This window comes from Gorilla gorilla, chromosome 9 (assembly GCF_029281585.2).
Source record: "Gorilla gorilla gorilla isolate KB3781 chromosome 9, NHGRI_mGorGor1-v2.1_pri, whole genome shotgun sequence".
Lineage (NCBI taxonomy): Eukaryota > Metazoa > Chordata > Mammalia > Primates > Hominidae > Gorilla > Gorilla gorilla.
The window spans coordinates 45,127,436-45,199,524 of NC_073233.2; positions in this window are offsets into that span (position 1 = coordinate 45,127,436).

A 72,089-nucleotide genomic window follows, 5' to 3' on the forward strand; every position below is an offset into this window, starting at 1 on the left:
GGGTAGAAGGCTTTAATCAGGTTCTGCAGCCTGTAAGTAGGGAGAACAGTCTCAAATTCATCTCCTCAACTGGCTAAAATTAGGAGCTTATATAGCAGGGAAGAAACATAACTACATTAAAGAAAACAGCAATTAGGGAGGAATAAGTAAGAGGAGTTGGTCAACAGGAAGCAGGTGGTCAGCTAGGCAATCATGACTGGTGAGGGGTCTGACATCTCATTGTCCAAATGCACTGATATGATGAGTTTCAGTTCCTTGATATTATCTGGGAGTCCTGATGGTTGGTATCCTGAGAAAGAAACTCAGATCAGACAAATATAACCTTCTCAAGGTTCAAGGCTGGGAGGGTCAGTTTCTATGTTTATTCAAAAGAAACCATAAACATGAGTTCTAAGGGACAATTAGGCCAGTTTCAGTCCTCCTTTCTATTTATCAATTCTTCAATCATGGGGAATCTGGTAGTTGATCTTTCTGGCTGCTTCATGATGAGGAAGGGCATTGTGGCCACTCCATACCATGGGTGACCATATGGCCACCCAAGAATGAAAGGTTAATCTAATACTATTTTTTTTTTCTGAAATACAATCTTTCTCTCTCCAGTCCTCCACTTCCACCAAAGACAAATCACAGCAGGGCCAAACTACCTGAAAAATAAGCTTCAGACCCACCGTACTTGGCCTGATTATCCACGCAAAGTGCAGAATGAATCATTGTTCATATAGGCTCCTCTAAATTGGCTTTGCAGAAATCTCTCATGGTAATCCCATACTTGACCTCCAAAGGCCTCTCAAGCCCAGCCAAGGATCCATCTGCACCTGCAGTTACTTAACATGAATTGGGAGAACCTTTTGTTTCTTGAGGCCCCAAAACAAATTGAGGATCTTAGGCCTGTCAGAAAGTGACTCTCTCTATTTACCACAGGACAGGAACTCTCTAAAGGCACAGCATAGATAAGGTACAAAGCCAACGCTTCCAAAAGGCTCCCATTGGCTCTATAAAGTCAATTTCAATTTTTTAGAGCAATCTGCTTATATCCAAAAACATGCTATTCCAGTCAAATCCATGATAAAATAATCAGTACTTCCAATTGTATCCCATTATTAAAAGAAAGGACTCATCAAACTTATGCAAAAAACCACATTGTCATGAATTAAGAATATTCATAAATAGTTATGAATTCTGTAGAAATCAGGCAGAGATAGAGAAATATGCCTAAAATTCTGTTTATAAGGGTATACTTTACTCAATAGTTAAAGGCTATGAATAATTCAAAAGAAAATTGTTCTTCAGACCCTGAAAAATAAAGCAAAAAGAATCAGCGATATTTCAATCTATGCAATCAACTCTGGCTCTGCTTCGTATTGAGTTAGCTATCATTATGAACACATTAGCCTTTTAATTGTAGTCTTGGAAGTTTTCTCTCTAGTCCAATGGCACAATCTCCTAAGTTATCAGAAACTTGCATTCAAGAGTCCTTCAATGAACTCCCTCAAAGAAGCAAGCCCTTGATTATAGCTGATTATAAGCCATTTTTTGGGAAGAATTAAACAAATTTTTAAAAAGAGACTAATTGTGGATGACAAAAGTATTAGGACAGCCATAGTTAAAGACATAGTTGACAAGGAAATTTGGTTGTTTCTGTGGCATACCACAATTTAATAATAATCAATCATTACTGCCAAGATATATTAAGACATACAAGAATTTCAGGAATCTCCGACAATCTTGGAACACATATTAATAACACATCTATATAAATATAATTCAAAGAAAGTTAAAAAACACCTCATACGTAACAACGTTTCCTGTATAATTCTAATATGCAATATAATCGAAATGCATCTCTCTTGGACTCAGGGGCGCCAACATCCAAAACAAAGTTTGCAGTCAAAAATACTGAATTTAAAACTTGAAATTTTGCTTTCAGAAAGTTTGTCAAAAATCAGAGGTTTACAAACTCTATGTCACAAAATCAGATCACAGGTCACTATAAAATAGTCATTTATTGAGACAAAATGATAAAACGAAAGCATTTACACTTGGATAGAGAAGAGATTTAGTTTCCCAAACGTTAAAACCTAATAAAGACAGCATGAGGCCAACTAAATCTGTCACTCCCTTGTCCTTTTTTTCTGCAGTTTACTCAAAAGATAAAAATGTTTTATTATCTCCTTAATATTGCACAAAATGTTGTTCAAAACAGAAAAAACAAATTTTACTTTGTAAGGTATGTTATTAATGTTAAAGCTATTTTTAATAAATGTTATAAGTAAATCTATGTAATTTTAATCAGTTTTACCATAAGGTAAGATTTCTATAAATCTTTAATAATCTTTTACAATTTTCTATTAAAAAGAAGATCAGTGCTCCAAAAAACCTGGTTATTCTGACACAGGGCTCCACATAATGGCCTTGCATCTGTGTGTTTTTGATATTGTTTAATTTATAGAAAAATTCTGAACTAATTTTATTCCTCAGAATTAGCCCTTACAATCTCACATGTTCACCTCTTCTGTGATAGTCTCTGGGCCCAGAAGAATTAAATAGTTTTTATTTTTGGACCTGTGTCTCACAAAAGCAGTTGATTTTGATTGTCACCTTCTTCCACATCTGAAGTTGAGGCTTTGGTGTCAGTGTTTTAAGATATAGCAGAAGTTGGATCTTTTTTTGGATACAGAAGTCAAAGTGCTATAACTTAACAGCATTTCAGGTTCAGTTAATAAGATATTTACATTGCCGAAAGTCCTACCATTCTCTCTAACACATCATAAATTAAAACACTGTGATTTGGTGTCTAGTAGTTACTGACTGTAGCTCTTCAAACCATTTTATTACAGTGGTTAGGTTATGCTTTGTGTATGTCTAATTGCTAGAATTCCAGTAACAGAACTGTGACCAAAAGCATAAAAACTGTGATAGGTCATATGCCAAACTTATCAAAGTAAGGCAATGAACTTTTCTGTTTATCAAAAAAAAAAGGTAAATGCAAATATCAATTTTGGAAATTTAGTATAAGTATAAATAATCTCCTTACATTTAAATGCTATGCAACAAAACAAACACAACATAAGAACAACCACACAATAATTTCTTGCCAACTATTTTAAAAGACTATTAACACATATTTACGAGATTGGTTTCTAGATACAGTACTGATAACTGATTTGGTAACTTTCACCACTGCATTCTTCAAACCAGCGCAACAACTGTATATATTTTATTTTCAGTTGCACACATAAAGGCCCAACAGTGATTTTAAAATCACTAAAAAATTTAACTTTTTGTATTCGTATCCAAGTGAATGTCACTTAATTTTAATAATGGTAAACACAACTAAAATAATTTGAGAAAATCCCACTCAATATCATTTTTTTCTTTACTTTTCTTTTTTATTTCCTTTCCTTTTTTTTTTTTTTTTTTTTTTTTTTTGAGTCAGGATCTTGCTGTGTCACTCAGGCTGAAGGACAGTGGTGCCATCATAGCTCACTACAGACTCAAACTCCTAGACTCAAGGGATCCTCCTGCCTCAGCCTCCCAAGTAGCTGGGATTACAGGCATGCACCACATGTCTGGCGAATTTTGTTAATTTTTTATAGAGATAAGGTCTCACTATGTTGCCCAGGCTGATCTCAAACTCCTGGACTCAAGTTTCAAGTGTTTCTTCTATCTCAGCCTTCCAAGATGCTGGGATTACAAGAGTGAGCCACTGCACCCAGCCAATTTAATTTTCTTAAGGACAATTATAATATTTTCTGAATATTAAATGTATGCATATCAAGTATTTCCTAATTACCTAAAGGAAAAGATCTGAAACCAATTCAAATTATCGAATGTACTGAATTATCTTGGAAATAAAAGTTATTTTAACATTTCTTCTCCCCTCCACTTTTCCAAATAACAAAATAAATAATATATCATTTTTGTTTAGACTTTTAAAAATAAGTATTTTTACTTTTGGCCAGGAAACTGAAGCTCTTATATCTCTCTAAATCCTCAGAGGTAAACAAAACCATTCAATTTTATTTATTTTTTAAATTGCTAGTGTGCTCTTCATTTTGTGGAGGCTTGACAAAAATAGCTTAGGAATTTTAGGCAAATAGAGGAAATTATGAACTGTTGGAAATGCATAAGAAACAAAATGACTATTCATAGAAGCAAACATAAGCCTTCCATTAGAAACTAAAATACATCAATGATTTTATATATGTATATATAAATAAAACGCGAAGTAAACAACAAATAAATAAATAAATAATTCCTTGAGATGCCAGGAACCACAGAGCCCCAAAGAGGGTGTCACACCCCTGACTTGGGGAGCCCATAGGTCTGGGCTCCCTGAAGGGCCACAGCTCTTCTCTCCTCGTCACCTACAATATGGCAAGTGAGGGGCGTGTTTCAGCCCTGTTTGTGTCAAAGCTCTTTCAGTCCCGCCATTAGGTGGGTCCCGAGTTTTTGTCCTGTGTCCAGAAAGAATTAGATACATGGATAACTGGAGGGAGAGCGAGGCGGAGAGAAGCTTACATTGAGGGATAGAAGAGCTCTAAGGAGAACTGAAGTGGGTGGCTCCTTTCCACAGGCAGGTCATCCCTAGGTCTGTGTGAGTCTGACTGAGTCCAGGGTTTCTATGGGCTCAGAAGGAAGAGTAAGTACACACCAATTGGTCCATGGGTAGCCAAGGGTGGGCCTGGAAAAAGCACCATAAATTCTCACTCCAGGCCACGGACTCTACCCAGAACTGGCAGCCCAGCCACCCAAGCTTCAAGCTATCCCTGGCTTGAAGGTGGTGTTGCACCAGGGACCCACCCTTTTGCAACCAGGAACCTGTCTGCCTCCGGCTGCCATTAACATGTCATCCACAGCGCCCAGGTGCAACCCTGACCATGCCTCCCCTGCTGGAGCCAGTGTCTTTGTAACGGCCTCTCTAGACAGGCTTCCGCTGCCATCAGCAGGAAATCCTGAACTGTCTATCACATGTTAGCATTTTATAGATGAGAATATTCCACAATTTTTGAAAACACGATTACCCATATCACAATCCCTTGTTTATTGCAAATGACCCAGACATCCAAGAACCATCAAAAATCATTTCAAGATTTTAAATTTAAATGAAAATCTAAATTTAAACAGGAAGTTCACCCACAAGCATGTATTCCATTTGTACGTACTCAATTCTTTTTCGTTTACAGTTTATCTAGATTACTTCTGAAAAATTGAGATATTAGACAAAGTTAGCCATCATTTCAAGTAATTGCTTTGTTAACCATTTTTATTTATAGCTTGTAAACATCAGGTGTTCACCTAAGTAAGACACTGAAAGTTAAATGCATGGGTATTTTTGCCAATAACTCAGAAGATTTGGCTGTTTTTATTAAGCTAACAACATTAAATTAGTCTTATTTGTCACACAAACAAAGATAATTTTGTTTTGGCTGGGTTTATAGTTTACTAACCTTCTATGCCAAACCCTTACATCTCAAAATACCTATCAGAGATAAAAATAAAACCCAGACAAAAATGTATACTGACACTGCTGAAGATATTTCTATTTTTATCTTACCTATAATTTTAAAGCTAGCTTGTTTATTAAAGATGTACTTAAGTCACATGAAATTGAAAATTGCTTTAACTTATTTACTTAATTTACCAGTGCTCTTTTATTTATAAGCCAATTTGGTAGGCATAACATATAATAAATGTACCTGCATATAAACACATCTAAACATGTATATAAACTCATAAACAATAGCTTTTACCTTGGAACTCTAGCCACGTGACAGCAATACAAACTCCCCAGCCTATGAACATGTTCTCAAAGCTAAACTTCGTTTACCTCATTACCCCAGTGGATAATCCAATTGAGTCTATGAACCAAATTTTGGGTAAAGCAGTTTCCATGACAGTTTTATTTTTAAAAGCGAAACTTCTCCAAACTCCAAAGAACACTGGATCCAAACAGCACCACAGAACAGCCTGTACTAACCAGGCCAAACCCTGCTTAGAACATAGCATAAAAACCTGAATACACTGAACTCCATCACAGTATCTCTTTCAATAGCAAAATGAGGCCTATGGAGAGGCCAAACTTCTCTAGATTCCAAAGAACATTGATATCAAACAGTATTAGAAAAGAATATTCATTTATTGAATTGTAACCTATGACTGTATTGACACATACCCAATCCCCAAAGCACAATCCAACTGCTGTAGTAAATAGGCCCCAAGGATGTCCAAACTGAAACAGTCAGGGCACTTTCTTCTCTTGATCAACTGGGCTTATTCAATTTGCATATAAAAATTCCTTCAGAATTATTCAAATTGAGAGAAACAGAACCTGCTTTCTGGTACCCACAAATGATACTCACCGTTCTAGTCATGTACGTCAAATATAAAAGGCTGTTCTTCCTACCCAATCAGGAATATATTTGGTGGCTGCAGTGATGGAGCCAAAGAGAGAGAGAGGCTGAAACCCACATCTGGCCAAAAAAGGGTTAGGCAAACTGCTTAGGACGACTTTAGAAACTCTCCTGGCCCATAGCAGCTAAGCCCTGAGTAAGGTGCTCCCAATCAGGGAACTAAAATCTATTAACAAAATGCTAGGGTTAAGTCTAGGTGCCGTTGCTCACTGCACAGAAAGCCAGTCACTGAGAGAATGAGTATTCCTGGGCAAGAAGGCTTTCATCGGGTGCTGCAGCCAAGGAGACAGGAGATCGATGTCAAATCCATCCCTTCAACTGGCTAAAATTAGGGGTTTATATAGCAGAAAACAAATGTAACTACATGTGGGAAAGCAAAAATTAGGGAGAGTTAAAGAAGAGGAGTTGGTCAACAGGAAGCTGGTGGTCAGTTACACAATCACAAAGGGTGAGGGGTCTGGCATCTCATTGTCCAGATGCAATGATTTGGTAAATTTCAGTTCCTTTACATTATCTGGGAGGCCTGATCGTTACTTTTCTGAGAAAAAACTCAGATAAGAGAAATACGTCTTTCTCAAGTTTTAAGTCTGGGAAGGTCATTTCTCTGTTTATTTAAGAGAAGCCATAACATCAGTTTTATGAGACAATTGGGCTGGTTTCTATTTTAGTATTCACATCTGGCAGTTTTGTTTTGTTATTTTTTTAGTCTTACCATGTTAGTTGAATATTTCCATGTTTCTATCAGATTTGTTAAGGTTTATCCCTACTTTAAAGAGAAAAAACAGCACCAATTTGCCAAAAGACACAATGCTCTAAGGCTACGTGAGTCAAATTCTGTCTTCTTGTTATTGGTTCTAGCTCACATTTAAGTTGTTCTTTTCTGCTGTGCTTATTAGTATGCAGCTGCTTATTAGTCTTTACTTGAAAAAGTATATTTCATCAGTTGGAATAAGCTCAAATTAAATTCCAGGTTTGACAGTCATTGGCTTGCCTAATTCATGTGTAATTACGTAACCAATCCATGTGAAGGTTAAGAAGGGCTTTTTTCCCTCATTTTGCTTCTCTTTTCTATCTCCACTTGTATACAGTCACAGCAGCAGTTTCACATGGTTGGAGGTAGAATGTGGAAAAGAAGTTTAAAACTGGTTTATCATTATCTAAAAATGTGCAACATCTGAAAGTCAGAAAAAACTTCCAGAAAAGCACCTGCATTGGTTGGGCACTATGTTATCTTTGCTCTCTAGCCTTCAAGTGTTTGTTTATTGATAGAGATATTATGAATGAAAGTGGCTTTACTGTTTATTACTCCTCCTACCTCTCTGGTTAGACTCTGACCTGAAGCTTAGCCTGCAAGTTTCTTCTCTTTTTGGATCTTCAATATGTGTTTGTCAATCCAATATTTTTTTTTCCTTTTAGCAGAAAGTTTGGTTTACAAACTAGCTGTCCACTAAAGTGAACGAGAAATGTTTCAACCAAAACTCTTTAGAGACAAAGACAATTTGCTAGAAGACTCAATGCTCATCAATACCCATCAACTATATGAAGTATTCCTCCCTTAGGGGATGACAGACTCTTTTAAAAATGTATGTCTAAGAAAACATCTTTATTCATCATACAAGCTATTTTAACATAGAAAAATGTAATGCAAGAAACAGTTATGCCACTGGGTTTTCTATCTTCTAAACAATTCTAATTTTATAAAATCTGATGACTTTGAAAGCATGTGCCCCCAATCGTTTCTTTTCAGCTTTGAAATGCTCTCTTTTTATTCACATTCCTTGATGATAACTCAATATTCAGTTTAAAGTATAATTTGCTAATAAGCCCACAATTGTTAGTAAGCTTTATTACTGAGGATGTATTAAATGAAGTCAGAAGGGAAACAAATTAATGAATCTAATTGTTCTCCACTCCAGGCAGTAATGTTCAGAGGTTCACAAATCCAGCAAGATTTTCACAGATAGACTAAAAAAAAGAGACTTGTAAAACAGTCCCAAGTATGTTGCTTCTTGACATCTGAAGAACCCAGGGGACAATTTCAATTGCTAGAAGACCCTCTCATAATTCATTATCTAATAGAGTCTTAGTTTTCTTTTCTGTCAAGAGACTGATTCCATGCTTACAGTTTTACAGCTTAAAATCTTTGCTAATGCCCATACTCATTTATTATAAAGTTTATTAAGATTAAGACACACATCCTCAAATCTTCTCTGATTTAGTTTTTATTAATTAACAACAAGATTAACCACAGGGCATATGAGAAGATGAATAGTATGCTACATTGCAGTATGTTCATTGCATAACCAAAAAGACCAGTTGAATTTGCTGATTTCAAAATGACCATGAGTTGAGTAGTGCCACTCCATAATACATTAGATAATAAATGTAAAACAAAAATTGTAAACCTTCATTTTAGAATAAAGAAAATACTAATGCACTTCCTGCAATTTCTTTAAATGCCTGTTTGGCTACATCTAACATATATTAATTATGTAACATATAATTTATGAATGGTAAAATATTCTAATATTCTTAAAAGGAGAATCCAATACCGTATTGATTATAATATTATATGTGTAATAAAGTACACAAGGGAAATGTAAAGTACATGATAAAAAGAAAAGCATATAGATATAGAAATAGAGTTATGGGTACTATGCATAAATATTACAAAAGTTACACATTAAATTTATTATAGGTCACAGAGATTTTAGTATGCAACAGATAATTTCATTTTTAAATGAATATTTTCTATATTTTTCAATTATTTTAGTATTTTTTATTTTTCAAATAAATTTTATAATTATTAAATATGTTATTATTAAACTAACCAACTAATTTTAAAAGCTTGTCTTGAAGCATGAATAGAGTTATTTTTTCTTAAACCATGGTCATTGAAGTTTTGAATTACCTATTTTATTCATGGTAATTACTTGTAATTTCTTAACACTTATTAAAATCTGCATTATTTTATGCACAACTGTAGATTTAGAATGAAAAAAGGAAGGAAAAGTATAGATTCTTATGTCAACCTAATAACAGCTCTAAATTTCTATATGCATTTAAAGTTGTATAGTAAACCTAGACTATTCACTGATTTATTTATTATTTTATTCATTTAACAACGATTATTGAGATTCTTAATGTGGGAACAACTAAATAAGGAGTGGGGACAAAATGTGAATAAGACACAATCCTAGCCTCCAATTCAGAAGTAGAAGTAATATAACAAGGGTAATTTGAAGTAAAAAGTTGGAGAGATTGGAATAGGGTATCATGAGAATTCTTAAGTTAGAGGACAGAAAATTAGGATCTTAAAATGAAAAGGAAAAAATAAACTCTTCGTTTACTGGAATAAAAGTGGGAGTATTTTCTGCTTTTTTTGTTTTTGTTTTTTTTACTTTTTTTATTATACTTTAAGTTCTGGGGTACGTGTGCCAAATGTGGAGGTTTGTTACATAGGTATACATGTGCCATGGTAGTTTGCTGCACTGATCAAACTGTCATCTACATTATGTATTTCTCCTAATGCTATCCCTCCCTTAGCTCCCCACACCCCGACAGGCCCTGGTGTTTGATGTTCCCCTCCCTGTGTCCATGCGTTCTCAATGCTCAACTCTCCCTTATGAGTGAGAACACGGGGTGTGTGGTTTTCTGTTCCTGTGTTAGTTTCCCTAAGATGATGGTTTCCAGCTTCATCCATGTCCCTGCAACTCCCATTGTTCAACTCCCACTCATGAGTGAGAACATGTGGTGTTTGGTTTCCTGTTCTTGTGTTAGTTTGCTGAGAATGATGGTTTTCAGCTTCATCCATGTCCTTGCAAAGGACATGAACTCATCCTTTTCTATGGCTGTATAGTATTCCATGGTGTATATGTGCCATATTTTCTTTATCCAGTCTATCATTGATGGGCATTTCGGTTGGTTCCAAGTCTTTGCTATTGTGAATAGTGCCGCAATAAACATACGTGTGCATGTGTCTTTATAGTAGAATGATTTATAATCCTTTGGGTATATACCCAGTAATGGGATTGCTGGGTCAAATGACATTTCTAGTTCTGGATCTTTGAGGAATCGCCACACTGTCTTCCACAATGGTTGAACTAATCTACACTCCCACCAACAGTGTAAAAGTGTTCCTATTTCTCCACATCCTCTCCAGCATCTGTTGTTTTCTGACTTTTAAATGATCACAATTCTAACTGGCATGAGATGGTATCTCATTGTGGTTTTGATTTGCATTTCTCTGATGGCCAGCGATGATGAGCATTTTTTCATGTTTGTTGGCTGCATAAATGTCTTCTTTTGGGAAGTGTCTGTTCATTTCCTCCACCCACTTTTTGATGGGGTTGTTTTTTTCTTATACATTTGTTTAAGTTCTTTGTAGATTCTGGATATTAGCCCTTTGTCAGACGGATAGATTGCCAAAATTTTCTCCCATTCTGTAGGTTGTCTGTTCACTCTGATGATAGTTTCTTTTGCTGTGCAGAAGCTCTTTAGATTAATTAGATCTCATTTGTCAATTCTGGCTTTTGTTGCCATTGCTTTTGGTGTTTTCGTCATGAAGTTGTTGCCCATGCCTATGTCCTGAATAATATTGCCTAGGTTTTCTTCTAGGGTTTTTATCATTTAAAGTCTTATGTTTAAGTCTTTAATCCATCCAGAGTTAATTTTTGTGTAGGATGTAAGGAAGGGATCCAGTTTCAACTTTCTGCATATGGCTAGCCAGTTTTCCAAACACCATTTATTAAATAGGAAATCGTTTCCTCATTGCTTGTTTTTGTCAGGTTTTTCAAAGATCAGATGTTTGTAGATGTGTAGTGTTATTTCTGAGGCCTCTGCTCTGTTCCATTGGTCTATATCTCTGTTTTGGTACCAGTACCATGCTGTTTTGGTTACTGTAGCCTTGTAAATATAGTTTGAAGTCAGGTAGCGTGATGCCTCCAGCTTTCTTCTTTTTGCTTTGGATTGTCTTGGTTATGTGGGCTCTTTTTTGGTTCCATATGAAATTTAAAGTAGTTTTTTTCCAATTCTGTGAAGAAAGTCAGTGGTAGCTTGATGGGGATAGCATTGAATCTATAAATTACCTTGGGCAGTATGGCCATTTTCACAATATTGATTCTTCCTATGCATGAGCATGGAATTTTTTTTTATTTGTTTGTGTTCTCTCATATTTCCTTGAGCAGTGGTTTGTAGTTCTCCTTGAAGATGTCCTTCAAATCCCTAGTAAATTGTGTTCCTAGCTATTTTATTCTCTTTGTAGCAATAGTGAATAGGAGTTCACTCATGATTTGGCTCTCTGTTTGTCTGTTATTGGTGTATAGGAATGCTTGTGATTTTTGCACATTGATTTTGTATCCTGAGACTGCTGAAATTGCTTATCAGCTTAAGGCAACTGTGAGCTGAGACGATGGGGTTTCCTAAATATAAAATCATGTCATCTGCAAACACAGACAATTTGACTACCTCTTTTCCTAATTGAATACCCTTTATTTCTTTCTCTTGCCTGATTGCCCTGGCCAGAACTTCCAATACTATGTTGAATAGCAGTGGTGAGAGAGAACATCCTTGTCTTGTGCCAGTTTTCAAAGGGAATGCTCCCAGTTTTTGCCCATTCAGTACAATATTGGCTATGGGCTTGTCATAAATAGCTCTTACTATTTTGAGATATGTTCCATCAATGCCTAGTTTATTCAGAGTTTTTAGCCTGAAGTCTTGTTGATTTTTTTGAATGTCTTTTCTGCATCTATTGAGATAATCATGCGTTTTTTGTCATTGATTCTGTTTATGTGATGGATTACGTTTATTGATTTGTGTATGTTGAACCAGCCTTGCATCCCAGGGTATTTTCAAACATGAAGTGGAGTTAGGGCTTTTAGAAGATAATTGGAACATAATAATGGGCTAATGTACATAAAATCTGAGTCATAATAACAGATAGTGAAAGATGAGAAAAAGAGAGCGAGAAAGAGGGAGATATTTAGAGAGGGTTGTATAACAGCAGAGAGCCAATCAATGGAAGAAAATTACCATATCTAGGTGGAAAGCTACTTCTTCAAGAGAAGCAGAGAAGATTAAGGAGTTTCCTTAAATATTTGTAGATATAAAGAAATCTAATCTGAATATGGAAATAAGAGTATGAATGACTTGTTGAAATTAATTTCCTGACATCTATGGCCATACCACACTCAACAGGCCCAATCTTGCCTGAAATTAATTCCCTGACTAGGGTGATATGAAAGTGGAAAAGAAAATGAGACAGGAATCCAGCAACAAAGACACAAAACAACCAAACAAAACAAAACTGCACTAAAATGGAATATGGAATAATCTCATTTATGAATTTATTTAAAATTATATAGGTATACATACTTAAAATTTTTTTACCTTCTAGGGAGTAAGAGTCTAGATAAAAGATACTAAGAAATATTTAATGTAAAATCAAAAAGCTGAAAAAATTAAAGGAAATCAAATATTTATGCTAAATATTTTATTGTATCTTTTATCTGGAAGCTTATTTCCTGAAACACAATCAACTTGGGGTAATAATTTGGCAATCTGTAGATATGACATAATTTGTGTGTATATCTATGTTTCTTCAAAAGTATTTAACTTTATTGGCTGGGCGTGGTGGCTTATGCCTGTAATCCTAGCACTTCGGGAGGCTGAAGCTGGCAGATCACTTGAGGTCATGTGTTCAAAACCAGGCTGGCCAACATGGTGAAAACCCCATCTCTACTAAAAATACAAAAATTAGCCAGCTGTGGTGGCACACGACTATAATCTCAGCTACTCAGGAGGCTGAGGCAGGAGAATCACTTAAACCCAGGAGGCAGAGGTTGTAGTGAGCTGAGATTACGCTCCAGCCTCAGTGACAGAGCAAGCCTCCGTCTCAAAAAACAAACAAAAAAATTAACATCATTAATTTTACTATTTTAGCTGTTAGTACTGAGAATAAAAATAAAGTTTAATTCTCAAATAAAGTCTGTATTTTCAAATATAATTTCACCTTGTTTTAAGAATCTAAAATTTTTTTTTCTTATTCTCACTCAAAGATTCCTTTAATCACTGTAAAATTATTTATTAAATAGCCACCAAGTTCAATGCTAGGGTTATAGAGGTGAAAAGCTATTTTTTACAAGATTTAAATAGATATAAAAGCCAAATGAATTAGTATAATTCGTCTTAGTTTGGTTACAACAGAGATAAACCTAGGTTTTTAACTACTCAAGGAATGAAAGGCTTCCTTTCCATTAAGACAAAATAAAAAGGGGCCAAATTCTGTAACAGTCGTTGTATATGAATATGACTTAAATTTTTTCTTGTTGCATACAGACAGTTTTAATTGACATGGCCTGTGTAGACAAGCATTTAATATGGAAGTTCTGGAACAACAGATGTGTGTCTAATTGCTTCCATAAAATGAAATGTTTTTATTTTGCTTCTGCCACTGAAGAGCACAGGAGATATCCTTCAGCAAAGGGCACCAGCTAAAAAACAATAAAAGAAGCTTTAAGCATTTATCTAAGATTGGTGGTTGTTTTCTACTCTGAGACTTCATAAAGTCCACATTTATTAGAGCAAAATATAAAAAGAAAGTTCAGCTATCATATGTGCATGTGAAAAACACATTTACAAATAAGTGGAAAAAAAGTTGGTCTTGGAGACAGATATGTCTTGCTTTTTGGTATTTTTTTCTACTTCCTTTTTCAAATAATAAAAGTATTTTTTTCTGATTCAGTAAGGGGGAAACTGCAGTGCTTCTTCATTAAGAAAGCTGCTCTCATTTACTCATTCAATCAACATTTTATTCAGCAAGTTATATGTGCCAAGTATTGTGCTAGCTGCTGAGGACACAATGGCAAACAACAACAATAAAAATGTTCCTGGTTAACTGCAATCTAATAAGAAAGATACCTCTATAATACAATTAGTAAGGGAGATAGAATAAATATTTGTTTCTTTTCTCAGAGGTAATCCCTTATGACTCTTTTCTCCAATTGGTAACAAAATAAGTATTGCCTGTTATGTCATAGGGTCGTATTGGCTGATATTAACTTTGTCTTTGCAGGTGTGGTCACATTTATTCCTTTTTAAGGACTAAAATTGAAGAGTCCAGGAAATTGTTAAATGTATGGTAGGCTCCAGCTCACCATCAGTGCTCAACTTCAAATGCAGCTCAACTCTTATGATTTATATATCTAGTAAGAAACTAGAATAAAAAAAACAAAGGTGGCATTTTCACCACAAAAGACACAGACTTTGCCTAAGGTCTAAGACATAGAGGACTCCTCTACACTCGGATAGTGTCAGTTTATGGGTCATATTTTTATAAATCTACCCCATAAAGGTAGAATCTTTGCATATTAACTTCACCTTCCTGTAACTTATCATAGAAATGTTTATTTATATTAAACATTCTATAAACGTTTACTAAGTGATGAATTAATCTCTTTTAAAAATATTCAGGGTAATATACTGTGATCACCATGCTTATTTTAGACATGCCTTCCGTTTTTGCTCAGTCATTTCTTTTGGTACTGCAACTCATGAGGATCTATCTGCTTGTTTCCCATACAGTGAGACCATATAAATAGGGCCCTGTTTCCATCTATCCTGGACAACACATAGAACAGGCAAAGATATCAAGAACTGACTCCCACTACATTCAGAGAAGTTCAGTGTTGGGTTTGATGGTTTTTAAAATGTTGGAAGATCACTAAACCTAGTGTTATTCAAAGTGAAGTCTGCAGAACTATACTGATCTATGAATTGTTTGAAGTGTATGCACAAGAAAAGTACAGAAAATGAGAGTAACTCTTACACTGACATGTATGCTTATTTTGAGGGTGACTTTACACAGAGAAGAAAGATCTCTTTGCTTCTAAGATTGCAGTTATTAAGGAACCAGGCACCAGGAGTTATGTTGCTGCTATGTGGAAACAGTATGTGTGACACGTAGGCAACTCAGATGAAAGCAGAAGAGGGATGAAAGGAGGGAGGGAGGAGAGAGAGAGAGAAAGAGAGAGAGGAGAAGAGAGAGGGGGAGGGGGAGAGAAAAGAGAGAGGAAAGGAGGGAGGGAGAGACTGAAAGAGAGAGAAGAAAGGAGGAAAGGAGGGAGGGAAAGGAAGAGTGAGGGAGAAACTGACTTATTTATATCTGAATTTAATTATATAATCTGAACCTCTGGACTTACCTACTGCTTTCTAAATGTCTGAGAATTCTAGATGTTTACTCAATCCAACATAGAAAGAAAGTTACTTATGAGTCTACTTCTTGAGGTATCTAATAGTCTCACCACCCCTATTTGATTATTTCCTTAGTAGCATTTTCTTAACTTTCAACTAAGTGGGCCAAATCTACCTTTCGAGCCTCATTTTCATTCAGTTTAAACTTTTGGAATTTATTGTTGCCCCAGGAATAACCCTTATATTTTAAGGCCTTATATTTTCCCCCCATGGTCTGTTTTTTGGTTTTGTTTTCCTGCCTGTCCTTTTTTATTCCTGAGTGGGGGGAGAAAAGAGGAAAAACAAGTTTGCTAAAAAATACATGTTTGCTAAATAATACATGTTTACATGTATTATATGCTAGCATATAATACATGATAAGGTGGAGTCATCCTGGACTCATTTCTATTCTCCATCATGCCTTGTCATCACTCATCAAGCCCTGTCAAGTTTATCTCCTAAATATTTCTTGAAAGTATCCATGTCTCTTCCCCCACTTTCACTACTTCTCTTCCTCATCCTTCTCAGTTTCTAAGTTTAGCTCTTAGAAGCCCCAAGTTCAGCTCTTATGTTGCCCCAAACTTTTCTCCCTGCTGTCAGGTTTGTAGCCATCCATCTTCCCTCTGTGTAATGGCATTCCAAAGCCTTTCACTGGACAGCTGCGATTATTGTGACAAATTGTATCCTCAGCCCTTGGTACAGTTGGAGAGAGCCCTGAGATGGGATGGGGGAAAGGGATGAGCAAGCAGCCTTTTCTTTTTTTCTCAGGGTATTATTTGAATTTTATTACTTTCAATGTGTACCATGATGGAAACATTTGGAAGAACTGCAAGAGTCAATGCAGGTTGTTACAAATGGACATTACATGGTAGGATTTGTGTGTGCAAATAAGAGCTTCTGTGATAAGATTTGTGTGTAAAAAATTCAAATTTTTAAATGTGATGTATAAGAGCTTACTTCTACTGTCTCATTTCTCACACTTCTTAACTTAGAATTTAATTTTGTATAAGTAACTTTTGTAATTCCCAATGCTTATATGTTGTCTCCTTACTCACTTTGTACCTTCTGTACAAATTTTCTTTGGGGAGTATTTTTTTGGTTTCTGATCTATGTAAATGTTTCAATAAACATTTATTAAAAGAATGACTGGTAAGTATATTCATATGTTTACTAAATAGCATTCTAAGGAGTATAAACTTCAGAGTTTCAATATTACAGACATATAATCTCAGATAAATTAAGTTGAAAAGGGGGGAGGTGATTCCTGCTCCAAAATGTCCAACTAGATGCAGCCAGGAGGAACATCTCCCACCAATGAACCAGGGCAACAGGAAGACTAGTGCGCTTTTAGCAGATCTTCAGAGGGAAGGAATTGAAAGTGGATGGAGGAAACGTACAGAGGCTGGACTGAAGTGGGAGGAAGCTGGGAACACTTCACAGGGCTACCACACATCAGGATTTATTCCTGGCCCCCAACAGTTCCTGTGGAGGGGGTGAGTTGAACAGGCAAGGAGCAAGCCACTCTCACCACAGGCCTCTGGAATCCCCTTGAGGTGATCACTCAGTCATCAAGGAAACTTGAGTTGGCAGGGACAGTTGCTTAGAGAAGTCATAGGGGCAAAGCTCCAACCAGAGTGGAGCATAGATAATTTGGTACAGAAGCATCTATAGTCGAGTATGGCCAGGGTCACTCATCCCCCTAGGCTCAACTTGCTTCTGTAGGAGACTTTAGCCCCAGCAGAACTGTCAGACCTGAACTCCTCAGGGTAGTCTTGCTCATGAGACAGGGAAAGACCCCTCAAGCAGCCTCTGATCTTCTGGCCTCTCTCGGGCTCCCAACCTGGCCATGCCTGCTTTCAGTACAGCCCCCTGGTATCTCCTGGGGGCCCAAATCATAGCTCCTGGGCTGACGGACCACCTGACCAGTAGAGTGCTCCAGCAGAGTGGCCCCCATGGACACTCACCAGCTCACTCATGCCCTACCTCAACTGCAGCCTCCTCCATGCTGCTTTGTTTGAAGGTACTCATCCACAGCCACCTCCTACATCACTTTGCCGGCATGTGTGTGCAGCAGGAGACCTGGCCTTCCCTTCTCCACCAGTATGTGTGTGCGCATACATCCTTCCATGTCACTGCTGCCTATCTGAGTGCATCACAGCCCCTCTTCCCACTGTACCTCCAATGTTGCCCAAGCATTGGCAGCAGGGAGCCTGTCAGTCCCACCCCAACCAGCACACTGACCCTGAACTGGGGCCACCTGCACAAAACTAGGCACAGAAAACCGTGGACCTGTCCCTAGTCCTGAGCAACCACTATCGCCAGGTTGAACACACACAGAGGGTGCATGCAGTCCTGTACCAGCCAGCACCCTAACCCCATGCTAAATCACCACTGGTATAAACACATGCACAGTTGCCAGCAGGGGCCTCTGGTACCCATAAGATATCCTGCCCCCACTGCTGGTGTGAACATCTGCAAGGAGGCTGACACCCTGTCACCTGCTAGCACCCTGCTGCAGCTGCTGAGCATGCACTCCACCACACTGCCACTGCTGCTGCTCCTGGAACATGCAAACAAGAACAGATCCCACTACAACCATCCTATGAAGTGCTTTAGCTGGTAACAACTATCAGAGTGTTGTGACCAGAAGTCCGAGAGCACCTCAGCCCCAACAGTGCAGCACAATCCAAAACTTGAGGAGCCAGAGATCAAAGCTGGAGCCCAATACCAGTCCCCCAGAGTTAGAGCACATAATCCAGGAGTCCTGAGCTGAGCCTTGCCTGCCTGAAATCTTCCAGTAATGAAGCCAGTTGACTGAACTTACCTTATAATGCAATCAACCCCCCAAGGTCATCAACTAGGATAAAGGAAAAAAAAATCCATAGGTCAATAACTTCAAATATTCAAGGAACATCAGGCCACAAAGATGAGAAAGAAACACTGCAAGAATTCTGACAACTCAAAAAGCCAGTGTCTTCTTTTCTGCAAATGACTGCACTAGTTTTTCAACAAGGATTCTTAACCCAGTTAAGAATATATAACCCAGTTATATATTTTTTAAACTGATAGAAATAAATATAAGCAACTATGTAATATTTTAAAAACTGAGGCTGCATATGTATGAGGGTTTATGTGTGTCCTGAAGAGATCAGGAATCTGAGCTTCAGTAACTGCTTCCAGTGTTTCATTCTTTCCTGCAAAATTCTGAATATTAACAGAAATGCAAAAAAGTGGCTTTATGTCTCACTATGAAGAATACAGTGATGTCAAGATGTCAGGTCCTCAGATCAGATTTTATATGTATACATTAAACAGCGAAACAAGTTCAGATTGACATTAGCCTAAAGTAAAATTTATCTCATGGCATCCCTTGTCCGTATCAGCCCTGTACCAGTTGTACATCAATATGTGCAATGAGGGCACCCCCTAGTGGTTAGATACTAAAGCAGCTTTTCAACTGGCACTTCATGTATATAAAGACAAAAACAGTAATTTAAGAGAAAAACTATCAAAATAGATGCACTATGCAGAGTGATACATTTTAAAATAAGAATAGAAGTAAAAAGAAGAAAAGTCTTCTCAGCTTCCCCACTGTCCTCATTCCCCAAGCTGTTCCCACTAGCTGGGTGCCCAGAGGTGGTCCCCATCTAGAGATTTTTTTATTTGTCTTTTTTTTTTTGTTTTGTGTTTTTGGTTTTCCCCAGTGGTCACAGTTATCATATACTCATATGTTATCTTTGATGTCCTCAACTTTATGCAGCATCCAATTCCTGATGTGAAATCTTTGGTTTAAAAGAAACAAAAATCTTTGTGTATGGAGTGTTTTTTTCTTGCTAGAGCTATTGTTATTAAAAAAAAAATGTTTCCTGCTCTAAGTTTGTTGTAGATTCTTACAAAGTTCTTTTCTGTTTCTTGAAAGAGAGGATCAGATTCATTAAGAATCATCTTCCAGTACTCACTTTTTAAGATACACTATGTACAGAGAAAGGGACAGACAACACCACCTAGGGTTCTACTGCTGTTCTTAAATGTTAAAATAAGAAAGACCACCCTCTGTATCTATTGTCTATTGTCTCCAAATAGGTGGTATGTCGACATTTTCCCTGTAAAGGCTCATAACTGCTTTGAGTGTCTTCTGTGATAATGTGCCATTCAATGTGTGTGTACGTGTGCGCATCGATGTATTACCATTTGCTTCCTACCATTCAAAATTACCTGGAACTTATATTATTTCCAGTGTTCTTCATTTTATTTTCCTAATTTTAATTGGAAGTTTGAACCAAAAGCTAGGGCAATACAAACACAGCACACTTTTTTAAATGAATTACTTTTTCTGTCAAATTTGACATTGAGGAATTAGTCGTCTTATTGAAATCAAAAGTTTAGACATCACAGTTAAAATGATCTAGTCTGTTTTTATATCTTGATTAGTAAATTAAACATCAATTATCTTTATTCTGAAAATAATTTTTAAATGATTATACGAATATGTGATTCAAAGGGCTTTCATGTAGGAGAAATAAGATTATCCCTAAAGAGCCTAGCTGAGTAGCAAAGACATAATAAATGTTTATCACATACGATTTTTCTTCATACAGTTTTAGTTGTGTTTTCTTTAATCAGCTTTTCATATCATTTCAATTTTGTAATATGAGTCATCTGACAGAAGAAAAGTATGTGACATATGGTAAGTTGGATTGGAAAGAAAAAGAGGTCTTAAAAAATTGTGGTGAAAATATCCTGCTTTTGCAAATTTTGCAAAGACACTTGGCCATGAGAACACGTTGATAGGGAATCTCTTAGGGTCAAGATGAGTGAGGGTGATCTGAAGCATTATGTTCAGTTCTTTAATTATAAATACATGCCTACTGATCTGGTTCATAAGATAGGAGAAAATTTGGTAAACGTATATTGTTCCATGCAGGCTACTGATTATACAAGTTATAAAATTAGCATTAGTTGCTGTGTCCTTAAAAATACTTTGATAAAGGTAGCAATAAGAGATAAGATTAATAACATGAATAATAAATATTTTATTATTCAATGTGTAAAAATTGATAGATAATAGTTTCATTCATTATTGCTGACCTCCTTCACCTTATATATGTTTGAGATAAAAGATCACTTAGTAAAAATCATTTCAACAAAATCTCACAATAGTTATCCTATGTGGTAATTTACAAACTCCCAAATGGAAGACTCAGGCAAAACATAAAGCAAAAATTATCTCAGGTAATCTTACAAGAAGGCTATTGAATTTTGATGTTTTGCTTAAAAATCATGTTCAAGAACCTTGTCCCTAAGCACTTCATCAAATGAAGAAAATTGAGACAATTTTATCACTAATTTTTAGCAGTTTTCAGTCAATACTTGAGGTTTATAGTAATGAGCTATATAATCTTTGTGTTTGACCCTTGAAGCTTCAGGTTCTTTGGTGTTTCCAAGTCTTCCAACACAGCTAGTGTGTTTGCCTAGTTCTCTTGGAAGTTGTCCTTTATTTTAAAAATCATTTTAGTAAGTCAGTTAATATTATTCTGTTCCTACATAATTGAAACAGTCAGGTTTTTCTCCTTACCCTACCCTGGTGTTCTAAAAATAGGGCAATTGCATATGCTAGCTTATTTTTTTTTAAAACCAATCAACTTCAGTATGTAATAAAAAATATTTCTATTTGAATTACAATAGTTAAAAAAAACAAAGCAAATGGTTCAGTATTTAATATTTTTTTCCTCCAATGTAATTGTGCTATTTTATTGTAAGGTTCAGGTTTTCTATTAGACATTATGATAAGTGCAATTTTGAAAACCAAAGCTTGGTGGTAAATAACAAATTTCATGCTAGAAACAGGTAATTTTTTCTGTATTTTTATTTTAATAAAAATGTCAACCACCAATCCAGCATTTCTGGAGTATAATTAGTGTTCAATACCATACACCTCCCCGTAGACCCCAATTATGATTGTTTGCTCCAAAGAATTTGCCAGTTTTCATGGTAATCTCCTGCAATTATAAAATAATGTCAATTTTTCAATAACATATCTAACCATATAATCGTAATAAAAAAGGAACTAAAGGAAATGATTTTATGACCAATTCATTACAAATCCAGAAATAAAATCTAAACTATAAAATGTGATGATTTTATATATTAAAAACCTTGAAATCTGAAATCCTTACTGAAGTTATCAATGTGTATTTGATGATATCCATAATCATTCTTGATTCTTTTTAAAGTGAGTATTTAACAGTATCAGGAATGAAAGATTTCACGGAAGTTTCTCAGGTGATAAGTTTTTTTGTTTTTTTTGTTGTTGTTTGTTTGTTTGTTTTTGTTTTTGAGAAGGAGTTTTGCTCTTGTTACCCAGGCTAGAGTGCAATGGCACGATCTCTGCTCACCGCAACCTCTGCCTCCCGGGTTCAAGCAGTTCTCCTGCCTCAGCCTCCTGAGTAGCTGGGATTACAGGCATGCACCACCATGCCTGGCTAATTTTATATTTTTACAAATACTGAAAAAATGTTGTATTTTTACAACATACTGAAGTTGATTGGTTTTAAAAAAAGAAATAAGCTAGCATATGCAATTGCCCTATTTTTAGAACACCAAGGTGGGGTAAGGAGAAAAACCTGACTGTTTCAATTATGTAGGTACAGAATAATATTAACTGACTTACTAAAATTATTCTTAAAATAAAGGACAATTTCCAAGAGAACTAGGCAAACACACTAGCTGTGTTGGAAGACTTGGAAACATCAAAGAACCTGGAGACATGGGGTTTCTCCATGTTGTTCAGGCTGGTCTCGAACTCCCTACCTCAGGTGATCTGCCCGCCTCAGCCTCCCAAAGTGCTGGGATTACACGCATGAGCCACCGCGCCCAGCCTGGTGATAAGTTTTAAAGGTTTTGTCTGTATTGGTCTTAACAATGAAAAAATAATGTATTTTTTCCAGTTTTTTCTCTAAATCTTGATAATGTGTTCCGATTTATTTTCATATATTTTAGGAATTCACTCCATGATTTTAAAAGTCTATGAATCTTTTTTTCTCCACATTTAAATAAACATTACATAATTTGACCTAAACTTGATCAGGTCCAAAGGTTCATGTGGTATCATCATTATGTAGTAGTTGCAAAAGGCTATATAAGTAAACTTAGACATGCTATTTGAAATATGTGTAAATGTATCATTACTCAATTCTTAGGTGAACATTTGATTTATTCTCTACAGTTTCATATAAGGTGATGAATTAACTTTCCCTGAAATACATGGTTTATGGTTTTATATTTTATGCTGCTGGACTCCCAGTAGAGTGTAATGTTTGAACACACATTTCCATAAACTTGTTTTCTAAGGTAAACACTTAAAATTCCAAGACAAAGAAAATGCCTAGTTAAAATTTGGGATTACATTTGAAGGTATAAAAATAGGTTTTTGGAAATGGTAATCAACACGTCCCTTCTCTTCTTAGAGACTCCTCCCCTCACAATAACCCATGTTTGTCTCTACACCCTTTGTAGTTCAGCCTTCATAGTTTTCCTGGCCTGGATATCTGCCTCAGCACTTCATTATATCTGAATGAGCAACATAAATCCAGTCCCCAAAGCATTGTTGAGTAAGTAGCTCCTTGATAATAGAGGTGAGTGTAACATTAAAACCCACAGCACAAAAGTGAATCAAAGTTCTATAAAGGTGTCTGTTTTCTCTTTTTCCCACCTTATATTCATCTTTCTCTATTTCAAAGAGTCACCTACCCTTATCTCCAACCTCCCTGTAATCTACAGCTCCCTGCAGCTTGCTACACCTTTCCCCAGCTTCCAGGGTCTCTTATTTTCCCAATCCCATTTCTTATGTAAAATGAGTTAATTCTGTTAAAATGTCTCTAATTTGCATAGTTGCAGACATTACTACTTTGCATGATTAGGACCTTTCAGTTCTCCCTTTTCTTTTTAGGAATAAAAAGGATTCTAACAATGCCCAGTGTTTGCACTAGTACACATTCTTTAGTCTGCCTCATACCAAAGAATATCAATTATAAGGGGGTGTCACGCCCCGGAAAACAATATTTTCTTACTAGTATTGACCAGTCCACACTGAGGAGAATCCATCACACTAAGTCATAAGATAACATTATCTATCCTAAGAGCAATTATCATATCACAGTGGGACTAAGACTTGGACCTACATATTTGACCTCTTAGAGCAATTGAGTTTGGTCTTCCTAGGTTCTATTCCCTTCTTTTTCCTTTATGGCTGGCTTTACACAGAATCTGTTTCACATTCTCTATCACTGATGTGTTTGGATTCCTTGAGCATCAACTTTTTCCAGAACGCCTGGATACATTTTATTCTTTCCCTCTTGAGTAATGTACATCGCTGGACTACATTGGCCAGACTTCAGCTGGCTGGTTCTGACTATATATTTCAGCACATTTCAGCATCAGCAATTTTGCATGACAATGTGGCTAGAAAGACCTGAGAAGTAGCTCACCACCCAAGGTAAAAAATATTTACCTAAAGGTTATAAATTTCAAAACACGTGTAGTCTTCTAAAATGAAAAATGCTTAAGCCATTAGGATATGGTTTGGCTGTGTCTCCACCAAAATCTCATCTTGAATTGTAACTCCCACAATTCCCATATGTCATAGGAGGAAACGAGTGGGAGGCAATTGAATTATGGGGGTGGGTCTTTCCTGCACTGTTTTCATGATGGTGAATAACTTTCACAAGATCTGATGGTTTTAAAAAGGGGAGTTTCCCTGAACAAGCTCTCTTCTCTTGTCTGCTGCCATGTGAGACCTGCCTTTCCCCTTCTGCTCTGATTGTGAGGCCTCCCCAGCCATGTGGAAATGTAAGTCCATCAAATCTCTTTCTTTTGTAAATTGCCCAGTCTCGGGTATGTCTTTATCAGCAGTGTGAAACGGACTAATACACCATATATGCTTCGGTCATTTATCATTGGTAAAATAGAGTGTCTCACATCTGGTTCCCAGGCCATAGTTTTCTCATCTTAAGCTATAGTAGTGCATTGAATAATCTTTGATGTATCTTTCAGCTATAAAATGTGATATTTTCATTTTGCTGGGCTGTGCTTCACTCTGTATATCTCACCATCCAATCGTTACCTGTCTTTTTGACACAGAAGAGTGGCATTTGCTCTATGTAGCTTCATGTTCAAGGAAAAAGGGAGGGTGGTGTGAAAAAGAGAGTGGTTGAGATTTTCAGTTTTTCTGTGACAAGCTTTTCCCAGACAGAATGAAGCCGTTTCATGATTTTCCCCATGTCTATACCTGTCCAGCTCCATGACTTTTGAAGCTGTATTTCAATTTCATAATAGAATCAAATTCTTTACTAGAAACTATCAGTCTCCCATTTGTTCCATACAATTCTACAAAGAACAAATTTCTTAAAGGATCAAGATTTCCATTTTTATAGAACAATAAAAACACAATAGAAGAAATGATATGCTTTTATTTTTCTAATTTTTTATTTTACCTGCTATTTATTACTGTTTGGTTATTGTTATTATTTTTAAGTTTATGTAAATAAAGGCCTCACATTAATGACACATTTGCATTTATTGCTTTACAGTAGCACAGCTGAGCTACTCATCTTTCACTAAGGCCTTGTCACCTCACCTCTTCTTAAATTGTAAACCTCAGAGTCCTTTAAAAAGAAATTCTATCCATCTATTTTTTGCCTTACGTGTCACTTTTAGCTTCATCTCATCTCCCAAATTCTTCCCCTTCTTCATAACCCCTACTGTAACTGTCTTTCGTGAGCCTGCCTCAGTATTCACACATCACTGTCATTCATATTTCATGTTGATGATGCTGACAGTGATTGCTTCCTGTATATAAATGGAAAGGAAAAAAAAACCCACAACAGAACAATACCTCTCTAAAAGCTACAGCCTATAATTGAAATCCACTTGCATTTTCAGTTTGGTAATTTCGAATTTTGAAAAAGAGGCCTCTTTGCTGATAGCTCATTCCAGGCTGATCTGTCCAACGCTGTTATTTCCCTAGAGTTTACCTGTCTGACACATTGTATAAAGCTATTCTTTGGCAAGGGTGCACCTTTGCACTTGGGCCAGGATGGATAAAATTAAACTTATTACAGAGAAGCATTTACTTATTATTTGATAGCTATTACAAAGATAAGGTCATATCTATGATATATAAATGTGCTTCAGTTAATGAAACTTGTTTACACAAATTACAAATTTTAATTAGGGAATAAACTGTTACATATGGAAGGGATTCTTCATATCACAAAAGAAGTCTCTGTATGGTTCCATTAGAAAGTTAGTAGTGCTTTTAAAATTATTCTTGTGCTCAAGTCAATTGATAAGGACACTCAGCTACTCCAAGACTACCTAGAGATTTCCTCCCACCATTGCTCCAACTGCATTTTATTACCTATTTGTACAACTAAACATGTATGCTTTCAGCAAGAAGGTAGATATTATATGGATGCAAAGATAATTTAACTATAACACATGGTATATTGAAGGAAACTAGTTCTCACTTTAATTTTGAAAACATTTTTGCTGGAATGTTAATATTAATGAGAATTAACTTTTATGTTTGTATTAGCTTTGCTATTTCTATAAAGTAAAAGAATACTTAGAATCAGGAACAAAGTGAGAGCTTGGGATAGAATCAGATATCTAAATTACTTTTTAATAATAAAAGTAGAAGGCTGGGTGTGCTGTCTCACGCCTGTAATCCCAACACTTTGGGAGACTGAGGTGGGAGGATTACTTCAGGCCAAAAGTTCGAACCCAGCCTTGGCAACCTAGTGAGACTCTGTCTGTGTCAAAAATACAAATAAAAAAAATCAACCAGGCATCGTGGTGTGTGCCTGTAGTCCCAGCTACTTGGGAGGTAAAGGTGGAAGAATGACTCTATCCCTGTAGGTTGAGGCTGCAGTGAGTCCCATTGTACCACTGTAATCTAGCCTGGGTGACAGGGTAAGACCCTGTCAAATAACAATAATAATAATAAAAGTAGCATTAGTATACAGATCAATTAAATTTCACACCCAGGAAAGAAAATTTCAGGAGCTCCTGTAACTAAAATAGGCAGAAGAGAAAAATTACAAAGAGATTTCAAGCTTCTTTGGACAAAGCTTTTAAACTTCAAGACATCTTTATAGTAATTTTCAACATTTTTTTTTATTTCACTGGGCTCCTTGAATAATTTCTCAGTTTAATGTGGATTTCAAATAAACTCTTTAAAAAACAGGTGGGTTTTATGGGATTTGCTATACCATATTTTGAATCTCAAATCTGTGTTCAATGCTTCCTTGAAGATGAGATGGCTATATTCTGTGATTGTTTTGTCATTATAGGAGACAAATTCTCCATATGATTTTCAACAAAGACCTGACTCTTAACAAATTTAATTATCTAGCAACTGACAGTAAGAAGAAGGTGATGTCCCACTGCATCACTTTGATGCTTTGAGTCAAACAAAAATACTATAGACTCGGGATAAGGATATCTGGTTTACTGTCACTGTAAACCATGAAAAAATCACCTTAAGATCTCTGCACTTTATTTTTCACATGTATTAAGCAAGGACTATACCAGCCCTATAAAGCTCACAGATTGTTGTGATAACAATTAGAAGACTGATTTGAAACTATTTGAAAATAAAATGAGCATTTCTGAGAAATAGTCTGAAATAAGGAAAATAATATTAGCAGCAATTTAAAGAGGAAGCCAACACCTTGAGTGCATTTTAAATCTTTTATAGAAAGATCTTCACTGCAGGTCATCTTTGCAGTATACTGCTATGATTAGCCCCTAAATAATCTCTTTACAAATTAAAACTGAAAAACAGAAGCTCCATCTACTTCCTCAATCCCTCCATATGGTCTGTAAATGAAAAGAAAAAAATTGCATGGAGTTACATTATACAGGAATGTTCTTGGTATTAAAATTTAATCACAATTTACTAAAAACATAAGCTCTGGAAATTGTACACAAACTAAACACACCTACCATGACAGAGAAAGTAAAACAAAACAAAATGGCACCCCAGGGACAACAGATGGGGTAGTTGATGAATTCATCCCCCTATGATTTTCTTTACCGTTGTTTCTTTTTTATTTGCAAATTAAATGTCCTGATTGATGAAGCATACTGGTTGTTCAGATTTACCTCAATTGATTAGAACATGTTTCTGAGAATCCAGAATTAAAAGTTAAAGATACCAAGTATCAGATGGCTTTTCACTATTCCATAGCCTGGGAGGATCAGGACAATACCAGTATCAACTTTAAGGAAGGAGGTAAAATCAATAACCTGCCAACACTGGTCCATGGCATGTACAGAATTTAACGGAGGATGATACAGCATAAAATCTCTCATTCTTTCCACTCTTCCCATCTACTTTACATATATCTTCAGAGGCTGTTTTTGAGGTTTATATTCCAGTGATATTCTGAGTAATTGTCCTTGATAGATGTAAGCTCTCTATATTTTCTATGCTTTAACCAACTCACTCAGTGCTGATTGACTTTTCTTTCTATTTATCACTGAAATTATGTTACCTTATCTTATATAATTTTTATTAGGATAAATGTGTAATATGTATGTGTATGTATATACATATGAAGCTTATATATTTCTGTGTGTATGTCTTGATTCTTCATGTATATTTATATGTATTCTGAATATCATATATGACATAATATATGTATACTTATTTTATATATGAATATATGTCTTTCATTCTCTGTGTATATATATTTGCCATTATAATTGAAAGTAAATGTGTATATAGATGTGAAACCAATAAATTGATAATCACATATGCATCAATTTATAAATAAAATATTTTACAAATAAAACAGGCTTTATAAATGAAAATATACTCTGTAATTTTATCTTTTGATTTTTTCCTACCATGTATATTAAAAATAACTTACTTTTGAATGCAAAATTATTAACCCCATTATCTTTGGTGAAGAAAAATCTTTCTTTAATAACCCTAGCCTATAGAACTTGTTTTGTGTAGGTGTATGTATATGTGTGTGTGTTTTAATATATAAATGTGTATTCATTGGCCCTGCTATAGACAGACATTCACATCACAAGATACCTGTTACGATTTCATAAGAATGTCTTGATTCCCTTTTCTTTCTTTCTCATATTGAACCAAATAAGTAATGATTCTTCTCAGCGATTCATTGAAAATACAGTTATTAAGCCCGATTCTCACACCAGATAATATTCTATGTAAATATGTCCGAACCATTGGCTTCTTATTTATTTCTATATAAGCTTCTAGAGGTTTGGAAGTGATTTGTCTCCTTTCTTATCTCTGGTCTTTTGAGCACATATTTTCCTAAAATCCGTCCTCAAACAGATTTTTGTGGTTTGTTTAAGTTCATTTGCTGATTTCCTTTTACTTCTTAGAAGGTTCTTCAAAATCTTATTTATTATCAATTTAAAACATTGAGTTAATTGTCACATGCATTATAGTTTTTCTTGGTTATTACTTTAAATATATTATTGGTTTAAATGTACTTTGTGTCACATCGTAGATAATTTGGAAAATACAGAGAAAGAAAATGTAAGCTTCTATGTAACCAGGACTAGGAAATAACAACTGTTAACACTTTTGCATATTTCCTGATCTGTTTCAATCCCCATAATACACTAGTCTGAGTATTCTAAAGGTGGATGATGGCAATGGCTCTGAGCAGCAGGTACCACAAATTTAAGTGCTGCTCCTAAAGAACATAATTGCACACTCCTCCAGTAGTTTGTCCAGGGATGTGAATCTTGGGGAACAAATACAGAACCACAGGTCAGCATATTGCATGATCAGTTTGGGAGTTTGTCTAATAGGGGTATCCTAGATAACATAGGACGATCTAGCAGAGAGAGTCTAAGAGGAGTAGAAAGACAGAAATCAGAGTCTGAGGGGAGAATAGGAGCAGCGTGTTGAAGCAGAGTGAGTTTGGGCATCAAAATCAGAGGTTCCCACCCAGAATCCTCCATAGAAAACAAGAATATTCCCATGTAAAAACGTTTCTACCTTAATTAATAGCAAACCCCCAAAGAATGCAAAGACAAGGCAGATGGTAAAGACGTGCTGCCTGACTTTCCTTCTTTCTTCCCTATACTCCAAAACCAGAAAGCTCTGGAGCAAAGGAATTAATAAACTAAGGCCAGGCCTAGTTGGGAAGTCTGGGTCAGTGGTCTTTCCTTTGAATGAAAATCAGATAATAAATAATGGACTCATTTTATAATCAAGAATATAACTAATTATTTGTTAGTTAAATTGAAATTTAGTTTTTTATTACTTATGAGTGACAAGAAAAGATAGGGGGGGTCCTGTCTTTCCTTCAGTGTTTTTATCCAATGGCAGAGGAAAAGTTTTTCTCTCTTAATAAATCCTGAAGTGACAATGGTGACAAAAATCAATGGCTTTCATGATTGCATGCAAAACTCAAGTTTTTGTAACATACTGGTTGCAAATACATATATCAATACTTATATTAATTGAAAGCTAGTTATAACTATAGACATAACTTATAGGACTAAGAGTTATAATATACCTATCCAATCTTTCATCTCCAGTTATATCCAAGCCTTCTTAAATTTTCTACCATTATCTGTTCTCAGAAGACTTATTTCCATCCCTTAATTCCTTCTGTATAAAGGCATGTTGGGTTTCTAATGAACATTTGTATACACACACACACACACACACACACACACATATCTTCAAATGTATAACGTGACATTTTATGGTAATCTCTTCTTCAAATATTAGTAAAAATTTATCTACAGTCATCACATGATAGAACATAAAAATAAAAGCATTATTTGTTTTAATACCAAGAATACTTCAAATGTGGTATAAGGACAAGAAATCATAGTTTCTGCTCTCTGTGTTAGTTATGTTCTTTAAGTTGCATGTAACTTAACATGTTCAGGATCTACCCAGAATTGACATGAATCTGGGAACTTAACATGGTCAGGACCTACCCATTATTAACATGTTTAGGATCTACCCAGTATTGACATGGAACTTATTGTCTTGTACTTGGGTCTGGAAAACAAGTGTCACTTCAAAAAATGTTTCCCTTTTTATTATAAAGTTATATCTTTGATTAGTAGTATCCTGTACTCTTAAATATAAAACAAGTTGATGGCAATTGACTTTAATGCAAGACTTCGGACCCAAGTGAAAAGGCTGTGTTTCAATTGAGTGCATCATGGATTTAGAGCTACATATTGTAAAATGTTACCTGTGCCTAGGTAACCTGATAGCCCCTAAGTGCCGGGCTCTCTAATTAGGAGGCAATAAGAAACCAGTAATTGTTAGACACATGGAAGCCTAGGGGCCATAACGTTGGAGCAGTCTGAGATAACACATTATGTCCCTAGTCTTCGCCATTCTTCGATACCTAGTGAGACCAAGCTATCCAGTTAGGAATGAGGGTAGGCATCTATAAACAGAGGCCTCAAAATACTCAATTAAAAATATCTGACTATAGAAAGAAAGAAGTCTTTTTTCTTTGCAATCAGAAATATGAAGGTGGGTGGATTCTGGCTTCGGTTTAGCAGCTTTTTAAACATGAGAGATCTGATTTGTACAAGTCTTGGCCTTCCACTCCCAAAAATGGCTGAAGGCACTTAAGCCTCCATAATCACATTCCAGGCAACAGGCAGAAAAAAAAAAAAAGAAAAGAGAAGGACAAAGAGAGTTTCCTAAGAACCCCCACCTCCTACTTGTGTTAATGTCATATTGCCCACATACATTTACAAAGAAAGCTGGTAAACACTACTTTTTAACTAGACAAATTGCTACCTCCAATAATTTTGTGTGATGGTGGTGGTGGTGGTGGTGGTGAGGGTTCTCTTAGAAAGAGGAAGGAGAGGCCAGGCGCGGTGGCTCATGCCTGTAATCCCTGTAATCTCAGCACTTTGGGAGGCCGAGGCAGGCAGATCACGAGGTCAGGAGTTCCAGACCAGTCTGACCAACACAGTGAAACCCCGTCTATACTAAAAATACAAAAATTAGCCAGGCATGATGGCACGCACCTGTAATCCCAGCTACTCAGGAGGCTGAGGCAGGAGAATCACTTGAACCCGGGAGGCGGAGGTTGCAGTGAGCCGAGATCGTGCCATTGTACTCCAGCCTGTGCAACAGAAGAGACTTTGTCTCAAAAAAAAAAAAAAGAAAGAAGTAGAGAATGACAATGATAACATAATGACTATTCTCTTCCATTAAGCTAAGCCTAATGGAAGGCCCTGGTTTGATAGTCACAACTACTCCCACACCACGGTCTGTCTATTCCCAACTTTATTACTCTACTTGGTGTAGAAAAGCACCAACCCTCCATGGTACTACTGTCTAGGAGGCTCCCATTTCTTCACTAATGGTTCAAGGAAAGGCAGGAGGCAACAATCAAGCTTGGAATTTTTAATCCATACCCTTTGCATTCATTTAAATATCTCCATTAAAATGTCCACCCAATTAGGGAACAAAGTCTGTTCTTAGATGAAACTTTGAAATAGATAAATTGTTTCATGTTGATCTCACATGCTCAATTAATGGCTATTCTAATAAGGATAATAGAATAAGAGAGAATTTGGAATTTCAGAGCACACCTTTATAAAACTGAAGTAAAATTCAGTAGCATTCAAGATCTTTTAAGCAAAGCAATAGTGTAGTGATATGGTAACTTGTCATCTTCCTGAAACCTGTGTCCATTGCTCTCTATTTTAGCCAACTCTATCTTTTCACCAATTGTGGGTGATTCAGTGCCTCTCCATTTTTAAAAAAATTATCTTTATCTCTGTCTGTCTCTTTCTCCTTCATATTCTTTTCAATATTTCAGCATTGTATACACTGTATTCATGTTAATCTAGTATTTTATGATATGTTAACAAGCTGATATACAATATAACTTGAAATCTACAGGCAACATTTTGACTATTACTCTCTATTGAGATTCACAATTCATATTTTTACTTTAAATATTCTGAGAAGGCTTGAAGTTTGAAAACCAAATTCAATGTAATTTAACCCAGCATTTTCCATATTTGTGTTATGATGCAATCATTTTTCTTGTCTATGAACACCATGTGAAAAGTTTTATGGAAGGCATTTGATATAAAGTTCATTCTACTTTAAGGTTCATGCTTATTTGTACCTTCCATTTTCTTATGACATCTATACATTTTAGATTTAATATTTTGCTACTAGTTTAATTTCTTCCTTTGTATTTTAAGACAAAATCCAATCAGACAGTTGCATAGCCTATCAGAGGGTTATCTTTTTGTCCATAGTCCAATCATTTATTGTTTGAGTGATGGAGCCTCACATTAGAAAGTATGGTAACCTATGTATTACACACATCTTGAGGGAGGAAGCTTTACAGGGGACCTGTGGTGAGTGTTGCATTTACTCAGGGGATCATTCACTTCTTTCCAATACACATACTCTGATATTCCCAATAAATCTGAGGCCACAGTCCTCATGATGCTCTCCTATGAAAAGCAAGTCAGATTTAGGAGAATAAATTGAATGAACTGTCACAAACATTTCTCAATAAAATAAGGAGAAAAGTATAACTGTAGTCTGCATAAAAATTACATGTAGATTTACTAAGCTTTGGGGTCCTCTTGGTTGGAATGCATTTCTGAAGGGAAAAAAATCAATATTAAACTACATTTGATGTATTTCTTTGCTAAAAGCCACAACTTCCAGTATTCTAGAGAGGAATGATTTATAACTATTACATCCAACAAAATGTTCTTTTTGGCCCTGAAATCTGATAATTTGGTTTTACATGGTGACCGTGCTTCCAGAAATAAAACTCCTGTCCATCACCATTATTATTATCAAGGATAGCCTGAGAATTTCTGTAGAAAACATAGCACATTTTCACTGCTTTACTCATGTGCGATAATTGCAGAGTTTTGGGAATGTGAGAGCTACAAAAAAAGAAGAATTAAGACCTTAAAGGTGTTTTAGGTAGAAATAAACAGGGAACCTTGGTTTTCCATCATTGGAGCACTTTTCTTGTTGTACTCTGTATAATATATTTCCTTTTGGCCTTGCAGATGTATTTTTGAATCTATTAGCCTGAACACATTTTCACTGCTTTGCAAATGTTTTATCAGCCTGCCTCTCTCCGCTACCAGAGCCTGACGTATATTGCAAGTGAAAGACAGAAAATGAGAATATAGTACTCATTTTCAATTTTTAATTCCTTTTTTCAAGGGTGTGTGTGTGGGGGGGTTCTATCTGAATAGGTTACGTCATGTGGTTGCATACAGATATCTTGAACCAAAAAGACACTGTTAAACAGATATTCTACTATGAGAAATGCAAAACCTTTAGGACCTCATACAAAAATTATTAAGAAATCTAGAATTGGCTGCAAAATGAAAAAAAGGGGTAATTCTTCCTATACTGCTATATACAACTATATAACAGCCTTGATAGCCCACGTGATGGTGAGCTGCAGCTGCCAAGAAAGGTATATAATGATTTTGCTTCAGAAATTGGATCTCTTCCATATTTTTCCCAATAGGAGAATCAGTTTTAACTCATATTGCAATAAGCAAGTTACTCTCCTTCAACAGTAGGAGATTATAGTACCTACCCTTCCTGTTCCCACTGAACCAAAGAACAATAACAATCTTAACTTGGGTACAAAACCCAGGAAATTAACCCTAAAAAATTAAAATTGCTACTCTAGTGAACACACATAATGATAAGAAAGTGTAATGGTCTCATTGCTTACATAAAGTTTTAGTGAACTGAATAGAAGATTAAACCAACCACAACATTCCTTTAAACTAAAGCCTAATCCAGAGAAAGGCTGTAACTCTCCTTACGCTTTGAAATCTGAGAGAAGTGAGGAAGCTTCAGTAGAAAAGTGTGAGGCTAGTAGAAGTGGGTTTATGAGGTATAGGAAAAGAAATCCACCTTCGTAACATAAAATTGCAAGGTGAAACAGCAAGTGCTGATGTAGAAGTTGAAGCAAGTTATCCAGAAGACCTGGCTAAGATAATTGATGAAGGTAGCTAAAACAAGAGTTTTTCAATGAGACAAATCAACATTATATTGGAAAAAAATGCCATCTCGGATTTTCACAGCTAGAGAGGACAACTCAATGCCTGTCTTCAGGGCTTCAAAAGAAACACTGACCTCTTGTTAGGGGATAATGCAGCTGATGACTTTAAGTTTAATCCAATGCTCATTTACCATTATTTACCATTCCAAGAATCCTAGGACCCCTGAGAATGATACTAAATATATTCTGCTTGTCTTCTACAAATTGAACAGCAAAGCTTGGATGACAGCACATCTATTTTGCAGTATAGTCTACTGCATATTTTAAGCCCGTACTGGATATTTTAAGCCCACTGTTGAAACCAACTGCTTAGAAAGAAAGATTTCATTCTGAACATTAGTGCTCATTGACAATGTACCTACTCACCCAAGAGCTCTGATGATACAAGGAGGTTAACTTTTCTTTTCACGCCTGCTAACACAACATCCATTTGCAGCCCATAGATCAAAGAGTCATTTGAACATTCTAGTCTTATTATTTAAGGAATACATTCCATAAGGATATAGCTGTCATAAATAGAAGATTAAATTAATTAATTTAAATTAAATATTTTGATCTTCCTCTCATGTATCTGAAATTGAAAACCTTCTGGAAAAGATCCAACATTCTAGATACCATTAAGAACATTCATGATTCGTGAGAGATGGTCAAAATATCAACATTAACAGGAGTTTGAAAGAAGTTAATTCCAACTCTTATAAATAGTTTGAGAGGCTCAAGTGTTAGTTGAAGAAGTTTCTGTAGATATATTGGAAATAGCAAGAGAACTAGAACTAGAACTATGGCCTGAATATGAGGCTAAATTACTACAATCTCATGCAGAACTTGAATGAATGAGAAGTTGTTTCTTATGAATAAGTCAAGAAAGTGGTTTCTTGAGATGAAATCTATTCCTTGTGATGTTGTGAATATTGTTAAAATAACAATACAAGATTGAGAATATTATATAAACTTAGCTGATAAAGCAGCAGAATTTGAGAGGATTGGCTCCAATTTTGAAAGAAGTTCTATCATAGGTAAAATGCTATCAAACATTATCCCATGCTATAGAGAAGTATTTTCTGAAAGGAGGAGTTAATACAGAAAATGTCACTGTTGTCTTAAGAAATTGTCGCAGCCATCCCAGCCTTCAGGAAGCACCACCCTGATCAGTCAGCAGCCGTCAGCATCAAGTCAATACCCTCCACCAGAAAAAAAAATTATGACTGTCTTAAGGTTCACAGGATTATAGGAATTTTTAGCAACAAAATATTTTAATTAAGGTATATACAGTAATGTTTAGACATGACGATATTGAATACTTAGTAGACTACCATACAGCATAAACATAGCTTTTATATACATTCGGAAACCAAAAAAGTTTTGGCTAACTTTATTGTAATTTTCACTTTATTCCAGTTGTCTGGAACTTGGCCTCCTCTATCCCCAATGTATCTCTGTAGTAGAGAATGACATCCTGATATACAGTGAAGTGAGTTGAGAAAAGTACAATACGTAGACATGTATCAAGAAAACTTGGAAAACACAAATTGAAAAATAATTCAGAAAAGAACAAAAAAATACATGCTTTTAGAATCTTATTTTAAAGATTTATGCCAATTCCAAATGAAGAAGTATTGATAAATTTATGTCAAATTTAAGGTAACTCAACATTCATTATATATGATTTTTTGTGTGTGTGTGACAGAGTCTCGCTCTTGTTGTCCAAGCTGAAGCGCAATGGCCCTATCTTGGCTCACTGCAAACTCTGCCTCCTGGGTTCAAGCTATTCTCCTGCCTCAGCCTTCCGAGTAGCTGGGATTATAGGCACCCACCATCACACCCAGCTAATTTTTGTATTTTTAGTAGAGACAGGGTTTCACCATGTTGGCCAGACTGGTCTGGAACTCCTGACCTCAGGTGATCTGCCTGCCTCGGCCTCCCAGAGTGCTGGGATTACAAGCGTGAGCCACCACACCCGACTTATATATGATTTTATCTCAGAGTATGCCTTCAGTCAGTTTTATTTTTTTGTTTATGTATGTATGTGTGCATGGTATGTATGTATGTCTTTATCAGTCTCATGTTACAAAAGCACCTTTATGCATCATTACAGAGAGATTATCATATCTAAATAGAAGACAAATACTATTACAGTCAAGATTCTGAGACTAAGTGGGCAAAAATTCAAATATCTGGCTCATGTATTTTGATCTGTATCTTCTCCATAGTGTATAGATTGATTTTAACAGTTAATATTGTGTCACACTAACATGCTACCTTAAAGTACCTTTGTATTGAGGGGGAATATAACACAAAGATTAGAAAAATGCAGCCAGTTTTTTAAAAAATACATGTTTTATTAAAAGACAGCCATAAACATCCCTTTATGTATTATCTACGTCTGCTTTCTCGCTACAACAGCATCTAGTAGTTCCATCAGAATTGTTTAGCCTGCCAAGCCTAAAATATTTACTATTTGACACTTTACAGCAAAACTTGCCAATGTCTAACGCAGCACAATGAAAATGGTCTTTGAGTAAAATAGACTCATGAGAAACTGTGTTCCAGGTTAAGCTTTACATTTTGTGCTACGTTTTATAATCTCCAATGTGTTTTTCAGGTTAAGCAACTGAATTTTCTCTTCTGAAAAAAACAAAAAAAAGACTCTCTTTATTCCCCCGTCATCAGGACCTTATTGTGATATCAAACATTCAGAATTCTCTACCAACTCTGAAACTAAGACAGTCCTTAGCATTTATGGCCTCTCAAGGCAAGAGTTAAATGGAGGCACATATGTGATTCATTTTAAAATAATAAATCAATCCCCCAAAATCATTCAATTAAATATGTTGTACCATCCTATTTTGATAAGTATGCCTTCACATTGACCTAGAAAGTCAAACTTGAAATTAAAACTTTTAGACTTTTAAGTTTCTTCACTAAAAGATGGCAGTATGGGGAGGGCATGGCCTCAGCTCCACTCTGTGACTCCCCATAGGCTTTTCTTCTCCATTTCAATTATTCATGTGCTGCGATAGAACTGCATCCATGTGGACATCCCAACACACATGCCTCAGCTCTGTCCACCCATTTTCAGAACATCTCTCCTTGGCCAACCCTGCTGAAAGCCAAGGGTTACATATATGCCCAGAGACATATGCACTTCTTGGGGAAACCAATCCAGTAGATGGGGCACCATGAATTTTGGAAGGAAGTCAAGATCATGTTAGCAGGAAATCTGCAAGTTTTAGTTACCTAGAGCATCATGAAGTAGGGAAGCATAGGCTTAGGATGTATCCTTCTCATAACCCAGAGAATTCTTACTCTGTGGAAAAGTAAATTAAATATGGAGATACCAGGTGGAGCCCTCTAAAGATCTCTCTCCTTAGAACCAGCAGCATCAACATCTCCTAAAACAATAGTTCCCAAGTACATCTGACCTTATCTGGAGGGGCTTTTAATCGTCACAACTGCTCAGGAGAGTGTTAGTAGCAACCAGTAGGTAGAATCCAGAAATGCTGCTAAAAAAAATCTACGGTACACAAGAGAAGTCCCCAAAACAAAGAATCAGTTGGTCCAAAATGCTAGTGGTGTTGAGCTTAAGAAACATTCACCTAAGATTTCATAAGAAATGCAGAAGCTCAAGCCTGCCTCAGATCTACTGGACCAGAATCTGAATTTTAAGTGGATCTGTAAGTATGCCCATTGAAGTTTGAGAAGCACTGCTCTGAAGCATGGGATGGAGGCAGAGGCTCTTCTTGCCCTATGAAATGTGGTGCTTTTTGGAACGGGCAACTTGCAAGACTTTTGATGCTGATGTTTGTTTTTATGAATTTCCCTCGTTCCAACATTAGTTTTTCCCTTATCATTTTACTCCTTTTACAAGAGTCAGAAAAATTAGATATATCTTCTATTTCTATTATTTCATAAGGAGTATAGATATTGGGGTGGTGCCAAGATGGCCAAATAGGAACAGCTCCAATCTACAGCTCCCAGCGTGAGCGACGCAGAAGACAGGTGATTTCTGCATTTCCATCTGAGGTACTGGGTTCATCTCACTAGGGAGTGCCAGACAGTGGGTGCAGGACAGTGGGTGCAGCGCACCGGGCGTGAGCCAAAGCAGGGCGAGGCATTGCCTCACTCAGGAAGCGCAAGGGGTCAGGGAGTTCCCTTTCCTAGTCAAAGAAAGCGGTGACAGACAGCACCTGGAAAATCGGGTCACTCCCATCCGAATACTGTGCTTTTCCAACAGGCTTAAAAAACGGCACACCAGGAGATTATATCCCACACATGGCTCGGAGGGTCCTATGCCCACAGAGTCTCGCTGATTGCTAGCACAGCAGTCTGAGATCAAACTGCAAGGTGGCAGTGAGGCTGGGGGAGTGGCACCTGCCATTGCCCTGGCTTGCTTAGGTAAATAAAGCAGCCGGAAGCTCAAACTGGGTGGAGCCCACCACAGCTCAAGGAGGCCTGCCTGCCTCTGTAGGCTCCACCTCTGGGGGCAGGGCACAGACAAACAAAAAGACAGCAGTAACCTCTGCAGACTTAAACGTCCCTGTCTGACAGCTTTGAAGAGAGTAGTGGTTCTCCCAGCATGCAGCTGGAGATCTGAGAACGGGCAGACTGCCTCCTCAAGTGGGTCCCTGACCCCTGAGCAGCCTAACTGGGAGGCACCCCCCAGTAGGGGCAGACTGACACCTCACACGGCCGGGTACTCCTCTGAGACAAAACTTCCAGAGGACCAATCAGGCAGCAGCATTTGCGGTTCAGGAAAATCCACTGTTCTACAGCCACCACTGTTCTGCAGCCACTACTGCTGACACTCAGGCAAACAGGGTCTGGAGTGGACCTCCAGCAAACTCCAACAGACCTGCAGCTGAGGGTCCTGTCTGTTAGAAGGAAAACTCACAAACAGAAAGGACATCCACACCAAAAACCCATTTGTATGTCACCATCATCAAAAACCAAAAGTAGATAAAACTACAAAGATGGGGAAAAAACAGAACAGAAAAACTGGAAACTCTAAAAAGCAGAGCGCCTCTCCTCCTCCAGAGGAACGCAGTTCCTCACCAGCAATGGAACAAAGCTGGACGGAGAATGACTTTGACGTGTTGAGAGAAGAAGGCTTCAGACGATCAAACTACTCCAAGCTACAGGAGGAAATTCAAACCAATGGCAAAGAAGTTAAAAACTTTGAAAAAAAATTAGACAAATGTATAACTAGAATAACCAATGCAGAGAAGTGCTTAAAGGAGCTGATGGAGTTGAAAGCCAAGGCTCGAGAACTACATGAAGAATGCAGAAGCCTCAGGAGCCGATGTGATCAACTGAAAGAAAGGGTATCAGTGATGGAAGATGAAATGAATGAAATGAAGTGAAAAGGGAAGTTTAGAGAAAAAAGAATAAAAAGAAATGAACGAAGTCTCCAAGAAATATGGGACTATGTGAAAAGACCAAATGTACCTCTGATTGGTGTACCTGAATGTGATGGGAAGAATGGAACCAAGCTGGAAAACACTCTGCAGGATATTATCCAGGAGAACTTCCCCAATCTAGCAAGGCAGGCCAACATTCAGATTCACGAAATACAGAGAATGCCACAAAGATACTCCTCGAGAAGAGCAACTCCAAGACACATAATTGTCAGATTCACCAAAGTTGAAATGAAGGACAAAATGTTAAGGGCAGCCAGAGAGAAAGGTCAAGGTCGGGTTACCCACAAAGGGAAGCCCATCAGACTAACAGCAGATCTTTCAGCAGAAACTCTACAAGCCAGAAGAGAGTGGGGGCCAATATTCAACATTCTTAAAGAAAAGAATTTTCAACCCAGAATTTCATATCCAGCCAGACTAAGCTTCATAAGTCAAGGAGAAATACAATCCTTTACAGATAAGCAAATGCTGACAGATTTTGTCACCAACAGGCCTGCCTTATAAGAGCTCATGAAGGAAGCATGAAACATGGAAAGGAACAACTGGTACCAGCCACTGCAAAAACATACCAAACTGTAAAGACCATCAAGGCTAGGAAGAAACTGCATCAACTAACAAGCAAAATAACCAGCTAACATCATAATGACAGGATCAAATTCACACATAATAATATTAACTTTAAATGTAAATGGGATAAATGCTCCAATTAAAAGACACAGACTGGCAAACTGGATAAAGACTCAAGACCCATCAGTGTGCTGTATTCAGGAAACGCATCTCACGTGCAGAGACACACATAGGCTCAAAATAAAGGGATGGGGGACACACCCTATACAAAAATTGATTCAAGATGGATTAAAGACTTAAACGTTAGACCTAAAACCATAAAAACCCTAGAAGAAAACCTAGGCACTACCATTCAGGACATAGGCATGGGCAAGGACTTCATGTCTAAAACACCAAAAGCAATGGCAACAAAAGCCAAAATTGACAAATGGGATCTAATTAAACTAAAGAGCTTCTGCACAGCAAAAGAAACTACCATCAGAGTGAACAGGCAACCTACAAAATGGAAGAAAATTTTTGCAACCTACTCATCTGACAAAGGGCTGATATCCAGAATCTACAATGAACTCAAACAAATTTACAAGAAAAAAACAAACAACCCCATCAAAAAGTGGGTGAAGGACATGAACAGACACTTCTCAAAAGAAGACATTTATGCAGCCAAAAAACACATGAAAAAATGCTCACCATCACTGGCCATCAGAGAAATGCAAATCAAAACCACAATGAGATACCATCTCACACCAGTTAGAATGGCAATCATTAAAAAGTCAGGAAACAACAGGTGCTAGAGAGGATGTGGAGAAATAGGAACACTTTTACACTGTTGGTGGGACTGTAAACTAGTTCAATCATTGTGGAAGTCAGTGTGGCGATTCCTCAGGGATCTAGAACTAGAAATACCATTTGACCCAGCCATCCCATTACTGGGTATATACCCAAAGGACTATAAATCATGCTGCTATAAAGACACATGCACACGTATGTTTATTGTGGCACTATTCACAATAGCAAAGACTTGGAACCAACCCAAATGTCCAACAATGATAGACTGGATTAAGAAAATGTGGCACGGCCGGGCGCGGTGGCTCACGCCTGTAATCCCAGCACTTTGGGAGGCCGAGGTGGGCGGATCACGAGGTCAGGAGATCGAGACCATCCTGGCTAACATGGTGAAACCCCGTCTCTACTAAAAATACAAAAAAAATTAGCCGGGCGTGGTGGCGGGTGCCTGTAGTCCCAGCTACTCGGGAGGCTGAGGCAGGAGAATGGCGTGAACCCGGGAGGCGGAGCTTGCAGTGAGCGGAGATCGCGCCACTGCACTCCAGGCTGGGTGACAGAGCGAGACTCCGTCTCCAAAAAAAAAAAAGAAAATGTGGCACATATACACCATGGAATACTATGTAGCCATAAAAAATGATGAGTTCATATCCTTTGCAGGGACATGGATGAAACTCGAAATCATCATTCTCAGCAAACTATCTCAAGGACAAAAAACCAAACACCGCATGTTCTCACTCATAGGTGGGAATTGAACAACGAGAACACATGGACACAGGAAGGGGAACATCACACTCCAGGGACTGTTGTGGGGTGGGGGGAGGGGGGAGGGATAGCATTAGGAGATATACCTAATGCTAAATGACAAGTTAATGGGTGCAGTGCACCAACATGGCACATGTATACATACGTAACAAACCTGCACATTGTGCACATGTACCCTAAAACTTAAAGTATAATAATAATAATATAATAATAATAATAATAAAAACAAAGTACAGAAAAAAAAGTATAGATATCAAGTTCAATCTATAGGAAGATTTTTGAAGGATATTTTAAAGGTTACATCAAAAAAGCTCAGAATTCCTAATCAGTCATCGCAGGCTTTAAATCATTAAGATTATCTCAAACTGAATTCTTCTGGTTGCCTTGACTCATATCCTGAGTTTTACGAATTGGATAAAAACATTTCATAGATGAAATACATCATAGCATTTTTGGAAGATTTCATTATCTGAACAGGGCACGTGAAGGCTTCCGGGAGTAGATGTTAAATGTCTGGACTCTCCTAACATGACTCATTTACTTATAATACCAGTTGCATTTCTCAGCCACGATGTGCTGGGGAATGAATGAAATAGAATTTCATTTTAAGATTCAGGCTGAATACCTTAATTGATTGATAGAAAAAAAAGTTTGTATTTAGGTTGATTCTTGTTTTATCCACGCATACACAACATAAGGAGTTCTTCCAGTTTAAAGGACAGAAGGAGGAATGAGATGTCTGTTGCATACACAAGGAGAATTTTTCCAGACAGGAAAATAATGAGAGGGAGTTGTACAATGTTTACAAAGAGGCCTAGTATTGATCATTTTCTGGTCCACAATCATATTGTAAAGAAGGCAGGTCTTGTATTTAGCACACTTAGCTTTCTTATTCTCATGTGTACCCCTGACACAATGAACTTAATGCATCCCCTTAAGGAATACCATCATTTGGTACTTTCCACCAGCCTGATTTCTGATTTCTGTTTTTATATTTACCCTACATGAAAGTTACACAAATATTCTATGAGAATCCACAACATTTCAACCACTATGCTAATAAATACACAAAGAAAAATTAAACAAAACATTTCAACATTTCTATGACTGAAAAGAATTTCAAGTATTTTTTATTTTATTATTATTATTGTTAATTCACAGAAACACCATCTTCCCCATCTTCATTCCGGGGATCTGCAGTTTGGCAAGAAAAAAATATATTATTATCAACTTGTGTTGAATGGATAAATGAATGTAATGTTGAAGGATAATATGGAGTTTTGTTGAGGCTTTTGTGGTCCTTGAAATTATGCAGCATAGAAAGTCACTTATTCTACCTGTTCATTAGGGCTGATAGTTCTGGCACCCTCAACAGTTATTCTTTTCTCAGTATACTGTAATCAACTGCTTAGAAGGATATTTTCCAGGGACTTGTATTTCATTAACCTTTAAAAACAACATACCTGCCTGCTTATTTTCCAAGCACTACTCAATCATGAAGCTGTTTCAAAGCTGTTTGGTACAATTCTTGACTTAACGTGAAGAAGGGTTCAGTCATCCATTGGTGCTGTAGTGACAGACAGCCCAGCATCTAAGATCCCCCATCGAGTGACTCTCAATGATATGGCAGCCCTGGCCTTTGCCCCCAGCTCTAATCATTGAGCCTTTTATTCATTCCCAAGAATTTTACTTTGCTTATATTTTTAAATTGTATTTCCAGCAAAAATTTCTAGTTATCAGTGGGTATAGCTAAGAACATGTTCTTTACTGGGAGATACTGAGTGTTGGTTCTGTCAGATGGATTCCTCATTAATTAGGCTTAAGTCTGTCTTCTCCTACTTGATTTAACTAGGTAGATCATAGCCTAAAAATTCACTGCATACACACAGACACACACATACACACACACACACTCACTCACACACGTATAGATATATTCAAACACCACAGCCTCCTCTTTTGCTCCCATTTCCAGGGTTTTAGTTTCTGGACAAAATGTTGCTTTATTGACTTGGGAGGCTGAGGCAGGAGGATCACTTGGTCCAGGAGTTTCAGGCTGCCTGAGCTATGATCATACTACTACACTGTAGCCTGGGCAACACAGCAAGATCCTGCCTCTAAATAAATAATAAAAAATAAATAAAAAATAATTTGCGTTATGAGGTGATTTTATATAAGAATATATATTTTTATAGAGTTACTGTGGTCAGATACACTCATATTTCTATTTTCCAATTAAAGAATTAATGTTTCTTGACATAGGTTTGATATTAGACATAGAGTCATCAAGGAAATTTGAAAACTAGCATGTGGTTCACAGAAAATCAAAATTCATATAGTAATTTTTTAATATGATTTTAAACATTTATAAAATAGGTATTATCCTTTTTCTAAATAAATTGGAGGTGGCATTAATCAGCTCCACTAAATTGTGTTTATACTAAGAATCTTAAGTTTGCAAGATGACACATATACAATGGAGTATATATTGTTATTTTGCATGCTGAGTTTGTTGTTATTCTCTCTCTCATTTTTCTCTACATATCTTAAGAGATGGTGGGGGCAGATTACATTAAGAACCTGTTGAAACTTAAAAAAAAGTACAGTAAACACGTGGTTCTAGATCATAGGGATAAATTATATGAGGCTTTCTTTCTGCATATCTCAAACTTAAAATTTTTAAATGTGGCTAAGGAAGTTGAAGATAAAAAATTAAAATAAATAGACCATCTTGAGGCAGTGTCTTTTAAAATAATATCAAGGAAGAACGAATTATCAAAACAAACAAACAACAACAACAACAACAACAAAATTCCTGTTTTCTGTGGGGAAGAAATCTTGGAATTAGTATTTTTCCCTACAGTACTGATTTTGGGTCTGTAAGTGAAAGGCACATACACTAGATTTGTAAAGGAAAAGATGTAAGAAATCATGGGAACTGAGAAGCATGCAGAAGCATGCATGAGTGTGAATAGGATTATCAACAGTATCAAATTTGTATTTTGCAGGAGAAAGTCAAGAAATAATCCTATAATACTGAGAAACAATCCAGGGAAAAATATCAGAACACTGCAGAAAAATAATATGCAGTTTGAAAATTATTTTAATAGAAAATATTTGTAAAACTAACACTGGGATTGCACAGTATGCATATTAGGTCTGAACAAAAAAGAAAGTAGAAGAAACACTGAAGACTCCTTAGCAGAAGAAAAAAATTTCTTATCTTGAAAACAAAACAAAACCTACAAGATCTGTAGTACCAGTTAACTCAGGGGGCAGAGGCAGGAGGATCAGCTGAGGCCCAGGAGTTCCAGTACAGCCTAAGAAATGTAGTGATACCTGTCTGGAAAAAATAAAAATTTAAAGAAGGGAGAAAAGTTTAAAAAAAGAGTAATCGAAATGTTTTTGGGCAAATATAGAATTAAATATGATATACTTTTTTATTTTAATGTCAAAGAAAAATTTCTAAAAATTCCAAAAGAAGAAAAGAAAGGTTCTTGGAAACATACACATCAACCAGTTTTTTAAAAAACCCAGCAAATAAGTAGAGAATGTGAGTGGGCCTGCCATGTACCAAGATCCTCGTATCCAACCAACTTATTTATTACTTTGGAAAAGAATAAAAACAATTTCATATGTGAAGCTTCAGAAAACATTTCACCCAGGTATGCATCATGAATAAATTACTCAAAAAAGTTCCAAAATATTTTTTTAAAATATTAAGTATAACTCGAGAGGAAAATTAAAATTAAAAAATAGTAATTTATCAGGGGAGATGGAAAGTTGTTTAGTTTTGCTTAAAAGAAAACTATGGTTACAGGATTTAAAAAAAATATTCTGAAAAGACCTAGCATGTGGTTGACAGAAAAACAAAATTCATATAGTATTTTTAATATGATTTTAAACATTTATAAAATAGGTATTATTCTTTTTCTAGAGAAATAGGAGGTGGCATAAATCAACCCCACTAAATTGTGTTCATATTAAGAATCCTAAGTTTGCAAGATGATGCATATACTTTGGAGTGTATATTGTCATTTTTCATGCTCAATTTATTGCTGTTGTCTCTGTCATTTTTCTCTATTTATGTATCTGAAGAGATGGTGGGGGTATATTGACAACAACGAAAAAGACAATAAAATAGCTGGAGTCTTGGAATCTGACATAAAATCAATCCTGGTTATTTTTTTAAAAATGCACAGCTTTTCTCTTTTGTAGTCATGCTTCCCATCAACTAACAAGAGAGCTGCCTATATTTAGTCTTCTTTTCCTCACCTCCTTATTCCACTCAATTTAGATTTTCTTCCCCATCATTCCAATGAAAGTGATCTTATCAAGGTCACCAATGACTATCTTTCTAAATACAAAATTCAAATATCTGTTCTTATCACCCTTGAATTCACATCTCTGACACTGTTGACAACTTTCTTTCAACTCAAAATCATTTTTTGGCATATGTAAAATCACAGTCTTCTTTTACTTCCTACTGTACTAATGACTCATCATTTTCCTTTCCTAGCTTCTCCCCCTTTTTCAGTTCTTTAAATGCCTATGTGTCTCAGGGAACAGCTTACATCTATCTTTTTATCACCAGCAATACTCTAGTCTAGAAGACATTATTCAGACCCTTGGTTTACAATACAGTCTACACTATTGATTTCTTAAAATATATTTCTGAAAACCAGACTCTTTTCTCTCGCTGCTCACTGTCAGTATTTGAGTATCTAATGAGTGTTTCAAGCATTACATGGCTGAATGGAATTTTTTATTTCCCCCTTAAAATTAGTCTTCCCCAGCCTACCACAGTTTATGATGGTGTCACCATCCATACAATTGCAGAGGACAAGGACCTAGGGAGTATTCTTTATTTCTCTGTTTTTCATAGTCTTCTTTTCCAAATGGAGTTGTCTATCTCCAAAGTTTATTCCAAATTCAATCATCTCTCAAAACCTCCACCACTGTTATTCTAGTCCTATTTCCTGCCTGGACAACTATAATAGACTTCTAATTACCTCCTTGCTACAGCTCTTTCCCCTTCATAGCCTATTCTGTACAAAGAAAACCTAGTAGTAATATTTTTGAAATCATGAGCAAGGCGATGCATACAATTACACATAGAATCTTTTAAAAAATGTCTTCTTAATGACAGCAAGCCATACATGATGTCAACTTATCTTTCTGACCTTATTTATCCTTTTCCTATCATTCTTTAAGCCTTACATATATTGGCCTACTTCCGTTATTAAAATAAACCAGGCTTATCTTTGTCTCAGAACTATCATGTTTGCTATTTTCACTACTTGGATTCTTTTCCATAGATATTTTATATAGCTAGTTCTTTTCTAACATTCAGATCTCTACTCAAATATCGTTTCCCTAGAAAGAATTTGTAGGCCATTCTCTCTAAATCCACATCCTCACAAACATCTTATTGCATAATTTTCTATTCCGTGTTGAGAAAATATAATTATAAACAAAATCTCCTTCGAGCCCAGAAGTCTCTCCACCACCACAAAGGTGGAAGAGAAATAACACAAATTTATTGTTTAATAAGAATTAAAACAGTACGTGACACAAATCACAAGCAATCCACTAAGAGACTGCAAAGACAGAAGTCTCACTTTTTTACATAGAGAAGCATATACAACCCACTACAAATGTGTTCTCAAGATAAACAATAGCTAGCCTCACATAAGAGGACTTGACAGCACTGTTTGTCACACATAGTTCAGCATAAATTCACTTCATAGAGTGTCTTTCTGTGTTAACTAATTACTTTCATCTGACAGAAAAATAAACCTCTTACATGTTTGTTACAACACTTAGTTTTGCAACTTGGAGAAAGGCGCCCACTGATGTTAGTCTCTTGCCCTTTCATAGAAACAGGAGGAAAAGAGGAGGTAAGGTGCTATCTTTGTTGATTACATTTCGATTACATAGTTTCCCAGTCCTTGGGAAAGATATCTCTGAGTCTAAAAGCTGTCAAGAGGCTATTTAACTTTCAAAAAGATTTATGTACATTTCAAAGAGATACAAAAAAAAACTTAAAATGATCAGTTTTCTAAAATAAATGCTCTCAGAAAAGAGAATGGAGGATATACCTCTTCCTTTATTTCCAGTAAGAAGAACTAAGCTGCTTATGTTTAATTTGTATTAGTTCTTACACTCCTTACTATTGTTATTTTTTTAAATCCTGATCAGTAAATACAAATATATTATTTCTAGATTTGTCTTTCTGGGTATTAAATTTTCATTAGAATTCAACTTTCATGAAAACAGAGAATTTCTCTTCCAAGTTTATAATTGTATTTTGATTGCCTAGAAGAGTTTTGGGGCCATAATAGGTACATAATAAATAGTTTTAGAATTAAAAATTGAATATTGTTATTATTCAATAATATTTAATATTATTTAATAATAGTACTATTTAGCATTACTTAGTATTATGCAGGAGAAATGCTACATAAAAAATAAGTTAGAAAGAAATGCAGCAAATCTTTTGGTTTTTTTTGTCATTGCTTTTTGTTTTAGAAACAGAATCTTATTCTGTCACCCAGGTTAGAGTACCATAACATAATCATAGCTCACTGTATCCTCAAACTCCTGAACCCAAATGATCTTCCTACCTCAGCCTCCCAAAGTGCTAAGATAACAAGTGTGGGCCACTATGCCTGGCCTTAAAATGTTTTCTCATGCCGTGGTTTTCAGCTCCATCAGGTCCTTTAAGGACTTCTCTGCATTGGTTATTCTAGTTTGCCATTCATCTAATTTTTTTTTGAGGTTTTTAACTTCTTTGCCATGGGTTCGAAGTTCCTCCTTTAGCTTGGAGTAGTTTGATCGTCTGAAGCCTTCTTCTCTCAACTCGTCAAAGTCATTCTCCATCCAGCTTTGTTCCATTGCTGGTGAGGAGCTGCATTCCTTTGGAGGACGAGAAGCACTCTAATTTTTAGAGTTTCCAGTTTTTCTGCTCTGTTTTTTTTCCCCATCTTTGTGTTTTTATCTACCTTTGGTCTTTGATGATGGTGACATACAGATGGGGTTTTGGTGTGGATGTCCTTTCTGTTTGTTAGTTTTCCTTCTAACAATCAGGACCCTCAGCTATAGGTCTGTTGGAGTTTGCTGGAGGTCCACTCCAGATCCTGTTTGCCTGGGTATCAGCAGCAGAGGCTGCAGAACAGTGGATACTGGTGAACAGCAAATGTTGCTGCCTGATTGTTCCACTGGAAGTTTTGTCTCAGAGGAGTACCCGGCCGTGTGAGGTGTCAGTCTGCCCCTACCGGGGGGTGCCTCCCAGTTAGGCTACTCGGGGGTCAGGGACCCACTTGAGGAGGCAGTCTCCAGCAGTGTGCTGGGAGAACCGCTACTCTCTTCAAAGCTGTCAGACAGGGACATTTAAGTCTGCAGAGGTTTCTGCTGCCTTTTGTTTGACTATGCCCTGCCTCCAGAGGTGGAGTCTACAGAGGCAGGCAGTCCTCCTTGAGTTGCAGTGGGCTCCACCCAGTTCGAGCTTCCTGGCCACTTTGTTTATCTACTCAAGCCTCAGTAATGGCGGGCGCCCCTCCCCCAGCCTCGCTGCTGCCTTGCAGTTCTTTCTCAGACTGCTGTGCTAGCAGTGAGCGAGGCTCCCTGGGCGTAGGACCCTCTGAGCCAGGTGCGAGATATAATCTCCTGGTGTGCCGTTTGCTAAGACCATTGGAAAAGTGCAGTATTAGGGTGGGAGTGACCCGATTTTCCAGGTGCTGTCTGTCACCCCTTTCTTTGACTAGGAAAGGGAATTCCCTGACCCCTTGTGCTTCCCGGGTGAGGTGATGCCTCACCCTGCTTTGGCTCATGCTCGGTGCGCTGCGCCCACTGTCCTGCACCCACTGTCCAACACTCCCCAGTGAGATGAACCCGGTACCTCAGTTGGAAATGCAGAAATCACCCATCTTCTGCATTGCTCACACTGGGAGCTGTAGACTGGAGCTGTTCCTATTCAGCCATCTTGGCTCCACCCCAAAAAGATAGAGTTTCTATATGGCCCCTGACCACACACATGCACACACTCCTCCACTATCAACATTCTGCATAAGAATCATATGTTCATTACAATCCATGAATCTACAGTGACACAAGATTAATACTTAAAGGTCATAGTTTACATATTTGCCTAGGATATATTTGCATAGTTTCCATTAGGGTTCACTGTTGGTAGTGTACTCATTTTATGGGTTTTGACAAATGTATAATGACATTATCCATCATTGTAGTATCAGACAATATTTCACTTCCCTGAAAATACACTTTTCTCTGCTGTAGTAGTCTGTTTTCACACTGCTATAAAGAACTACCTGAGAATGGGTAATTTATAAAGAAAAGAGGTTTAATTGATTCACAGTTCTGCATGGCTGGGGAGGCTTCAGGAAACTTACAATCATGGTGGAAGGCAAAGGGGAAGCAAGGCACATCTTATATGGTGGCAGGAGAGGGAGGGAGCGAAGAAAGCCACACACTTTTAAACCATCAGCTGTTCTGAGAGCTAACTCACTATCACAAGAACAGAATAGGGAAAATCTGCCCCGATGATCTAATCATCTCCCACCAAGTCTCTCCCTCAACATGTGGGGATTACAATTTGAGATTAGATTTAGTTGGGGACAGAGAGCCCAAAGCATCTCATCTGCCTTTGCATCCCTCCCTCTTCCTAACCCCTGGAAGCTACTGATCTTCTTTACTTCATAGTTTTGCCTTTTGCAGAATGTCATAGTTGGAATTATACAGTCTATAGTAGTTGCAGTTTGGTTTCTTTCACTAAGTGATAAGCCATTAAGTTTCCTCCAGTTCTTTTCTTGGCTTGATAGCTTTCTTGCTACTGCTAAATAATATTTTATTGTCTGAATGTACTACAATTTATTTATCCATTCACCAACTAAAGGACACTTTAGCAATTATGAATAAAGCTTCTAGAAACATTCTAATGCATGTTTTCTGTGGACATACGTTTTCAATTTATTTGGATGAATTCCAAGGAGTATGATTGCTGAAGTGTATTTTTTTAAATACTGCCAAAATGTTTTCCAAAGTGGTTATATCTTTTTTTTTTAACATGGCATAGCAGACTAGGGACATACATACTAGTTCTCCTCAGAAATTAGATCAAAGATACCAGTGCATGGCCAAGTTTTAAACAGAAAATGGAGAGAAGAGAGCCAGGATCCATCAGAGCACCCATGGAAAGAAGCTGGGGTATAGAAAAAAAAGCAGCAAAAGTCTAGACTGACCCCTAAAACACTCAAAGCCCAGCAGAAAGGGTAGGTAGAAGTGCTTCTCCCCTCCCGGAACCCTCTGCCAAGCTGCTGACTACTAAACTGTTGGGTGCCCCTCTGCCCTTGCAATCCATGGTAGCACTATCAGTAGCAATCAGAGAACTTCTCATAAACAGAGAACTAAGTTGTCAGCTTGTGCAGCCATGCCACATACCCCTCAAACCCAAGCTGAGAGGGTGGGCACCATACCAGTTGGGTACCCGTGGTGCAACTCTCCTTCCTGGGGATCCTCTGCTCTTGAACCACTGCACCACCGGAACACTCACAAACATACCCCACAACCCACTCTGATTTTGGCAAGCACAGGGAACTGGTGGAGCCCAGGAAGTTGTGAGTCTCCTGGAGATCTAACCCTTGGTGAAGAACACGGCCTGGCAAAGCCCCTCCGGGGGCAAAGGAAATGCTGGTGAGGCACCAATTGCAAAAGGGGTCCCATCGATGACTAGGAAGTGATGTGGAGATTGGGTAATATTTTGTCCCCCACCTCTCCATACACTGTGTCAGATGCAGTAGTAGTTCTTCCTATCAGGGCCTGGTGAGTAAGCAATTAAAGAAATCATTTATCTCATTTTTCCGGTGGCTCCATCCTCAAAGAAAGTGAGCACACACTGAAAAAAGTGCTTCTCATGCTTTTCCAGAGAGCTGAAAACAAAGGATGGCAGCCAACTACCCCTCCCTACACAGAGTTCTAGCACCCCTGCAAGGGAGGACAGAGTGCGAAGTTACCTGCCCTGGACAGGGAAAAGTGGCTCTGCCACCAACCCCATTCTAGTGATAGCCATAAGGTAGACGCTCCTTTGCCCACAGCCAAGCTGCAGCTGGTTACCAAAGATGAAGGCTTCATAAACAGAAGACTGCGAACCCCGTGACAGGGGTGTAATAGGGAAGCTGATTGTTCTCTTGCTAGCTCAAGATGAGGAGCTTGTTCATACCTCCCCAGGTTCTTCCCCCTGTGCTTCAGTGCACCACATCAACATCTCTTCTTGCTACCTCCATCAGAGCATGTATATAGGGCATCAGCTCATTCACCAGCTCTTACTCTTAAGCACCATCTACAGGACTTTAGCATGCATTGCACCACCAAACCAAAAAAAAAAAATTACATCAACAAGCAGGATCTGAGAATGTCACCACAAAGAACCTATTTGCAAACAAGGAACTCCTTCCGAGCTTTGGTCCTCTGAAAGCACCCAAAACCAAAGCCATTCAATTATACACAACATACACCACAGTCAAACCCTAAAGGGAAAAAAAGAATAAAAAAATTAAAACCCCATCCAAATGATAGAAAACTCAAAAAAAGAAGCAAGAGATCCCTTAGATAAGTAGAAATTATAGCAAGAACTCTGGCAGCTTAAAAAGCTAGAGTGTTTTGTCACCTCCAAAAGATTGTATATACTCCTTAGCAATTGGTCCTAACCAGATTGCAATGTCCGAAATTGTTGATAGAGAGTTAAATATATGAATGGCGAGGTAACTCAGTGAGATCGAGGAGAAAGCTGAAATCCAAAACAAAGAGACAAACAAGCACAAAAAAAAGATTCAAGATATGAAAGATGGCATGGCTAAACAAAAAAGAACTTTTGGAATTGAAAAATTCACTACGGGAATTTCAAAATGCAGTTGGAAGCCTAAACAATAGGCTAGACAAAGAAAGAGAAAGGCTTTTACAGCAAGAAAACTGTTCTTTTGAACCAAACCAGTGAGACAAATTTTTTTTTAAATAACTTTAAAAACTGAACAAAGATTTTGAGGAACACTGGATTATGTAATATGGCAAAACCTATGACTTATTGGCATTCCTGAGAGAGAAGAAGAAAAAGTAGACAACTTGGAAAATATATTCAAGAGTTTAATTCAGGAAAATTTCCCCAATTTTGCTAGAGGTCAACATGCAGACCCAAGAAATTCAGAAAATCCTGTAAGAAACTATACAAGATGACCATCCCCAAAGCATATAGTTACCCAACTATCCAAAATCAACAAGAAATAAAAAATTTTAAAGGCAGCTGGAGAAAAGGGTCAAATTACTTAAAAAAGGATTTTCCTAAGATTGACAGTGGCTTTCTTAGCAGAAACCTTACAAGCCAGAAGAGACTGAGGGTCTATTTTTTAGCATTCCTAAAGAAAAAAATTCCATCCAATAATTTCATTTCCTACAAAGCTAAGTTTCACAAACAAGGAGAAATAAAGTATTTTCCAGACCAGCAAAGACTAAGGGAAATTGTCACCACCAGCCTGGACCTCTAAGAAATGTTTAATGGAGTTCTAAACATGGCAACAAAATAATGATACCTGCCACTACAAAAGCATGTGTAAGTACAAAGCCCACAGACCATATAAAGCAAATACAAATCAAGACTGCAAAGCAACTAGCTAAAAACACCAAGACAGGAACAAAACCCCACATATCAATATTAACCTTCAATGTAAATAGCCTATATGCTCCACTTAAAAGACTTAGAGGGGCAGAGTGGATTAGAAAAAAATAACTCAACCTTCTGCTGTCTTCAAGAGACGCTCTCACCCTTAATGGCATGCATAGGCTCAAAGTAAAGGGATGAGCAAACATCTATAATGCCAATGAAAAACAAATAAAGCAGGGATTGCTATTTTTATATCAGATAAGACAGACTGTTTGCCAATAACAGTAAAAAAAAAAAAAAAAGACAGGGCAAAAAAGGGACTACATAATGATCAAGCTTTCAATTCATCAAGAAGATTTTACTATCCCAATTATACATACACCCAACATTGGAGCACCTAGATTTATAAAACAATTACTATAAAACCTATGTACAGAGTTAGTCAGCTACACAATAATAGTGGGGGTCTTCAGCACCCCACGGACAATATTTAGACAAAACATTAAGGCTCAAAAATAACAAATTCAAGACTAAAATTGGACACCTGGTCAAGTGGAGCTAATAGACACCTTTACAATATTCCACCAACAACCACAGAATATACATTCTTCTCAACTACACAAGGATATACTCTTAAGATTGATTACATGCTCTGTCATAAAGCAACTCTTAATAAAGTCAAAAAATTCAAAATCATACTACACATCTTCTCAGAAGACAGTGGAATAAAATTTAAAGTCAATACCAGCAGGAACTCTTAAAACCTGACAAATACATGGAAACTAAACCACTTGCCCCTTAATGATTTTGAGGTAAATAGCCAAATTAGGGCAATAATTTTAAAAATGTCCTTGAAACAAATGGAAATAGAAGCATCACATGCCACAATCTCTGGGACACAGCAAAAGCAGTGTTAAGAGGAAATTGTATAGTACTAAATGTCTACACCAAGAAGTTAAAAAATCTCAAATTAACAACTCAACGTCACACCTAAAGGAACTAGGAAAACAAGAACAAATGAAACTCAGACCTAGTAGAATAAAAGAAATAACTAAAATCATAGCAGAACTAAATTAAATTGAGAACAAAAACCATACAAAGAATCAATTTTTAAAAAGTTGATTATTTGAAAAGATAAGACTGATAGACTGCTAGCCAGACTAATAAAGAAAAAAGATCAAAATTAGCACAATTAAAAAAGACAAAAGTGACATTACAACTGATCCTACAGAAATGCAAAAGATCTTCAGAAACTACTTTGACCATCTCTATTTGTACAAACTAAAAAATCCAGAAGAAATTTTTAATTTTCTGGACACATACAACCTCCCAAGATTAAACAGAAAGAAATTGAAATCCTGTACAGTCCAATAATGAGTTACAAAATTGAATCTGTAATTAAAAAAAAACCTACCTACCAAAACAAAACAAAACCTTACAGTAGATGGATTTTGATTCATAGCCAAATTTTATCAGACATACAAAGAAAAGCTGTGCCAAGAATCATTCCTCTCTAACTCTTTCTGCAAAACCAGTATTATACTAATACCAAAACCTGGCAAGGACACAACATAAAAAGAAAAATGTAAGCCAATATTCCTGATGAACATAGATGCAAAAATCTTCCACAAAATACTAACAAACTGTATAAAGCACCATATCAAAAAAAATAATTCATCATGGTCAAGTGGACTTTATTCCTGGAATGCAAGGATGGTTCAACATAGATAAATCAATAAATGTGATTCACCACATAAACAGAATTAAAAACAACAACCATGTGATCATCTCAATAGATGCAGAAAAGGCATTCCATAAAATCTAACATATCTTATCTATCTTCATAATAAAAACCCTTAACAGAGTATGCATTGAAGGAACATAACTCAAAATAATAAGAGCTATCCATGACAAACCCACAGCCAACACTATACCGAACAGGCAAAAGTTGGCAGCATTCCCCCTGAAAACTAGCACTTCTCACTTCTACTAGTGAGAGTGGACATCCTTGTCTTGTGCCAGAGACAAGGCAAAACAAATCGGAACCAGGGCAATCAGGCAAGCAAAAGAAATAAAAGGTATCCAAATAGGAAAAGAGGAAGTCAAATTACTTCTCTTTGCTGACAGTATGATTCTATACTGAGAAAACGCTAAAGATTCTTCCAAAAGACTCCTAGACCTGATAAGCAACTTCAGTAAAGTTTCAGAATACCAAATCAATATACTAAAAGTAGTAGCATTTCTATACACCAATATAACATTCATGCTGAGAGCCAAATCAATAATTCAATCCCATTTACAGTAGCCACAACAAAATAAAGGACTAGGAATACATCCAACCAAGGAGGTGAAAGATCTCTAGAAGAACTGTTAACAAAGCACTGCTGGAAGAAATCATAGATTACAAAAACAAATTCCAAGAATCAATATGGTTAAAATGTCCATACTGCTCAAAGCAATCTACAGATTCAATATTATTCCTGTCCAATAACCAATGTTATTTTTCACAAAATTAGAAAAAACAATTCTAAAATCCATGTGGAACCAAAAAGATCCCAAATAGCTCATGCAATCCTAAGCAAAAGTTATAAAGCTGGAGACATTATATTATCTGGCTTCAAACTATACTACAAGGCTAGTAACTAAAAGAGCATGGAAGCGGTACAAAAATAAACACATTGACCAATGGAACAGAATAGGAAATCCAGAAATGAAGAACAGGAAAATGACACCCTATGCAATACAATGTTCTGGGAAAACTGGTTAACCATATGCAGAAGAATGAAATTGAACCCCTACTTCTCATCATAGACAAAAATGAACTCAAGACAAAGACTTCAAAGTAAAATGTCAAACTATAAAAGTCCTAGAAGAAAACTTTGGAAAAACTTCTTTGGACATTGGCCTAGGCAAAGAATTTATGACTAAGACCTCAAAAGCAAATGCACCAAAACAAAAATTGACAAGTCAGACCTAATTAAACTAAAGAGCTTCTGCACAGCAAAAGATGCTCTTACTATCCAGAGTAAACAGACAACTTAGAGAAGGGGAGAAAATATTTGCAAACTATATATCCAACAGAGGACTAACAAACAGAATCTATAAGCAACATTAACCAATCAGCAAGAAAAAAAAACCCCATTAAAAAGTGGGCAAAGAACATGAACAGACACTTCTCAAAAAAAGACATACAAGCAGCCAATAAGCATATGAAAAAATGTGAAACATCACTAATCACCAGAGAAATGCAAATCAAAACTACAATGATATATTATCTTACTTCAGTCAGAATGGCTATTATTAAAAAGTAAAAATTAACAGATGCTGGCAAGGATGTGGAGAAAAGTGAACACTTACACACTGTTAATGAGAATGTCAATTATTTTAGCCTCTGGGGAAAACAACATGGAGATTTCTCAAAGAAATAAAAATGGAATGACCATTTGACCCAGCAATACAATTAGTGGGTATCTACCCAAACAAAAATAAATCATTCTACCAAAAAGACACCAGTGCTTTTATGTTGTCACAGCACTATTCACAATAACAAAGACAAGGAACCAACCTAGATGCCCATCAATGGTGGATTGGATTAAAAAATTGTGGTACATATACATAATGGAATACTACCCAGCCATAAAAAAAATGAAATCTTGTCCTTTGCAACAACCTGGATGCAGCTAGGCCATTGTCCTAACTGAAGTAATGCAGAAACAGAAAATCAAATACTTCGTCTTCTCACTTATATGTGGGAGCTAAACAATAAGTACACACAGACATAAAGATGGAAGCAGTAGACAGTGGGTATTCTCAAAGCAGGAGGGAGGAAGCAAGGGGAAGTTTTGAAAAACTACTATTGAGTACTGTTTTCATTATTTGTATGATGGCATCAATAGAAAGCCAAACTCCAGCAATATGCATATATCCGTGTAACAAACCTGCAATATACCCCTGAAACTTAAACAAGCAAACAAAAAGACTAGATCATTTTGCACTCCTGCCAGCAATAAATGAAAATTTGTGTTGTTCAACCTCCATGCCAGCATTTAGTGTTGTCAGTGTTTTGACTTTTCACTATTCTAATAAGTGTGTAGTGGAGAATTTAGTGTTGTTCAAAATGAATCTCTACTTATTTTATAATAAAAAAATTAAACTGAGTAATTGGATCATTGTCTTGGAAAAAGGTGAAAGCAGTATTTGAATCAAAAGTATCTATCTCCGGGCACGGTGGCCCATGCCTATAATCCCAGCACTTTGGGAGGCTGAGGTGGGTGGATCATGAGGTCAAGAGATCGAGACCATCCTGGCCAACATGGTGAACCTCGTCTCTACTAAAAGTACAAAAATTAGCTGGGCCTGGTGGCACATGCTTGTAGTCCCAGCTACTCAAGAGGCTGAGGCAGGAGAATCACTTGAACCCGGGAGGCAGAGGTTGCAGTGAACCGAGATCGCACCACTGCACTCCAGCCTGGCGACAGAGCAAGACTAGGTCTCAAAAAAAAAAAGAAAAAGAAAAAGAAAAAGTATCTATGAAGAGTATCTCCCACTATACCAAATTTTCTTAATATATTTATTGATTTTTTTTCTTCACATTAATATACTAATGTACTTGTTAAGTGTTTTGTCATGGTTTTATCCTTGGGGATGACATCTGACTGGGTGTGCAAGTTGATCATTGGGCAGAAGTTTGTTCACGTCTGTTTCTTCAGAATAACAGGAATACATGGTATTCTATACTCAGACTCTGCTCATATAGTTCATGTTAAAACTCCTATACATTTGGCTCACCAGATACTACTTTCAAAGATGCTTTAAAAGGCTCAAAAGTATAACACCATTTCTTTAACAAGTTATTATGTCTACTGCAAGAGCATCAAAAACTGTAGATTTTTTTTTAATGGAAATGGCAGGACACATGAACTGATCCCATTGGGTGCATATTAAATAAACATGTAAAATATCCTAAAATAAACATAATTTTAAATTAATGGAATTTTTTTCTGTCTGTCTTAGTTCTGGATGTTCCATGTCTCTCCCTCATCTTATTGTGTGACAGAGAAAATAAGCATTTATATTTTATTTTCCATTCAAAGTTCACAAAGTTCATTTCAACTTATGTCTTAGGATAAGTGGAAAGAATCCCCTATGTATAGTAGTACAAAATATTACATTTATTGAGTTTTAATAGTAAACTCACCTAGAGTCAACTGTGTAGAAATTTTACTGTTAAAGCAGATCTTTTTCTTTTCCATCTGTCAATCTAGCTTACTATTTTAGAAAATTGCTGTTAATACCATACTTTTATGGCCCTAATAAAGATTTAAAGTCCTCTTTCATATAGATAAGCCACATAATTTGGGATCCTCAAAAACAAGATATGCTTTTTTGTTCACAGAAGATTTCAAATGATCAAAATTATCTGGAAGTAATTTGGATATCATGAAAAACATAAATTTGAGAGTAATTAAAATAGTATGACAACCATTGCTTATGAACCCCCGAAGAGAATTTTTATTGCAAGAAATACATTAGATAACTAACTTTTTAAAAAGTTTAAATTGTAGAATTATATTATCTTGAAGGACCAGGATCCTCGAATTTTGGTACAGAATAAAGGAGTTATTTATTTGAATAAAATTGGAGTCTGGATCAATCAGAATGGTTGTGTCTGCGAGTAACAAAAATTCAACTGTGTTGAACTGTGTCCCTCCAAATAGATATGTCTAACTCTTTTCCCCCAATTTCTGTGAAGGTGACCTTATTTGGAAATAGGATTTTAGCAGATAGAATTAAATTAGAAATCTCTAGGTGATATTACTCTGGATTTAGGGTGAGACCTAAGTCCAATGACTAATGTTTTTATAAGAGAGAGAAGAGAGAGATTTGACACACAGAGGAACAGTTGAGAGAAGGACATGAGAAGTCTCAGTTAGAGACTGGTGTGATGTGTCTACATACTGATGAATGCCAAGCATTGCTGGCAGCTAACGAGAAGCTAGGAGATAAGCATGGAACAGATTCTTTCACAGAGTCTCCAGAAAGAAGCAACTTTGCAAATACCTTGATGTCAAACTCCTGGCCTCCAGAGCTGTGAGGGAATATATTTCTGTTGTTTGAAGCCATCAGGTTTGTTACAATGTTCGTTATAATTTGTTACCAAAGCCCCTGGAAACTAATAGGCCCATCCAAACTGTAAAAATATGGAAATTTATTAGTTCACACAAATAGTAATTAAGAGAATTGACTCTCTTCCAAGGTGAGTTGCTCTTATTCTGTTTTCCTGTAAATTTCTTGGATTTACCTTCTTACTTCAAAGGTTCATTTTCACTACAATCATGAGATGGCTACAGCAGCTACGAAGCTCATATACATGACTGATAATATCCAGTGAAATTGAAGCAGAGATTAAAAAGCAACTTACTTCTGATTGCCCTCTCAAAATGAATAAATAGCATTTCCAAAAAGATCCACAAATACTTGTATTAAAATTTATTTGGTCAAATTAGGTCATATACTTAAAAAAAATAAAATAAAATGGGGTATCTTAAGATAACTAAACAAGTTGGATTTATGTTCAAACAAGGAATGGATGGTAGGTGTTAGCTGGGCAAATAATTGTAACTACAAAGTAACATGGCCACTGTAATGCTTCTTCTCCAGGGACAAAATCATTAAGCAGTTTAACTGCTTTTATAGTAAATAAAATATCAAGTGATTAGATTTCCTCTGCAAACTTTTAAAGCTATATATTTCTCTAATATCTAGAATTCTTGAAACTTTGCTATTATAAAGGCATTTGTAGTTACATGTGGTAATGCTGCCACAGTTGGAAGGACAAAGACCAAAAATAGTATTGGCTTTCTGGATTATAGGAAGGACACATAGTCCATCACTACATATACAGAATAGCAATATCTCTAATTCTATACCTTTCAGTCTTGCACTTTCTTAACATTCCCTGTCTTTCCATGAAAAATTAATAGTGAAATTGGCATGACCTAACCTACATGCAATAAAGTAACATAGATCATACTTTTGGCAGATTAAACATTTTCAAGCAATTAGACAGGCAGGTAGGACGAAGAGAAATATTAATAACAAGAAATTCTATGAGCAAAGCATAGGCTAGACAAATTCATGTAATGTCTAACACATCCCTATAGGGATTAATTCCAATGGAGTTGAAGAAACAAGCACTGTAAAAGACTAATTAAGTTTACCAATGTTGCACAGCTAATGAGGAGCCAGGCTGACTTTGAATCTTTCTCTGACTTCTAAGCCCATGTTCTCTCCAAAAGCAACTCCAACAAAATTATTATTTAAAAAATTAACTTCTAATAAAATAAATTATTTATGTATCATTCTTTACTGGTAGACCAAGAATTATACTGAATAAGCAAATATTGAGGTATAAGACAAGCTGTTTTAGTTCAAGTTCCCCAGAAGTACAACTCAAATTGAGCATTTGTATTCAAGCGAATTATTAGGAAGAACCCAAAAGATAAACTGAAGAAACCAAGCAAGAATAAGATTTGAGGCAAAGTCACAGGGAAGAAAATTTCAGCTAATTTCACTGGAAAAAGTTGCCGTGACCTGAGGCCAGAGACCTAAGATCTCACACCCCAATCTGTCACTCTTTGTATCATTGACTAAAGACTGTACCAAAAGGATACAAACTCTCTGTGCTTGCAGGGCAAAGTGGCTCCTGCAGCCTGAAGGTAATCTACAGGTAAAGAGCTGCAAGTATAGACCTGAAGCTCAGGGAAGGGTTTACAGAAAGTTAATAAATCCAAGAGAATCTAAATAGAATGATTTTGTTGTTGGTTACTTCAGTCTTATATAAAAGAAAGGATGCATGCATAGAATAACCAAATCTGAAACCTTCCCAAAAGCTTAATTAAATTAAACAGTATCCTTGTGTTAATTTTAGATTACTGAATACCTCATAGTTATATAGACTGTAGGTTGATAATTTGTTCATAAAGGAAAAGCAAACTAAATGTTTCCTCCTTTAGCAAAAGGATAAAAGATATATCCATTTGGGTGAGAAATGAATTCCTGGGTGTTATTAAAATTGGATTGATTTAAACTTCCATTTTTACCTCCCAAGGCTCAGGTAAGAATTGTAGCAGAGGGAAAATTAACAAAATAAATGGATTTGAGGTCACATTTATGATATGCAGTTGGTAGTTTATGTTGTATAGAAATGTCTGGGTTGCTGAAAATTGATAATGGAAACTCATGTAGCCCTCTAAATTCATGGTTTGGCTTTCAAGCCATTCTGCAAGTAATGTCCCATGATGCACTGCTATAAACATCAGCTGGTATACAAAGATTGATACCATACATATACTTGGAGTTTTTTTAAGCAATGTATTAGCTTCAAATTGAAAAAGAAAACCACATAAAGTTCCTTAATAAATGTGTTTCTGATTGAAACATATTGCTAATATTATTAAGTGTCCCAGAGAGTAACTGACATATCATATTTACTTGTATTCACACTGCCATTTTTGTTGCAGATGGCTTATAAAACACTTACAAACACATTACTGTATGCAAAACATAATGCTGTTTCTGGAACTCTGGTTTTTACGGACTTTTATGGCTGAACAATTGATATTTACCTTTGGAGATTGGCTTAGAAGACCCTAAAGCAGCACGACAGAAGATAAACTATGACTATTTGCTCATAATATGAGAACAGCAAAATAGCTAAAAGGCCTCTTTAAATATTCCTGGTATTAAAGCAGCATGACTGTTTAAAAGTTCAACATTTTACTTTCATACTAAGCAGTCTAGGTTCTTTCCCAATCCTGTTTGGTAAAAGAACCCCTGAGAGAACCTTTCAGAGAATTATGCCTTCTGTTGTTACTAAATACACTGAGTCTACTTACTCTTCATGTCTGGGGCTGTCTTTATCAGTGTGATAGTTACTACCTGCATTCATAGGTGCTAATTGGTGTTCAGTAGTTTCAGAGTGACTGACACAGACCTAATATAAATAATGTCTTTAAATAGTGATTCCATTACAGATGGTTCTCTCTGGGAAAAACAATAACCAAAAAAAAAGGCTATTTTTTAAATTCACTGTAAAGTTAAAGGCTATCTCAGAAAGGGTAAACTCTCAGTCCAAGAAAATTAATCAGACACTATATTCAAACACCTAAGAGAAGATAGTATGTCAGCATTTAAGCAGTTAGAGACAGAGTAAAGGACAAATTTTTTACTGGTAGAGAAAAAAATAACATGTTGGAAAAATAAAATTCACAATAAAAAGATTAATTTAGGAGCAAAGTAAGTATTACAAATAAAGAAATGAGGCATCAACAAAGCCCAAGATAGTTTGGAAGAAGACTTTGGGAAGAAGGTGGTATATTAGCATGTGTTGAAGGACAGAATTCACACAGGTAGAAGGGGTATAAAGATATAGTCATAACTCACACTGGGGCCCAGAGGGCAGAGGATGAGAGGAGGGAGACCACCAAGGAAAATAACTAGTGGATACTAGACTTAATACCTGGGTGATGAAATAATCTGTACAACAAACCCCCATGACACACATTTACCTATCTAACAAACCTGTACATCCTGAACATGTACCCCTGAACTTATAATAAAAGTTAAAAAAAAAAAAAGAAAGATGAGCTGTAGGATTTGCTTCTGGGGAACAAAGAACAGTCTTGGCATAAGCTAAGAGTCACAGAGAGACAGTGGTGAGAACAAGACTGTGAAGACTAGCCAGTCTCTATCATTCAGGACCGCAGGCAGTGTTGAAGATTTTAACTTGTTGGCACTGAGAATCCATTAAATGTGTCTGAGCAGAGGGGTGACAATTGCAGGCTTTGCTCTACTCTATGCCGGAACAGAGACTATCAATTACCAAAGATTCTATTCTCTCTCCTAGCAGAATGGAGGCTTGATGGAACAATTTCTACTGTGGGCAGGGAGTGGGAGGAGAGAGGAATGGAAGCCTTTCTGAGTAGTCAATACTCCTAAAGGTTGCACAGCTTGTGCTTTTCTGTATATAAAAGGGAATAATTAGGCCCAGTGGGTGTTACATCATAACATGCACTTTATGACTGGGTTTACACAATGCCAGATGACTGGTGAGCTTTGTTTTATTGTTGCTAACTGCTCATTTTTGTTCAACGCAAGCTAAGCCTACGGCTAATGCTTCTAACAATGCAGCTGGGGGCATTTGTATGGTGGAACTTTCCATGCCAACTTTCAAAATTACGTAAAACAAGAAGTCTTTATGTAATGTTTTCACATAGTAAGCACAGGGAGCTACAAATATGTTGGAAAGGGCCTTCTTTCAAATGGATGACAAAGCCAAAATGAATGAGTTATTTAACCTGCAACATTAACCTTGTTTTTAGAACTTAGAGTGATTTGTCTGGGTCAATGACATGCATAGAAATAATTGGAAATGCTGTGTGAAAAAAGTAAGCCAATGTTCTGTAGTGGCAGCAGCATGGGATTTAAAAACAGAAAAAACAAATTTTATTTTTCTTTTTCAATACTCATCAGCTGCATGACCTAAGTACTTGCTTCTCTAAGCTTCGTTACAGATATCTTTCCGTAGAGAATTGATTAAATATTTTAAAGTGAATTCGTACAAAACAATACAACCATTAAAAATTATATATATGCATATTTCTTGAGACAAAATTTTGTGTACAGCATATACACAATGTATATGCTATACATTCTATATACAATGTATAGAAAATGTTCACAATGTTACTCGTATAGTATGAGATGTGTGTGCTTGTATATGTGTATATATACATATACATATACATACAATCATAGGGCCATGATTTTAAAAGCGATTGTCATGTCAACAGTTTATCTTTCCTGATGATTAGATGTGGGTAAATGTTTTCTTCTTTGAAATTGTTTATATACTGTTATTTATTGCTAAAACTTGTGTGCCTTAAAAAGTACATTAAGGCTTTTAAACAAAAAACGAAAAAGGGCATTGACTCGGGCACATTCTCTTCAGCCTTTTGCATTTCACCCACAGGATCACTAATTACACACAATTATCAGTGAAGATGCACAAAGTTATTTATCTATCTTACCCAGAACTTTGGACTTTGCTGCATAATAGGACAAGAGCCAGAAGTCTTTAGTAAGAATTACATAGGGAATCTTTAGGCTAGAATTATATGTAAACAGTATTTAATTAATGGATATATCTAGCATTTTATTTCTGGAATATGTTAATTTTATTTCATTTATCTACAAAAGTAAAGCAAAAGAGAGAGAAGGTTGTGGTAGAGAAAGAAACAGGTCTTAGGCTAGCTTTCCAACCAAATAAGCACCTTTAATTGGTGATGGTGGTGATAAGAAGGATGGTCATTACCAAGAAAATGCAAATGAAAAGAGAGGAAAGGGCTAGAAAATCCTCTACTTCCCACAAATTAACTGCAGTTCCAAAACACCTGAGAATTCATTCCCAATATATTAAGAAATAATTTTAATGTATAATACATAAAAATATACCACCTGTATCTAAAATAAAAGTTAAAATTTAAAAAATGTAAACTTCCGAAATAAGAGTATTCATGTAAACTATTAATACATGCAAAGTTAGATAAGTCCAGTTTGCAATAATGAAAATAGCCACCACCTCAAAAAGAAAAAAAGCATAGCTAAAACACCAGCAAACGTAACAAAAAGGCATCTTTGTTGAATTGAAGTTAATAGAGGAGCAATAAAAAGAGATCAGAAGTCTGTGAGCATTCAGAGACAATCGTTCTTATGTGTCTTAATGTGTATGCTTTAGACCCAATTTAGCTCTCTGCTAAGATTGAAAAATGATGGACTTTTCCAGTGTTTAACTACATTACCATGTTCTGATCCTAGCATTGCATGTTTCTGGATATACTGCTGCTGAAGAAACAGCCAAATACTGTGGACTCACTTGGTTTGCCGTTTACTTATTAAACATATCAGTTTTCTAGTAATGTTGCTTTTCATAGGTAAATGGCTCCTCCGTCAAAGAGCACATTTGCATACCTTTCAAATCTCATCACCCTAAAGTAATCATCACTTGATCATAAAATACCTTTTCAAGCACTGAACGATGACACTGAGTGGTTTGTCACACAAAATTTATGGGAAATAAGCAAGGAAATGTGCCGTGTGTCTAAAAGACTTCTTTTAAAGAGAATATTTTGGCTTCTAGTAGATTTCTTTGCAATCTGTCCTTTAAAGAAGTATTTGTGGCTTCTGGCTGATATAATTTAAATATTCTATAGCTAAATTTCTTTGTTTATGCACTACTTTATTTGCATGCATGAAATCACTCTCCAAAAATGCTTCCAAATAAGATAAGAGCACTCTAACACGATGCTATTTGGAGGCCAGGGTTTTCTGTTATTTTGCATTATGTCCTTCTGTACAAGGTTAAAGAAAAGTCTGCAATTTTAGACAGATCTAGAATGTGTGAGTAATTGTCTGTAAAGGAATTTCTAAAAAATATAAGTAAATAACATTTATAAACCCTCACATATCTTTTTAAGGAAGCACAGAACACACTAATAGCAATTTGGTGGTATAACGGAAAACACTTCCTTCAAGGATATTAGGTTGAGACCAACCTAGTCTTGAATTTTGTATATTTTACTTATTAGCCATATCACTTTTGGTAATATACTTGAATTTTTAGTCTATTTCCTCATACGTAGCATAAGAATTATAATAGTTATTTCTTGAGTCTGATGTAAGAATAACATAGCACTAAGTCTGTCAAATGTGTTGCACATTATAAAGCACAAAAAAGTACTTAACTGCTGTTAGTTTGCTATCCTTTTAAATTAACGTTTAGAAGAAGTAAAAATACTTTTACTATGTTACAATAAAAATAGGAATTATGTGACACCAAATTGTATAATATACTCATTGAATAGTGACTCTCATTCTGATTATTAATTATATTTTCCTCTCCCAATTATATTTCCATATCTTCCTTATTTTGATAATAGCATTTTTGCACGATATTGCCTAAAATGTGTTAAATAACCTTCTGGAAGTATGTCAGAGACTGGCAGGTACTTTGCAATATTTGTTCACTCCTCTTCCTGAGCACATAGATCAACTCCATTTTCCATGCATGCCATGGTTTTCGTTTACCAAGAAAGAATGTGAACAGCTGCAAGTTCTGGCCCAAAACTCTCCTGCATGTGGTATTCTCCATCTTTGTATTCTTCGTGGTGGTTGGGATAGAGATGCACCAATGGTGATCTCCGAAGTCTTAGGTAGAATATAGTGAAGACACAATGGAAGTAATGATGTGCAATAATCTGCAGTAATGAACACTTCCAATGATTATCACATCTGGATAATCAAGCTTTTGTGTAGTCCCTTCACAAATTGAATCAAGGCTGAACTGTGTGACACATACAATACTGTGGAAGTGTTGTTGTGTGACTTCTAAGACTGTATCAAAAACTGCGATGCAACTCCCACTTTTGTTTCTTGACTTGCTTCTTCTACTTGGATTTCATGGTGACACTCAAGAAACCCCATGGAGAAGCCCATGTGGGGTGTAATGAGAAACCTGCCAACAGTCAGCATCAATTGCCAGCTATGTCAATGAGTCCCTTGGAAGCTATTGAAAGCTTTCATCCTTCATCAAGCTCACAGATGACTACATCCCTGGCCAATATGTGACTCCTCATGAGAAATGCTTAGTTAGAACTGCCTAGCCAAGCTGCTTCCAAATTTCTGACCCACAGAAACTGTAAGATATAGTACATGTGTTGTTATCGCTACTGTTAATCCACTTACATTTTGGGGTTACTTACATTTAGGAGTAACTTGTGCCATAGCTTTAGATAACTAATATACCTGGGAATATGAACCATAGCTTGAAGGAGATTCTCCCAATCAGGAATAGTTGCTGCAGAATTCAGTTGAACAAGGACATATTTTCATTATGTAAGCAATTAAAATTTGTTTCACCATATGCATTTGTTTATCTAACACTGTTATCATCTAGATTTTCTTAACCTCTGAGGTTCAGGCTTATTAACATTTTGGACTGAATAATGTTTTTGCTGTGGGAAGATGTCCTGTACTTTGTAGGATGTTTCGTAGCATCCTTGACCTCCACTCACCAGATAGCAGTAGCAACATTTTTCCCAAGTTATGACAATCAAAAATGTCTCTGAACTTTCTCAAATGTCCCTGGGAGTACAAAATCACCCAGTTGAAAATAACTGAGCTAGAGAGAGATTGGTATTAATTTCAATACTAAGCTAATGTGATATTGGTCATGTCAGTTAACCTTATTTTCTTCATTTATAAAATCAAAGTGAATTAGACAGATGAGGTTTAACTCTGAAGCTTGACAAGTCTTCTTTAAAGCTCTTCTTTAAAGAAGACGAGTCTTCTCCTTATGACTATATCAGTATCATAAAATTATTTAGTAATAGCACAGTATATAACATTTTTTAAAGGGAGAATTTAAAGAGAAGTCTTTTAGAATAGATTAGGGGAAAGGAAAATTCACAAACTTCAGATATATTACACTTTGCCATAGAGATCATGCCTAGGGAAAAACGCATCTTCTTGGTGCATCACAGAATATTACTTGAAAAATAGTGACACAATATTTTTCACATTCTGATACAATCTTTAGCATGATTTAATAATTTCATTTAAAATTGTTGTTTCCAGATCTCATCCTTCATTGGATATCACAAAACTAAGCTAAACATTAGTCTATCTATTTTTGAATCAAGAAGGTTTTCCACTTGCTGCACTTTCTCCAAAGTTTTTGAAATTCTACAAAATATGATACTTTACATTCACTGAAACAAGTATGTCTTCCATATCAGTATTTCAACAAGGGAAATTAAGGTATCTTTTGGTGTCAGAATGAACCAATCTGGTTAAAGAAGGGTCCTTGAGGAAAGGAATAATTTTTTAATTGTGTACTTTCTGGCAACTTCACTAAGGCAATACAGCATAGTGGTTAAGAGTATTGATCCTGGAGGTAGAATTCCTGGTCAGAATTGAAGCTCTACCACTTGTCATTGGGAAAACCATTAAACCACTGTGTACATGAATTATCTCCTATGTAAAATGAAAACTAGTTTTCATGTTGGCCAAAAGAAAAGGAAGTCCCACCATCGTTTCTAGACTATCAAAAATTCTGAGGGGTACCCGTTTTTACCTCCATTTTCTTAATTCTTCCTTACATACGAGAAAAAGAGATGAATACTGTGTTTCCAGTAAGTACTACAAAAACAAGACCCTCCAACCTCTGGCCTAGATCTCACTCTATTGCTCTATCTTACCTGTTGCAATTAAATAACTTATTTTGGATTACGAAGGTCTCAAATTCTATGTTGCTAAAGGGAGATATTAGGCCATGTTTTATTCTCCAATTTAGTTTTTCCAGTAAGATACCTGATAAAATAATTTTTTTTGAGTTTTTGTTGTATTTGAATAGAAAGTGAAAAGTCCCATAGTTTCCTTTATTACTTTTGTGCTCACTGGCTGTCGCTCCCCTCACCACATACTAGATAATCCCAGCACGTGGGTATCCTTTCACTAGAACTGCACTCAGGCTACCCCAAATCACTTTACCTGTAGGTACTGTGAGTGGGAGTGTCTACATTTGTACATCCACTGGAGTTAGAGGTTAACCACTGAGTCGCCTATTAAAAGATATAAACCCAAGTTTTCTTGTCTCCTGATTAATGTGTGATCTTCACTCTCTCCATGCCTATCCTGCGAAATCGAGCCAAAATTTATTTCTGTAGGACTTTTTTAGACACCAAAAACTTGGTCTACTCACATGGAGACCTTATTTCTTCATGTTTCTTCTGGTTTTGTCCTGTGAACATTTCCTGTAATCACTTTCACAAAGTCATTATGTCAGTTTCTACCTCTGGGGAATCCACCATAAAATGAGTAGAGTGACAAGAGTGAGAAAGTCTCCACTGAGAATGAATAAACATTCTTCCCAGTCTTTAAAACAAAAGCAAGCTTTGATGGTTTGACCTACCTCAGTTCCACCAAAGAAGGCTATGTATTTTTCAAGGGAAGAGAAGAATTTTACCTTTTCTCAGTAAAAAGACAAGCAAACATGATAGCAGGCCCCAGCTCCTCTCTTGCTTTCTACATTTGCCCCCTTTTCTTTTTTTTCAAATTTATTATTTTTTTTTATTTTTACTTTAAGTTCTGGGGTACATGTGCAGAATGCGCAGGTTTGTTAGTGATCTCTGTCCCTCACCTTGATTAGCTGACTGACTGGAAGGCTTGCAAAATGATTCTCACAAAACATTTTTCTGATGTTTATCAGGGCTCTCAGCAATGAATATGAAAACACGAATAGTCCACAAAAATGTGGGTGTTTTGGTTAAGTAAAAAAACAAAACAAAACAAAACTGCTTGAACCAAAACTGCTAGACAGGTGAGCAACTATCCCGTATCCTATAAAAATCCTGTCACTGTTTCTTCCGGGAGTCAACTTGTATGCAGGTGCTTCCTGATCTATATCAGCCGAATAAAGCCTTTCTTCTCCATTTAAGTCACTTAGATTAATTTCTTTTTATATCTCACCTTGATCACTAAAAAGCAGAGAAAAGAATCTGGAAACCTTTCTAATGCATTCACAATGGCGCCAAGGTACAAGAGCTAGTCTGTGTTTCTTCATAAAATATTATAATGACAATGTTTATGCCACTCCTCTCACTAGGATCAATGAATGACTATAATCTATTTTCTAAAATTATAGAAATGGACAAACTCATAGCTCATGGTTAATGTGTTAAAAATTGGTTAGACTTTCCTTTCAATAATTTCTTCCCTTTTATTGTCATAGCAATTTGAAAGTTGGTAGCTGTCTTACAACAGCAGGGCCTAGGCAAATCATATTTCTCCAACTGATTCACTAACAAACATTTGTCTCCCACATTTTTCAATCAATATAAAACATTCCAGTGGCATCAACCTCATGTCATTTCCCAAGCCTAACTAATGCTTGGCTCAGATTTTGCTCAGGAATCGAGGAAAAATATTTACTGCAACAAATGTTCTTTGTGCATAGAGCAACTGATTTACTGTTGGAAGGAGACATCCATCCAAGTTCTATCTCAGAAAGAGTAAGAGAAACGAATATAAATTTCAAAAAGTCAGCAGAAAGTACATGAAAGTCCAGAATCTTGGCAAAAAAGGCAAGAGATGAGTTTGGGAATAAATTTTCACATACCACAAATTCGAGAATCTCTAAGTCACTTTCTTCTGCTTCCATTAGTGTTATTTCTAAAAGAATGGGCCTATGTGGGAAGGGAAGCATTGACATTGAAAACAACTTGTAATTCCCTCAGGGTTTAGGAGAAAAATTGACATTATAGATATAGTTGAGGTAAAAAGAAAATCAGTAAATGAATCATCTTATATGATTATGATATATTCTGACAAATTTGCTCTTTTTAGGTTTCTTCTGCATCATTGCTTAGTCTATTTATATCACATTTTGCTATAAGGTGCCACACATAAAAGGAAGGTAATTCAGTAATGAGATATAAAGTAGGATAGCTATATCATTGAAAGAACTTAGATTTTGGTTTTAATGAAAACTAATTGAATTAAACAATTAGCTCTGATCAAACTTACATTTGATGTAAATGGCCTGTTTGAAGTATAAAAATAAACGCTGGCTTCAAAATTTTAAACACAGGCCTGACACTTAACAGATAAGTGATACTAGGCAACTTCTTAAAATTACTTTGTTGTTAATTTCAGTCTCTGAAGTAAAAATTAAATACCTTAACAATTTTTATGTAAGTAATATAGTCTAATGTGTTGAACAATAAGTAATTCACTAAATGTGTATTGATTTATTTATGTTGTAACATCATACACGTCTTCTTCATATACTGCCCTCAATATATTTACTATTAATATTGTCTCATCACATCCACAAATAATATATAGCCCAGCACTTATGTTCTAAATTAGAAAGTAAATATTGTTCAAAAATATTTATTGGCTTCAAAATAATTTGTCACTCATACCTGATTGAAAGGGATAGAACCTTTTGTTAAAGTAAAGAACATTTGTTTCTACATTATTACATATGGGGTAAAATTAATTTCTTCTTATAAATTAA